General features: G+C 40.9%; 3 protein-coding genes across 6 annotated transcripts; 1 reads left to right on the top strand and 2 right to left on the bottom strand.

Moving 5' to 3' along the window:
• Positions 1-23060: 23060 nt before the first annotated feature.
• LOC120533467 (beta-crystallin B1-like) lies at positions 23061-29728 on the top strand. Its single transcript, XM_039760382.1, has 2 exons — positions 23061-23137; positions 28890-29728. Exon 2 carries the CDS (start codon positions 28943-28945, stop codon positions 29441-29443), a length of 501 nt encoding a protein of 166 aa, XP_039616316.1. The 5' UTR covers positions 23061-23137; positions 28890-28942; the 3' UTR covers positions 29444-29728.
• A 24007-nt stretch (positions 29729-53735) lies between these two features.
• LOC120533449 lies at positions 53736-55239 on the bottom strand. Its single transcript, XM_039760355.1, has 4 exons — positions 55136-55239; positions 54792-55048; positions 54439-54678; positions 53736-54355 (listed from the first exon to the last, which is right to left on the bottom strand). The coding sequence occupies exons 1-4, from the start codon at positions 55148-55150 to the stop codon at positions 53836-53838; spliced, it is 1032 nt and encodes a 343-aa protein (XP_039616289.1). The 5' UTR covers positions 55151-55239; the 3' UTR covers positions 53736-53835.
• LOC120533436 lies at positions 55216-59204 on the bottom strand. 4 transcript variants are annotated; one of them, XM_039760330.1, is made up of 7 exons: positions 57957-59204; positions 57751-57863; positions 57156-57601; positions 56750-57065; positions 55888-56082; positions 55560-55770; positions 55216-55458 (listed from the first exon to the last, which is right to left on the bottom strand). In XM_039760330.1, the coding sequence occupies exons 3-7, from the start codon at positions 57392-57394 to the stop codon at positions 55229-55231; spliced, it is 1191 nt and encodes a 396-aa protein (XP_039616264.1). In that variant the 5' UTR covers positions 57395-57601; positions 57751-57863; positions 57957-59204; the 3' UTR covers positions 55216-55228. The 4 variants fall into 4 exon arrangements, with proteins under 4 accessions (XP_039616264.1, XP_039616265.1, XP_039616262.1 ...); XM_039760331.1 differs by having other exon boundaries at positions 57751-58174; positions 58286-59204; XM_039760328.1 differs by having other exon boundaries at positions 57751-59204.
• Positions 59205-72089: the final 12885 nt, after the last annotated feature.

The raw sequence follows: 72089 nt of genomic DNA, 5'->3' as shown, positions 1-72089 counted from the left end.
AGATGTCTGACTTCCATAGAATGATTTCCATGTCAAGAAAACAGCTGTGAGCAGACTGAGGACTTTTCATGTTTCCTTCTCACAGTATCCTTAAGCCATGACCTGCTCACCTGCTGATGGACATGTCGCCTTTCCTGAGAAGAACATCAAGAATGTGACTTCTTTAGAAATTCATCAGACATCCAATTTCTTTTGAATGTTTTGCCAAGGGCACACAGACTCTTCTCTTCAAATGTAAGGTAAAGACGCCCAGGGAGTTTACAATTTAATTACCGGAGCATTCATTTTGTTAAACAAGAGCTGGAGGGACATTGGTGTTCCTTCACATCAAAGTTTGCTCACTCACTCAGTTCATTTATCCAGAACACATCTGTCCAGTTTTCTTCAGAATTCTTCTTTTCACTTTTATCTTATCATCAGATAATTTTTCAATTTAATTTTAATTTAACTTCAGTATTTTTAACGTGAACTCTAATGCTGTAACAATACATTTCCAAAGTCCAAATAAACCATTTTTGGTGGGATATTTAACCGAAGAAGAAAAACTCCAAAGTGATTGTTTGCATTAAGTATTCAAGCCCTACACATTCATACTTTGTTGAGAACCTTTTCGCTTCAATAACAGCCTTCATTCTTTTGGGAACGTATGTCCCATTTTTACACAATGTTCAGGAGGGATGCTTCCTCATTGCTCTTGGCATGATTTCTAGAGATCCTCTAGGTTGGTGGGATGGCGCCTCCAATCAGTAGTTTTCAAACACTGCCATAGATTCTCGATGGGGTTATGAACAGAACTTTGACTTGGCCACTTTAAAACATTCACCTTTCTGTTTCTGAGCCATTCCAGTGTCACTTTGGCCTCATGTTTCCTTATCAAAGTTACCGTAAGCCAGTGGTTCTTAAACTGTGGGGGCCCCCCTAGGGGGGTGAAAATTAACAAAAAGGGGTTGTGAGGATGTGAAAACAAAAACCAAGAACTGAACATATGAAAAATACATCTATTGAAACCAAAACAAATTAACTTAAACTACATTGTAATAAAAGAAATATAAATATAGAGTTAGATAAATGTCGATAAAAATTAAGTAGGTATAATAAAATATGCATCTATGATATATCATTAATTAAAAAAGAACAAATTGGTATTAGTGGGCTCCTTTCAAAAAAACGTTGGGGGTGGGGGCGCAATTAAAGCTATTATTAAAACTCGGGTCGCAAATACATAAAGTTGAGAAACGCTGTCGTAAGCCATTCGCCTGTCCTGAGAAGAACAACAAGAATGTGACTTCTTTAGAAATTTATGAGACATACATTTATTTTTTTATTGTTTTGGCAAATTTCCAAGGGTACACCCACTCTTCTTTTCAAATGCGGGGTAAACACCCTGAGGGAGTTCACAGTTTCATTAGAGGAGCATCCATCCATCCATCCTCTTCCGCTTATCCGAGGTCGGGTCGCGGGGGCAGCAGCTTAAGCAGAGAGACCCAGACTTCCCTCTCCCCGGCCACTTCTTCCAGCTCTTCCGGAGAATCCCAAAGCGTTCCCAGGCCAGCCGGGAGACATAGTCCCTCCAGCGTGTCCTGGGTCTTCCCCGGGGCCTCCTCCCGTTTGGACGTGCCCGGAACACCTCACCAGGGAGGCGTCCAGGAGGCATCCTGATCAGATGCCCGAGCCACCTCATCTGACTCCTCTCGATGCGGAGGAGCAGCGGCTCTACTCTGAGCCCCTCCCGGATGACTGAGCTTCTCACCCTATCTTTAAGGGAAAGCCCAGACACCCTGCGGAGGAAACTCATTTCAGCCGCTTGTATTCGCGATCTCGTTCTTTCGGTCACTACCCATAGCTCATGACCATAGGTGAGGGTAGGAGCGTAGATCGACTGGTAAATTGAGAGCTTTGCCTTACGGCTCAGCTCCTTTTTCACCACGACAGACCGATGCAGAGCCCGCATCACTGCGGACGCCGCACCGATCCGCCTGTCGATCTCACGCTCCATTCTTCCCTCACTCGTGAACAAGACCCCGAGATACTTGAACTCCTCCACTTGGGGCAGGATCTCTCCCCAACCCTGAGAGGGCACTCCACCCTTTTCCGGCTGAGGACCATGCTCTCGGATTTGGAGGTGCTGATTCTCATCCCAGCCGCTTCACACTCAGCTGCGAACCGATCCAGAGAGCTGAAGATCACGGCCTGATGAAGCAAACAGGACAACATCATCTGCAAAAAGCAGTGACCCAATCCTGAGTCCACCAAACCGGACCCCTTCAACACCCTGGCTGCGCCTAGAAATTCTGTCCATAAAAGTTATGAACAGAATCGGTGACAAAGGGCAGCCCTGGCGGAGTCCAACTCTCACTGGAAACGGGCTCGACTTACTGCCGCAATGCGGACCAAGCTCTGACACCGGTTGTACAGAGACCGAACAGCTCTTATCAGGGGTCCGTACCCCATACTCCCGAGCACCCCACAGGATTCCCGAGGGACACGGTCGAATGCCTTTTCCAAGTCCACAAAACACATGTAGACCGGTCGGGCAAACTCCCATGCACCCTCCAGGACTCTGCTAAGGGTGAAGAGCTGGTCCACTGTTCCGCGACCAGGACGGAAACCACACTGTTCCTCCTGAATCCGAGGTTCGACTATCTGACGGACCCTCCTCTCCAGAACCCCCGAATAGACTTTTCCAGGGAGGCTGAGGAGTGTGATCCCTCTATAGTTGGAACACACCCTCCGTCCCCTTTTAAAGAGGGGACCACCACCCCGGTCTGCCAATCCAGAGGCACTGTCCCGATGTCCATGCGATGTTGCAGAGACGTGTCAACCAAGACAGTCCTACAACATCCAGAGCCTTAAGGAACTCGGGCGATCTCATCCACCCCGGGGCCCTGCCACCAAGGAGTTTTTGACCACCTCGGTGACTTCAGTCCCAGAGATGGGAGAGCCCACCTCAGAGTCCCCAGGCTCTGCTTCCTCATTGGAAGGCATGTTAGTGGGATTGAGGAGGTCTTCGAAGTACTCCTCCCACCGACCCACAACGTCCCGAGTCGAGGTCAGCAGCGCCCCATCCCCACCATATACGGTGTTGACACTGCACTGCTTCCCTCCTGAGACGCCGGACGGTGGACCAGAATCTCCTCGGCCGTCCGAAAGTCGTTCTCCATGGCCTCTCAAACTCCTCCCATGCCCGAGTTTTGCCTCAGCAACAACCGAAGCCGCGTCCCGCTTGGCCTGCCGGTACCTATCAGCTGCCTCCAGAGACCCACAGGACAAAAAAGTCCTATAGGACTCCTTCTTCAGCTTGACGGCATCCTTCACCGCGGTGTCCACCAACGGGTTCGGGATTGCCGCCACGACAGGCACCGACCACCTTGCGCCACAGCTCCGTCAGCCGCCTCAACAATAGAGGCACGGAACATGGCCCATTCGACTCAATGTCCCCACCTCCCTCGGGACGTGGTTGAAGTTCTGCCGGAGGTGGGAGTTGAAGCTACTTCTGACAGGGGACTCTGCCAGCCGTTCCCAGCAGACCCTCACAACACGTTTGGGCCTACCAGGTCTGACCGCATCTTCCCCACCATCGGCCAACTCACCACCAGGTGGTGATCAGTTGACAGCTCCGCCCCTCTCTTCACCCGAGTGTCCAAGACATATGGCGCAAGTCCGGCGACACGACCACAAAGTCGATCATCGACCTGAGGCCTAGGGTGTCCTGGTGCCAAGTGCACATATGAACACCCTTATGCTTGAACATGGTGTTCGTTATGGACAATCCATGACGAGCACAGAAGTCCAATAACAAAACACCGCCGGGTTCAGATCGGGGCCATTCCTCCCAATCACGCCCTTCCAGGTCTCACTGTCATTGCCCACGTGAGCATTGAAGTCTCCCAGCAAAACGAGGGAATCCCAGAAGGTATGCCCTCTAGCAACCCTCCAGAGACTCCAAAAGGGTGGATACTCCAAACTGCTGTTCGCGATACGCACAAACAACAGTCAGGACCCTTCCCCACCCGGCGGAGGGAGGCCACCCTCGCCCACCGGGTAAACCCCAATGCACAGGCTCCAAGTCGGGGGGCAATAAGTATGCCCACACCTGCTCGGCGCCTCTCACCGGGGGCAACTCCAGAGTGGTAGAGAGTCCAGCCCCTCTCAAGAAGATTGGTTCCAGAGTCCAAGCTGTGCGTCGAGGTGAGTCCGACTATATCTAGCCGGAACCTCTCGACCTCGCGCAGCTCAGGCTCCTTCCCTTCAGAGAGGTGACATTCCACGCCCCAAGAGCCAGTTTCTGTAGCCGAGGGTCAGACCGCCAAGGTCCCCGCCTTCGGCCACCACCCAACTCACACTGCACCCAACCTCCTTGGCCCCTCCCATAGGTGGTGAGCCCATGGGGAGGAGGACCCACGTTACCTCTTCGGCTGTGCCCGCCGAGCCCCATGGGTGCAGGCCCGCCACCAGGCGCTCGCCATCGAGCCCCACCTCCAGGCCTGGCTCCAGAGGGGGGCCCCGGTGACCCGCGTCCGGGCAAGGGAAAACGTTGTCCAAAGTTTTTACTCTTTAGAGGAGCATTTGTTTAGCTAAACGAGAGCTGAAGGAACAGAGGTGTTACATCTCTTCAAAGTTCACTCACTCGCTCAATTATTTTCTGCAAAACAAAACACTTCTCTAGTTTTCTTCAAAATTCTTCTTTTCACCCTTATTTTATCAACATATATTTTTTAATTTGTATATAATACATACTTCTGAATCAATGAACTTGGGAAAACAAAATAAAGTCCTGTGATGGCTCCATTGTGGTAACAGCACAAGTCGGTGTGCACAGAAATATCTGTGACTACTTCAGACGGTCAGTGCGGCTCTAAACAGTTTATTCTTATACAGTCATCTCCACTGGGAGCAGGCTGATAACATTTATATCGATTCACAAATATCACACGGCGATCACAAAGTCCAGAGCATTCAGTAGTGACATATATGAGCACACGTGTCAGGGTACATGCACAGTAATACAGACACTCTTCACACTTGTCTAAAACACAATCAAAGTAAAACTAACAGAAGTTTTAGCTGACAAAATTAATCACAGTGGAGGATAGGACACAAAAACTCCTGGCAGTAGTGACCCTTACAATGGTGAACCTCATGAGCACCTTGGAGTGATCCTCTTAGAGACAGAGGTCATCTGACCTGACCATCTCCTCACTCGGTGATATCTAACAGAACTGAGCCACAAACTGAATGAAGTCCATCAGCAAAGTCAAATTTGTTGTTCTGGTGCTGAGTCACTAAATCTGGAATATAAATGAGTCACCGGAGTTAGTAAAGATTATTGCTTTTTTAAATATTATCAGGATTAGAGAAATTATTGCAATAAGAAGAGCCATAAAGGCCACATAAATACTGCACTGCTGAATGAAACGACTGACATAAAATTCCAAAGCTCTCCTTGAAGTCCATTTGAACCTCCAAATCAGTGGGATTGTTGTGTGTCTGACAAAAGAATGAGATTACCAGCTTTAACAATGTGATTTTGCAAGAATAGTGAGTGGTGAAAATTTTAATAGAAATTAATATTCTTCAGTAGTGTACAGAAGCAATCAAAGAAAGCTAATCACTCCATGGGGTACATGAGCCCACTAGACGTTCAGTGTTTTAGTGGTCACTACTGCCTGGGGTTTTTTGTTTCCTCTCCTCAACTGTGATTTGTTTTGTTACCTGGAGCTCCTATTGTCATGACTTAAATTAATTTTTAGCCTACGTTGATGTGTTCAGTATTGTTGTGTATTGACCCTGACACGTGTGTACAAACGGTATATGTCAGGGCTATTCAATTACAAATTCAGCTGGGCCAGATTTTCAAACCAAGAAATTTAGTTGAGCCTGACACTTTCAGCGGCCAGTAAGCAGCAGGTAATAACAAATTTTAAATCAACTCAAATGAATGTGTGTAAAAATAAGTAATGTTTATTCATTATTTCCCTGTTAAATTTGTTCAGATCAAGAAGTGCTTAAAAACAATGAGAAAGCTATCACTGAACAGAATCTGAGGACGTAGCAAAACTTTTTTTTCCAGTTTTAAAATAAAATAAACATTTTGGTCATATCTGACCCAGGCACATCTCAAAGTGCATTAAATGAAAATAGTGCACAGTATTAGCAACAACATGTGTCTACCTTTTGAAGTAAAATAAATATTTTGGTCATATATGACCCAGGCACACCACTAAGTGCATTTAACAGAATAAGAAAGAATTATCAATGTTATCACACAAACCCATAACAAGCGATACCAGTGACTAACACACATTAATACAATGCCTGCTGCACACTGAGGACCCACAGGTTTGTTTTAAATCACCACACGTGTGACTAGCACTGTAAACAAAAAGGTGGCGTTACATCTGGATATGTTACATGTGGATCAGGTTTGAACTACTGTGAAGGTACTGTAGATTGAGGCTGAGAGTCCTAGTGTTATGTTTATTTGGTGAAAAATAAAAACATTGTGAAATTGATAAATTGGCAATTATAATAATAATAATAACAATTCTTTACATTTATATAATGCTTTACTCAAAGTGCTTTGAGTAGCAAACTCCACCCAGGGAAGAACTGGGACACGAACCTAAAATCTCCTTATTGTGAGGCAGCAGAGCTATCATTACACCACCAGCATAAGTGTAATGCATTGCATAAAATTGTGCTTGATTGTTTAAAATTACAAACACAGAATGTCCTGTTGCACACTGCTGGATCCATCGCCTGAAAGTGGAAGGTTCATCACAGTAGACTCTTACTAGAACAGGCTGTCCCTCCAAACTAAACATCAGAGCAAGATGTCAACTGAAAATCCCACCGTCGCTCTCAGACGTCTGCAGTGCTGTTTGGCTGAAACTGGAGTAAAGGTGCAGTGGTCCACAATTTCAAAAGCTCTCCATAAAACAGGCGTTTACAAGAAGATGTTCCATAAAAAGGTCCGCACAAAAGCATATATGGTATTTATGAAAAAGCATGAGAATCAATCAATCAATCAACATTTATTTATATAGCACATATTCATACAAAAAAATGTAGCTCAAAGTGCTTAACAAAATGAATAGAAAAATAGAAGACACAATAAAAAAATAAACATAAGTCAACATTAATTAACATAGAATAAGAGTAAGGTCCGATGGCCAGGGTGGACAGAAAAAAAAAAAAAAACTCCAAAGGCTGGAGAAAAAAATTAAATCTGTAGGAGTTCCAGACCAGAGAGCCCAGTCCCTCGGGGCAATCTACCTAACATAAGTCAAACAGTCCTCTTTGTATTTAGGGTTTTCATGGAAGGACCTGATGATGATGGTCACGTAGACTTCTGGCTTTCAGTCCATCAATGTTGGTGCATCATGAAGCTTTGAGTAGGTGGTGGTGGCGCAGGCCGCCACCACAAAGAAACCGGAAAAAGAAACAGAAGAGAGAGTAGGGGTCAGTACGGATTTTAGAGCCCCTATGAATAATTATTATGAAGAATTGAACATACAGAGTATCAGTATTAAGTTAAAGTGAAGTTATAAAAAGGCCATGTTAAAGTAATGTGTTTTCAGCAGTGTTTTAAAGTGCTCCACTGTTTTAGCCTGGCGAATTCCTATTGACAGGCTATTCCTTATTTTAGGTGCATAACAGCAGAAGGCCGCCTCACCACTTCTTTTAAGTTTAGCTTTTGGAATTCTAAGGAGACACTCATTTGAAGATCTCAGGTTACGATTTGGAATATAAGATGTCAGACACTCCGATATATAAGATGGAGCGCGATTATTTAAGGCTTTATAAACCATAAGCAGAATTTTAAAGTCAATCCTGAATGACACAGGTAACCAGTGTAGTGACATCAAAACTGGAGAAATGTGCTCGGATTTTCTTTTCCCAGTTAGGATTCTAGCAGCTGCATTCTGCACTCGTTGTAAATGATTTATGTCTTTTTAGGGTAGTCCTGAGAGGAGTGCATTACAGTAATCTAGTCTACTGAAAACAAAAGCGTGAATTAATTTCTCCGCATCTTTCAATGATATAAGAGGTCTAACTTTTTTGCTTTTTTTGTTTCTTAAGTGAAAAAATGCTGCCCTAGTGGTCTGATGAATATGCGATTTAAAATGCAGATTACAGTCAACGGTTACTCCTAAATTTTTTACTTCCGTCTTAACTCATAATCCTAGTACATTAAGTTTATTTCTGATAACCTCGCTGAATCCATTATTGCCAATTACTAAGATTTCAGTTTTCTCTTTATTTAGTTTGAGAAAATTACTATTCATCCATTCAGAAATACCAGTCAGACATTGTGTTAGTGAATCGAGAGAGTCAGAGTCATCAGGTGCTATTGATAAGTACAGCTGTGTGTCATCAGCATAGCTGTGGTAGCTCACATTGTGCCCTGAGATAATCTGACCTAACAGAAGCATGTAGATTGAGAAGAGCAGCGGACCCAGGATAGAGCCTTGTGGAACACCATATTGGATATCATGTGTCTTTGAGATGTGATTACCACAACTCACAAAGAATTTTCTACCTGCCAAGTAGGATTCAAACCAATTTAGGATACTGCCAGAGAGGCCCACTCATGCACTAAGGTGATTTCTAAGAATATTGTGATCAATGGTGTCAAATGCAGCACTCAGATCTAAGAGGATGAGAACAGATAAATGGCCTCTGTCTGCATTTACCCGCAAGTCATTTACTACTTTAACGAGTGCAGTTTCTGTGCTGTGATTTGTTCTGAAACCCGACTGAAATTTATCAAGAATAGCAGGTTTATTGAGGTGGTCATTTAACTGCATAATGACTGCCTTCTCTAGAATTTTACTTAAGAACGGCAGGTTAGAGATGGGTCTAAAATTTTCAAAGGAAGGACCCAGTTGAGATATGGGAGAAGGTTTCATGGTCAGATGAGACCAAAATAAAACTTTTTCGCCAGACTTTGTTGAGAATTTCAATTAAGGATCAATATGCTTTATTATTAGTTTTAATTCTATTAGCTATGAAAAGTGTAGGCCTGAGGCAGCTTAAGAAGGACATCATTTATTTTAGGAGAAGGGCCCTGGCCTGCCTGCCTCTCTACTTGCTCTCTACGTTGCTCTTCTACGTTATGCTCTCTGAAGAAGCAAGTAGGCAGATTTTGTTTTGAGAGCACAAGTGCTGAGCTTCTCACTGTCAGAAGATGAAACAAACTGTTACAAGCATTCATGGTCTTGAATTGTGAGTACCATGCAAGCTCTCAAGTTAGCACATGAACATTTAAGAACTTAAATGACATTTAAACTTATATTAAGACTCCTCAATACCTTAGGTGAACAAGTTAAAGTAAAATGCATTATGTGAACTAGTTTGCGTTACAGTATATAGGAGCTTAAGAGTTGACTTTTCCTTTGCAAATGAATTCCTGTGAAGTGATCAGCAGCTCAGCGTCTGTGCTGGTAAGTCAGACAATGTACAGCTGCGCACCACGACTTAACAGCACAGCAGTCTGTGTTTGCAGTCTTTTACATTAGCACACATATAGATTGCATTTAAGTTCATTTGCAAATGCTTCTTTGTATATCCTAATGATAACAACTAAAGTTACAGCAGAACATATTAGTTAGCTTTAAGAATCAAGGCTTGCATTTTTTACTTCTTTCAAGCATAAAAAGCACCGTGTCAAGGCTCTCTGCAGCTTGGCCCTTATCAGTGAAGCTGTGTGCTGCAGCTTACTGGCACAGTTGCCTATTATTCTAGCCATAAGGGATGCTGGTGCAACAAGTTATTAGTAATTGAATTATTAATTGAGCAGTCCACTTTTCACATGTGGATCCTCCTGATTCCAATTTAATTGAGAGAATTGATTAACCAAAATGCTATCCATCTTTAACAGCTCAGGATTAGGACGTGAGAATGAAGGGAGGGGTGATCAGGTGATGCTCACCTTCAGGTGGCAAATATGTCCTTTGAGCCAAAGGGATTGTATGCAGAAATGAACTGAGTGAGTGAGCAAACTTTGATGTGAAGTAATTGTGGTATTCTCTGGCAAATGCCAATCGAGCTGCACGATGATGGGCTGTGAGCACAGGTCCCACTAGAAGATGTTGGTCCCTCATGCCTCCTTCATGGAGTCTGTTTCTGACAGTTTGTCAGGCACATACACACCAGTAGCTAGCAGGAGATCATTTTGTAGTGCTCTGGTGGTGCTCCTCCTGTCCAACCTCGCACAAAAGAGCAGATACCAGTCCTGCTTCTGGGCTGATGTCCTTCTATGGCCTTGACCAGCTCTCCTTGTGTAATGGCCCATCTCCTGGTATCTCCTTCATGCTCTTGAGGCAGTGCTGGTTGACAGCATTCTTGTGATGGAACATTTAGATGTGTAATCCTGGAGGAGCTGGACTACCTCTGCAACCTGCAGGTACCGCATCATGCTACCAGTAATGACAAAGACACCAGCAAAACTCAAGACTTGAAAAGAATCAGTCAGGAAGGATAAGGAGAAAGCAATTGTTTGTGGCCGCCACCTGCAGAATCATTCCCTTTTTGGAGGGTGTCTTGCTGTTGACTCTCCAGGATACCTGCTGTCACTTTCGTTTGCACCAAAGCAGGTGAAGTTGATTCACAATTACTTACTGGACAGACTAATATCCCTGAAGGCTCATTGACTTGGGGGTACACTGGGATGATTAAGTGCCCCTTTCATTTTTTGAGCAGTATATTAGAACATAAGAGCAATCTTGAAGAGAACAGTTCATTCAGCTCAACATAGCTTACCGTTCCTATTCACTTACTTCCAATTAAAAACATCACCTCAAAGTTTGAAGGTCCTTAAAATCCTACTGTCTTCATCACTGCTTAATCTCTATTTCAAGTGTATGTGGTTCTCTGTGTAAAGAAAAACTTCCTAATGTTTGTGCAAAATTTACTCTTAATATGTTCTCAACTGTGTCCCTGTGATCTAGTAAAATACAACCTCCCTCTTCTGAACCCATGCCGACTGTTCAGTAAAACTCCTGTCCTTTCGAGGTGTTCCTCAATCTTGTCTTTAATAATTTCTTTCATTAATTTTCCTGTGGTGCTGTCCTGGGTATGATTTTAAACTTAATCTGACCCTGCATGCGGACCTCCAACTTGCAGGGAAATCACAGACGTTGTGGCATAATTGGCACTCCAGGAACCGTAAAAAAAAACTTCACATAGCTGTGAAATGACAGACACGACTGCTTTTTGCACTCTGCTGGAGTAGCTCTGCTGCATTTACACATAGGAAGGCTACTTGCATCATGAAGGGGCGACCCATCCGGGTAGGTTCATGGAACGTCTTGTCTCTCTGGCATGATGATTAACTTCCTCTTCTTTCGGAGGAGCTGTGTAAACTCCACATTTCAGTGGCGGCACTCTCTGAGGTGCGCAGACTTGGAACTGGCCAGATCTCTGTTGTTGGGTGCATCTTTTATTGGTCTGGCCACTCTGATGGCTGTCATACTCGAGAAGTAGCTGTTGTTGTAGTGGATTGGCTTCTTCCGATGGTGTCTGATGTCACTCCTTTCAACGAGTGCATTATGAGACTCAGATTACGGCACTCCCTGGGTGTCTTCTCTGTTGTCTCAGTGTATGCTCCGATTGCGGTGAGTGATGTCTCAGTGAGGGAGACATTTTATTCACAGCTTCGCCTGGTGGTTGATGGGTGCCCACAAGGTGACACTCCTCTGGTCATGTGTGACTTCAATGTAGCCACTGGCACTGACCTGGGTTTGAGGATTGTCTCGGTCCCCATGGGTCTGGTGACTGTGGTGAAAGTGGCTCCATGCTCCTTGACTTTGCAAAAGGTCAGGGGCTGCGAATCGCTGGATCCCGGTTCCAGCTCCCTGAGCCACATCGTTGGACTTAGTACTCTAATACTAGTGGTGTGGTGAAGGAGATCGATCACATCCTCATGGGAAGATGCTGGAGGCTCCTACAGAACTGCAGGGTCTGCAGAAGTGGCCAGTTTGTGAATTCTGACCACAGACTTGTGACTGCTATTCTTAAGATCCAGCTTAGGTCCAGTAGGTTACCACCTACTAAGAAAATGAGCCTGGACTTGGCCAGACTCCAAGACCAGGCTGTTTTTAACAAATTTGCAAGTAGTTTGTGTGAGGAACTTTCAGATTTAGGTACGACTGCCGATCCTAATGTGATGTGGGAGACCTTCTGTGACAAGAACCTGAAGGTTGTTGAGTGTTGGGTTGGTGTTGCTGATCTTCCCAGAAGGAGGTGTTTCATCTTGCTGAATGGCAACTCTGGTCTGTACCGGGAACTGAGAAGGATGGCGGTGAGGGCTCTGAGGGCAGATAAAGACGCGTTTGTTACATTACATTACAGTTTATTTTTGTATAGCCCAAAATCACACAGGAAGTGCTGCAATGGGCTTTAACAGGCCCTGCCTTTTGACAGCCCCCCAGCCTTGACTCTCTGAGAAGACAAGGAAAAACTCCCAATAAAAACCTTGTAGGGAAAAACGGAAGAAACCTCGGGAAAGGCAGTTCAAACAGAGACCCCTTTCCAGGTAGGTTGGGCATGCAGTGGGTGTCAAAAGTAGGGGGTCAATACAATACAATACACAGAACAGAACAATTCCTTAAGACAGCATAATAATAAAAATTTTAGAATTACGGTTTAACAGTAGATGATATGACATAATTAGGTTTGGATATTTTTAGAGTCCTGGAGACCTCATCCATCTAGCTGCCTCCCCATTTGGCCATGCCACGGCTGTAACATTGCTCCGATGAAAGGACCCTCTTTCCCATGATTCCTGTGATTCTCCATCAGGGATGACTTTACCATAGGCAGGCAAACAACTTGGCAGGTGGGCAGTGGCACCAATGCCACATTTGGGTACCGAGAAAAGAAACAGAATAGGTGAGGGTTAGTATTCAAATATAATTATCATGTTACTTATGTTATAGTGCTAATGACTAACAACAGAGATGCAGTATGTACAGTTAATCAGCAGCTCTAGTCAGGATATGCTAAACTGAAGTAGTGAGTCTTCAGCCGGGATTTAAAGGCTGAGACTGAAGGGGCATCTCTTATGGAAGCAGGAAGACCATTCCACAGTTTAGGGGCCCTGTAACTAAAAGCTCGACCTCCCACTGTTATTTTATTAATCCTTGGAATCCTAAGCAGACCGGCATCTTGAGATCTTAATGTGCTCAGGTTTGTAAGTCATGATAAGTTCAGACAAGTAAGCGGACCTTGGCCATTTAATGCTTTATATGTTAAAAGGAGGATTTTGAAATCTGCCCTAAACTTAACTGGGAGCCAGTGTAAAGATTTAAGAACTGGGGTTATGTGTTCATATTTTCTTGTTCTTGTAATAATTCTTGCAGCGCATTTTGGATTAACTGGAGGCTGTATAGAGAACAGTTTGAACAGCCAGTGAACACCGCATTGCAGTAGTCAATCCTACTAGAGATAAATGCATGAATTAATTTCTCACAATCCTGTTTATTTAGAAAGCCTTAATTTCCTAACATTTTTAAGATGGAAAAACATGTTTTGGACGACTTTGTAATATGCTTTAAATGACATGCTAGAGTCAAAGATAACTCCTAGATTGCGGGCTGATTCAGTAAAATTAATTGGGATTCCAACTGAGTTAAATGACGACAAAATATTGCTGTGATCAGCGTCATTCCCTCCAACAATTAACATCTCTGTTTTATCTGTATTTAAAGACAAGTAGTTCTCATTCATCCATTCCTTTAATTCACTAACACAACTAATTAAAGACAACATCGGAGAAACTTCATTTGATTTAAATGAAAGGTATAACTGGGTGTCATCTGCATACGAGTGAAAATTAACATTATGTTTCCTAATGAGAGATCCCAGTGGAAGCATGTAAAGTGAAAACAGTAAAGGTCCCAGTACTGAGCCCTGCGGACACCATATTGAACTTCTGTGTATAATGATGGAGTACTGTCAGCACATTTCTGTACATACTGGAATCGATTTGATAAATAAGAACTGAACCAAGCGAGCACGGGCCTGTAAGCCCAACATCGTTTTCTAGCCTGTGCAGTAAAATAGAATGGTCAATGGTGTCAAATGCTGCACTTAAGTCCAACAACATAATTACAGTGGAATTTCCTTCATCAGAGGATATCAGAATGTCATTTACAACCCGTGTTAGTGCCGTTTCTGTACTATGACCAGTGCGAAAGCCAGACTGGAATTTCTCAAATAAATTGTAATGCGTAAGGTGTGACTGAAGCTGACTGGCGACTACTTTCTAGTATTTTAGAGAGAAATGGTAAATTTGAAATAGGCCTATAGTTATTTAGTATGTGTGGGTCTAGGTCTGACTTTTTAAGTAAAGGTTTAATGACTGACACTTTTAGTGCATCAGGTACTGTGCCATGCAGTAATGAACTATTGATAATGTTAGAATAGGGCTGCAAGAACATCCATTGCACTTTTTACTAGTTTTGTTGGCACTGGATCTAGGGAACAAGTAGTGGGCTTCATTTTAGTAATTAAAGTTAAGACTTCCTGCTCAGTTACAGGATTAAAATTATTAAAGTGCTGAATGCAATGTGACAGGGTCTGCTAAGCTAGTATTTGGTTTGTACTGTGATGCTGAGATCTGGGATCTTATATTTTTAATTTTCTCATTGAAGAAGTTCATAAAGTCTGTACTGCTAATATCTGTTGGTATTTTGCACTGTTGATCTGAATTCCCATTTGTTAATTTAGCCACTGCTCTAAAAAGTACCCTAGGATTTTTATTATTGCTATCTATTAATGTAGAATAGTATTCTGAGCGAGCTTTAAAGAGGGCTTTTTATATTTATTACACTCTCTGTCCATGCAATTTGAAAGACATGTAGCTTTGTTGTTCTCCATCTGCGCTCCAGTTTTCGACACTCTAATTTAAGAGCTCGAGTATTTTCATTAAACCAGGGAGAGTTTCTATGTGCTTTGATCATTTTTGTTTTAGGGAGCCACTGTGTCCAGAGCATCTCTCAAGGTCACATTATAATGTGATATTAGCTGATCTAAATTGTTTTCCACGTTTACATTTGATGTTAACTGATCTAAATGGTTTTCCACAATTACACTCGACTTACTCAAGGTATCTATAAATTTTGAAGCAGAATTACAATCTAGATGTCGCACTGTCTTTGTTTTAATCTGCGAGTGCGCTGGCATGGGCAGAACTAAATCAAACGTAATTAAGAAGTGATCGGAAATAACTACATTTAATGGAGTAATATTTAAATTTTGAATTTCAACTTTGTAAGTTATAATTAAATCTAATGTATGGTTATGATTATGAGTTGGACCTTTGACAATCTGACAAAATCCTACTGAATTTAACAAATAAGTAAAACATTTGCTAAAAGTGTCAGTTTCCACATCAATGTGTACATTAAAATCCCCATCAGAACTACGTGATCATAATTTATAGCCAAATCAGACAGAAGGTTGCTAAATTCAGTCATGAACAATGAATATGGCCCTGGTGGTCTGTAGACTAGCACTATAATTGTGTTGGAATCTGTTTTAATATTTAAAATGAATGCCTCAAAGGATGTAAAGTTGCCTAAATTTTTAGGAGTGATTTGCATTTTGTTACAATGAATTATTCCAAGGCCTCCTCCTCGACCAGAATCTCTAGACTTATGAAGGAACGAGTATCCATCTGGTGACGCCTCAGCTAGGAGAACAGTGTCACATTTACTAAGCCAGGTTTCAGTAAGAAGACACAGATCAGATTTTGTACTTAATATATATCATTTACCAAAACAGCTTTAGTGCCAAGAGAGCGAATGTTCAATAAACAGCATTTAAAACTGCATGGTTCTTTCTGAACTGCTGATATATTTTTGTTTTAATTTGAATTAAATTTCTATTACAGATGCCCCTGGTGGAGTGTCTGGTTTTATCCCTTGGTCTAATTATACACCTTATTTTTGGTTATCAATTAATTTATGGTTTGTATCAAGACTAAATTTACTGGATGCCCCACAACAGGGATTATGGGTAACAGCTTCAGGAAAATAACAGGTGGGATAAAGAACAGCCTGTGATTTAAGATCACATGACTGCGGCCTGGATGGTGCTCTAATCAGTCAACCAGGCAGTTTTGCTGCCATATTTTGGGATAATACATAAGATCCCTCCAGTTAGGATGAAGACCATCTCTTCTGAAAAATCCAGGCCTTTCCCAAAAATCATCCCAATTGTTCACAAATGCTATGCTTTTATTTGCACACCAGGTTTCTAGCCAGCAGTGAAAGGAATGCAATCTGCTATAAATCACATCCCTCTATATAATCTTGGTAAGGGACCAGATACAATTAAATTCCGACATTTTGTTTTAGCTTTGGTGCATAGAGAGATGAAGTTCCGCTTTAATACCTCAGATTGCTGTAAATAAATATCATTAGTGCCGACATGCAGCAATAAGGTAGATACTTCATCGTCGGCAACACGGTCCAATGCGGCCTTTATGCCAGAAATCTTGGCCCCTGCAAGGCACTTAACATTAACTGCTGGTTTAACATAGTTTGGAATTCTAACATTCCGCACTATGGAATCGCCAATTATGAGCACTTTATTATTCTCAGTTTCCACAGGCGCGCTGCGGAGAGCTGAGAACCTGTTCTGGGTCCGAATTGGTGACCTGGGTGCTGGGGAACTAAATTTTGGATTCTTAGACCCCCGTCTTACTGTTACCCACTCGCCCTGTGGCTGAATTGGTGCTGCTGATTTCGGCCTCGCACTGACTACAGTGGGACCTGGAGAGACTGAAGCAGAATCAGATGTAGCCGAATTGTCTAAACAAACCGAGCCGATCCAATTTTCGGTTTGCCTAATCGCTATCAGATTCCTAACGTGGTCCTCCAATTCGCGTATTTTCCCGACCAACTCTAAATTAACTAAACATTTTTGGCAGGTGAAGCTATCTGCACTGTCGGCCGGAAAACCTGAGCTGTACATACTGCAGGACACACAACATATAAACGTGCCCTCGATGGGCAGAGAGCAGATAGAACTTACATTAAGTGTTGAAGTCATCTTTGCCGTTTTTATAGGTGCTTCGGCGCTTTCCGTGTTCGACTGAACCACCATCGCTTTAGGTTTCCACCACCCGCTGAGCGATCGACTTTAATTTCTCACTGCCGGTTATTTCTACTGGTCAGCTGCCGGCTTTACCTCCGGTGAACTTGCTCGGGTGCTTTCGAAGGGCTACGTGCCTGTGGGAGACGCCGCCGCTCGTTGATCCGCTCTCTGCTTCCTTCCTGAGATGTCTGGTGGCCGTGTGCCTGGGCCAAATAGAGGAGAAAGTGCCTGTATAGATCAAAGCTGACAGGCACCCAGCTGTGTGAGCCCCCACGAATGCATACATCTGTGTGGAAGCTCCTGAGCCCCCACCCCTGCTGTGTGTAGGCTTGTGAGCGCGCCGCCCCTCTTTCCATGACGGGTGGTGCTTTTAAGTTTTGAAGGTAAAAGATTTTAGGAATAGTGTGTAAAGCACGAGATAAATAGTTTGATATAAGCCTTTAAAAATCACACAGAGGTATACAGCAGTTCCCTTTAAAATCAAGTATAAAAAATGTATCCTTTGCTTTATAATTTGTATTTATAATTTATAATTTGTATAAAAGGTATATCTAAAACAAACCCTTTTCAATCAAATACTTCCCATTTTAAATAATCAAGTACAATTATGTATTTTCAGCTGAGCTAAGGACTCTTTCAGGACTCTGTGTTAAGCACTCTTCGCCCCTCCATGAAAAATGGGTCATTCTTTCAGCTCCTTCAAAAACGTTTGGAGATTCCTATTCTGAAAAGGGAGGCCAGAAGGGCAATCCCCATTTCAGCTGTGGGTCCTGACCAAACATTTTGCTGACACAAGAAACAGGTTCACACATAAAGGCCTTTAACATAAGTTCATATCTTCCTGTTGTCAATGTAAAGCGGTCTTAAAATGGGACAAAGGGCACACATTTGCTAAAAGAAATCAATCTCCTTATTATAAAGTCTGCTTTCAAAAAATATATAAATAAGTGTTCAGACTGCTCCATTACACAGCTTGACGTTAATACTGAAAGAGGACTCTGAATCTCGTCGAAAGGCAAAACGGTGTGTCGTCGAAATCTTATTAGAACAATGTTTTCTATTTATTTATTATTTATGGATAGAACTAAATGAAATATAATTATTGTTAATACAGTCTATTCTCCTGAGAGTCACGGCAGTCAAGATCACAGTATGGCATATTATTGATTATTATATGCGTCAAATGAGTATGTTTTAAAAAACGTATTGCTGAATCCTTATATTTTATCCTTAATATGAACATTTCCAAGTTGATTCTCCAGTAACTCCCTTTTTAAAAAATTATATCTGTTTAAAACGAGGGGGGCTGGGGATTGTTGTTGTTGATCCGGTCTGTGACTTAGTGTTTGTAAATTGAGTTTTTTACTGTCTTATATTTGTGATACTTGCTTGATATGAATGTGGGCGAGTCAATGTTTCATTTTGGAATAATAATGTCTAGCTTAACTCTGCCCCTGACTATGATCACTGCACAGACCCTGGTCCCTTGACTCGTATTCAAGAAGTTTGCAGACACTTGGAATCACAGTTCAAACTTACATCCCTTTCACTCTGAATGCTACTAAAACAAAGGGTGCTTTTTCACAAACAGAAGGGAAAAGCAGTTTTCAATGACAGCTGTCCTATGTTACCTGGACTACCTAAAAGAAAGAATAAACCTCACAGTTTTAGTAAAATTTTAATCCTTGTGCTAACACCTATAATAGATATGATGTAACTATTCACTAAAACATTTTCCTTCCTGAATTGCCTAACGTGTCCAAAATAAGCCTCATCATCGGCCCTGTAGTGTATAGGCTCCTATAACCGTTCTTATTTCCAGGGGCTCATAACTGATGTAAAATGGAAGGCTATTACCAAGCGTTAACAGAATTTCTAAAACTTTGTATTATACAAAGCACCCTGAGTATCAAAGTGGTTGTAGCATGTTGATGAAAATGCGGTTTTAAATTAAAGCCTGAACAAGATAACTGTTTTCTAATCATCATATAAAATGTTTAGTAAATAAAGAGAGACTAAATACAATTTATAACAAAAATGGAACACCGATGGACAGGTGAATAACCAAGAAAATTGAATTTACCTTGAAGTGACACAGAGTGTTTTACAAATAAACCCCTACAACCTAAATCTACAAAGAGGAAGGCCCTGTTGCAGGGGTGAGATGGATCCAAAGCTGACATATTAGCTGAATTGGTAAATTCTGAGCAGAGCTTTTAAAAGTGAGTAGTCTGAATTTTTGCACAATATGATTAAGTTAGTACTTACTACTGTCACAGAAACATTTTCAAAGGACTGCTGAAACTTACAAATGTAGGGATAACAGTTAAAAACCGAAAGAGAATAATGAGTGGAGTGTAAGCAAAATGTTCTGATCCACCAAAAAATAATATTTATTGAACAATGCATAAGATGGAAAAAGGAGGTACCAGATTTAAAAAAAAGAAAATGAAATCCTGATCCTCAATAGACCCTGACTAGTACTGTGTTAATATATCGGATACTCTATACCTGGTAAAGTAGCTTAAAACAGACCCCAGTAACTCACACACTCATAACTCTGCTGAAGAAGCAGTGTTGCGCCGTTAAAAAACTCAGCGATACCAAATTACCGTTAAAAAGAAAAACCCTTTTAAATCAGAAAGGAGGGTTTCTCAAAGCCCTATTAAGTGCGGCCATTCCTTTCATTACTAGTTTATTGGGGTCGAGAGTATAAATATGAATACAATTGCAAGATGTACCTGATACCTCGAAAATAAATGGCTCAATTGCGACAGAAAGTCCCAGCTTCCAACGACCTTTTAAACGCTACGGAAAGTGAACTAGATAAACAAACGAACTTCATACTCGAACGTAGCAACTTGAGCGCCGATGCAAAAGTAGAACTTTATACGACCATCTTCAAAGATACCTTACCTTTGTGAGTAAAGCGGATTAAGAAACCGGTACCACAAACTTTTTTAAATCTAAAGACGTAAATAAAAACAGACAGTCTGGTCTCAGGTTCCCTGTGTATTAAGATATAATCTCATAAATACGGGAACATATTATAATAATCATTTACCCAATTATTCAACAATACACTTGATACGTCTAAAAATCATCCGGACATTAGTCTGTATTAAAATAATTACATTTCTTTTAGTGAAATGAATGAAAACACAGTTGCAGTATGTCTATTAAGCATCTGCATCGATATAAGCTCCTGGACCCTGTTTAGCCCTGGAGTCTGGCTCCACCCGGCAGTAACAAATGAGAGTTTATAAAGCAAAAATGTTTCGTTATCTCAGACTCATAAATACATGCGGTCCCATGCAGAGAAGCCCCGGCTAATACAAGAGTCCGTTTCGAAAGAGTACACATCTCACAAGTGGGCCCTTATGTACGTAGTTCAGAATACGGGCTTCTTGTTATGTCAGAGCTAATACACAACCTGCCTGCGCCTTTTAAACCACTCCTGAATATTCTCAGAGGAGAGGCCCTGGTTGAATTTTTAGACCCCGAGACAAAACATAATTGATTGGAATGCCCGTTTCTGTAACAGAAAAAAACTAATATTGCTTGCTTCAGTCATATTAACATTGTATTGGTACATTAATCGTCGTACACGTAGATAGATAGAAATAAAATGCTACAACTTATATTATACACACAAGTGTGCTCACGCGCCTACACAGAGAGATGCTCAGGTCTGGGCTCTGGATGGGCCACTCAAGGACATTCCCAGAGTTGTCCCTAAGGATGTTTCCTTTGATTTCTCCTGTTGGAGGAGTGAACCTTCAGCCAATCTTTAGGTAAGAGGACTCTGATGCATTTTTTATTAAGGATATCACCATGCTTTGCTATGCTACCTTTCTTTCAAACTTGTCTTCCCTAATCTTCCAGTCCCCAGTCCCATAGCGAGCTGCTGACACCGCCATGTTTCATCCTTGGAATGGCATTGCACTGTTAATGAATGGTACCTGGTGTTCTCCAGTCATGACACTTAGAACTCATCCCAGATAGTCCAGTCTTGGTTTCATTACACTACAGGGTCTTGTTTCTCATAGTCTGAGAGTTCTTTAGGGGCCTTTTTTGCAAACTCCAAGTGAGCTTTCATCTGTCTTTTATGGAGGAGAGGTTTCTGTCTGGCCATTCTGCCAAAAAGCCCAGATCGATGGAGTGTCATAGCGATGGTTACCCTTCAGGAAGTTTCTCCCATTTCCTAAACACTTGTTTTCTGGATCTTAACCAGAGTGACCATGTGGATCTTGGTGACTTCTCTTACCAGGGCCCTTCTCTCCCATATACTCAATTTAGACAGGCAGACAGCTCTAGGAAGACTTGTGATTGTCACAAAAGTCTTCTAAATAAAAATGATGGAGACCACTGTGACCTATTTTGGTTGACTTCCACAAATCTGTGCCTTAAAACAATTGAGTCTCTGAGTTCTGCAGGCAGTTACTTCACCCTCATGGCTGGGTTTGTGCTAAATTACAGGATCTCAAATAAAGAAGTGTGTGCCTTATCCTAGTCATGTCCATTGAATTGAATTTACCACAGGTGGGCTGCAAATATCTCAATGTTGGTCAGCAGGAATGTGATGCTTCTGAGTCAAATTTCAGCTGTCACAGGAAAGGGTCTGAACATTGGGGTCAGTCTGTAAAAAATCCTGTTTGTGATTAGTCATTCTGGGAAATTGAGAATTGCATGTGAACTCAAACAATTATAGCATAAGGCTACCACAGAATGATGGAGTCTGAATACTTTCAGAATGCACTATCTATCTATCTATCTATCTATCTATCTATCTATCTATCTATCTATCTATCTATCTATCTATCTATCTATCTATCTATCTATCTATCTATCAGACCAGGCTTGAACCCAATTGCACATAACAGGAGAGACGTAAAAAAAGAAGACTACCAACGCTCTCCATCCAACCAGACAGAGCTTGCGAGGATCTGCAAAGACAATTGGAAGGAGACCCAAAATCCAGATGTGTGAAGCTTCTCCTGTCAAACCCACAAGTAAAGGAGCTTCAACTACAGAAAAAACTGCATAAAAGGTCTGAATTCTTGTGCCATTTATTTTTGAAAAATAAATTTGAAAACATTTCCTGAATCCTCATTTTGTTGTATCATTCTGTTGTGTTGAGTTTTGCTTGATGAGGTAAAAAGTGAATTAAATAATTTTAAGAAACTGTGACAGAAGTGAAAGTCCCCCCATTACAGACCACTGCTGAGGTGATGTGGCCCTCTAGTGGTTTAGAAGTTGATTTGTTACCCACCAGGCTGATTCTCTGTGACTGCCAATGACTGTTAATTAATCACATGAAGATCCACTTAGGGTGACGGCTACTCTGAATGTGAATGTTCCCTTATTAACTCTGTTGGCTGAATCTGTTCAGACATACATTTTCTGTTCTAAATTGTGTTCAGTTACCACACACTCTGGCCATCCAGTTTTTTCCAAAGTGTAACATTTAGTGTTCAGACTGTAGATTTAGGTTCCTATGGTCATAAATAACAGGTTTCCGGACTCTTTGATTCTCTAACCTTCATACAGTTTGAAGTTTAGTAGCTGTTGATTTCCAGCTGTCTTCTGTATTAATATAGCTTACTGTTAAACATAAATATTCCTATTTGTATAAATCATTCTGGTGTGAGCCCTGATTATAACAATGACTGCCATGTGTTCTCTTTCAGCTCACTTTCTTGTCTTATGTTTTGTTCTTTTCTGCTGCACTCAAGTTTGTTTCTCTCTGACATAATAAAGTCTACCTCACCTAATCCAATCTAAATTAAAATTACTAATAAATACGGAGGAGGGTGAAGATGATGAAGATGTCACATTTTTCCATGGAAGTCACCTGACTTGTTTATGTTTCCAGAGAAAAACCCTCCCTGTGAAATAACCAATGAGCACACAGCAGGAAAAAAAAACAGAGGAGCTGCTGGCCAATAAAAGCAGGAGAAGTGAGACAGCAAGTCATTCGTCTGTTCCTCCTTCCATCAGCGTGTGAGCAGCACCGGTGGTCTGGTCTCAGGTAAGGGGTCTTGTCTTGGTCTTGTGTGTTCATTGTTAGTACTCAGTGTTTGAATTAAATGTTAGTGTTTTAATTTTCCACAATTATCCATGAATGGCACAATCAATGATCTGTTGACTAAGTTGTATAAAGAAATGTGTCAACTAAAATGAATACATGTTTCTTTTATTTGGTACAAATTAGTGCAAAATAAACAGAATTTGATTTGCTTCCCAAATGCATTATCAGATATTAACTTATAATGGCTTAAATGTCTCTAATAACTTGGGACGCCTACTGTTTTAGTGGATGTAGTTTAAATATATTATAGCTGCCATAATTTTCAGAAAGTTCATTTTATATTTTCATGCCAGACAACTTGATGTGTCAAACATTGTTGAGACTTTTGCGCAACAGAAGGCCCACAAACAAGTATTTTAAGGTACAAGTGATATTATAAGTAATATGATTTGTGACTTGTCTGTCAGTTCCATTTTTGTAAGCTTTAACTTTTTCACATATTTGTAATCTTTTTAATTGTGTACCTTAGTATGGCTTAAGTGCATTAGTGTTCCTCTTGTGAGGATTTGTGAGCGGGATCACTTAATGATGTCCCTTTTCCCAAAACTTGTTTAAAAAAGGTTGATTGTGTAGTAGTATCCTGTCAGCCGGTGTTTCAAATTGAAAAGGCCTCATTTTATAGCACAGAACAGTTTCTACTTTCTAGCTTATGTTTCATTTTAATCATCTTCTTTCACAAAGTTTCTTGGTAAAGTAAGCGGGTCCACATTTTACATATATATTTATGTGCTACTACTACTACTACCCACACCTCCCTCATTTCATTCCCACAGTTTATTTTATTTTTGCGAACCTACAGCGGCTATGATAAAGCAATTAAAAAAGTATTACAAATTCCATTTAGAGAGCTGCTCTGTTTGTCACCAGCGTGTGATCTGATCGTGTCACAGATGCCACTGCCCAGCTGTACCCTAGGATCCACTTATGAATAAATTACTAACAGTTATGCTAGACAGGAGGAGCCCACCACAGGGCGCTGCACGGGGGTCTTCAGCAAGCCAACTATGCCACTGGCTGAGTGGATACGTGAAGTGGTGAAGGGGAAGGCCAGAGATGAAGTATTTTACAGATGAGACACAGAGGAGAAGAGCTAATTAAAAGAAGACAGCTGTAAACATTTTAGGCTGAGGATGATCTTAGATTGTGTGAATCACAGACTTATTTTTAATAGTTATAAACTGACCATTTCTTCATCAGACACTTGCCGTTAACATGCTGCGTTTTTTCTTTACATGTTGTGTTTTAACCCTAGAAGTAAAGACAGTAAATGTTGTGTTTTAACCCAGACACATCTGCCAGTTTATCAAACCCTTTTCTGCATGCATATGCTTGGCTTCTTTCATTAATTATCGTGTTGGAAAACCCAAGGTGCCGATTTTTGAGCAGAAAAAAATAAAAGCAAAAAAAATATTAAAAGAATAAATAAAAAAGTGGGCTCTGTTTATTAGTACATTAATTCATTTAAACAGTCAAAGATCACACAACGCTAGGATTAAATGATGATAAACATTTCATTTTGATTTTTGAATAACCCGTGATTATTGAGCAACAAAGTGAAATCTTTGCTTCTGCTCATTTACTTGAATTCCACCACACATGAAAAGAGAATCTGACTGTTTGAAGAAGGAGATGATAGATGGTAAACTCTTTTCTTGAAATGTCTTGAAATGTCACCAAATAGAGTAACAATAAAACAACAGGTAAGCATTTCTCACAGCATTTTCAAAAGAGCTCACTGGGTTCACCTCTACTGACAGTGTGATGGGTGACTTCATGAAGATAGAATTTCAGTAAAACCACTGGGTGGAGATGTGAAAGAAGGGGGCTCAGCTGTGGAAATGCACTTGACGTCCAGAAATGAAGTGGACTGGTCAACCAGAATGGAGTGAGAGAGAAGGGAATTCTGGGAGGAAAGAGGCAACCCAGCTTTTGAGAGACAGGAGGTCAGAGAAATGAGTTCTTTAGGGCACTTTGAAATAAACAAGTAGGTGCAACATCCAACTGTTGAATTTGGACTGAGTCCGGCTGAGGTGGGCTCAGAGAAACATCAAATGTGTTGTTCTCTTTCTGTTAATTTCTTGCTTTTGTGTTCATCCTCTGTCATTAATTACATGTAGTAAGAGGCCAGGTCTTCCCTTGTTTTGGCCTCCTTGGCATCATTCTGTGTAGGAGGGTCACTATGTGATGTTAAGTGCAGTGAACTGGACATTTGTAATAAACTCGTGCCATTGTTAATAATTTTAAAACCGTTTTCAACTTCCATGAATCAAGGAAGCTTTTTAATTCTTATTTTCTGTTGTAAGAGTTTGCCACATTCTTAGTTAAGTTTCATCAGTAAGAGGTTGCATAAATTATGCTGATTTCTGGAGATGGAGCAGCTTTCATCTCCACCGAGGTGATGTCCACACATTATTTTGTGTTAATAATTTTCTTTAAATATTTTGGAAATTATTTTCAGTTTAGTTTGTTAATTATATTATAATAACATTTTGATTTCCATTTTCAGTTGCTGACATTTTGTTTTCTAGCAGCCATGACTCCTTCTGTCAGCAGCAGTGTGACGTCCTTGTCATGTGTTCACAATATTTGAGAAGGTGTGAAGTCATCTACAGTCATTTTTGGTTCAGTTCTCTGAATTTTATCCATTACAATTACAAAAAGATATTTCAAGTAAGAAAGGAAACTGATTTTATGGGGCTCTGATTTTTGCTTTATTTAATGGATTCTTAGTTTTCTTTTGAGTGAGATGGGCTTTGTTACAACGCCATCACCTTCTCAGTTTCTCCTTCAGTCTTTGTGCTTTCATTTCTGGCTCCTTTCATTTGCCTTTTACTAGAGAGATTCAGCTAACAACAGATGTTCTCTTTATTATTTGATAGTATGAAAAATAGCAAATGTGTATTTTCACAGTGAAATAATAAAAAGCGGTGGCAAGGAGACCTAGGTTCACTTCCCAGGTTGTCCCTGCATGGAGTTTGCATGTTCTCCCCGTGTCTGTGTGGGTTTCCTCTGGGCACTCCGGTTTCCTCCCAAAGAAATGCCAATTAGGTGGACTGGCAATTCTAAATTGTGCTTGGTCTGTGTGCCATGCAGCGGGCTGGTGCCCTGCCCGGAGTTTGTTTCTTGCATTGTGTCCTGTGTTGTCTGGGATTGGCTCCAGCGGACCCCCGTGACCCTGTAGTTAGGATATAGCGGGTTGGATAATTGATGGATGGATGAGTAATTCAAAAGCTTAGAGACACGTCATCTTAGCTGCTGAGCTTTAATCCGGTGTTTCTGAGCCGCTTCAACAGCCACAATGTGCCATCTTTACATTTTCTTGAAATGTAGAATAATATTCAAGAGAATAATGTTTGCCTACACGGCCTTGTCTTTGTTCTTCCCGGTTAATATAAAAGTTCTGTTTCCACCTCTTGGCAGCCTGAGATGCTCTTTATCAATTGTGCTTTGAACTTGAGTTGCAGTTTCAAAATTCCAACAGTTTTGAGTCATAAAAATAATTTTGAAAGCTCAGAAATGTGTCAGTAATTACTGAGAGTGGTGGCGTTTATGAGGACACACATTAAGTTTAATTTCATCGTTATAATATTCTTTTATCTGAGCATTATAATTTATGACCGTCCAGTAAATGGCAGACAGATGCTGAGTTTGTAGATTTAAAGGTTCTCATTGTCACGAGGACTGAGGCATCTGAACGTCTTACCTGAGAGCTCACCTGTGTGTGCAAATGAAAGTCATTGCTACGTCAGCTCAAATTCAAGGGAGTAAATCTAAATATGATAATGTCTTAAAATTCTTATACATTGAGCAGGATGACGATGTCAATAGGAATTAAACACAAGTAGCAGGTACATCAGCCAAACACTTGAACAACAGCGATGTAGGGCTCCTCTACAATCAAAGTCCATTGTGTTTTCTCAACATGTGGCTAAGGGTTTCCACGGGGTCAGTTCTGACTTTTTTTATCTACTTCTGTTTAAACTGCAAAACTGCTCACTCTGATCATTACCTAAAATACATAAATAAATCAATAAAGTTACAGAAACACATTAAATAAATTCAGAAAAAGGCTGATGCTCAACAGATGAGAACACCAAGTCCAGTAGGCCTCACACTCCATATTCAGTAACACGCTTCCTATCTTTTGTGTAGCTTGAGCTGTCACATTATTATGAAGGTGTCATTCACTTGATAGTCCTGGCGGCACAATGCGTGGCACTGCCACCTGATATCTTCAGTCACCTGGGTACCGACTTTATGTGTCTGTCGTTTCCATCTTCTTCTTCTTCCCCTCCGGCACTCTGTTCACATTTGATTCCAGTGCTGCCAGGACAGGTTCAGCCATCTCCACCAATAGAATCAGATTAAGAAAGGTTAGACAATGGAGGACTGGATGGACCTAAAGAATGATGAGTATATCAGAGTTGTGCTGGTGTTACCTTCCTCTGGATATTCTAGTTTCTACATCACACCCTACACACACCCATTTTAGGTTTATTAAATATTCACAAATTGAATGGTGAATTGAGCGCAACCTGAGTGACTATGTTACGCGGTGGGTAAGCTTGCCCTCTGATGGCCTGGCGTCATGTCCAGAACTGGTTATTGCTTAGCACACAATGCCACTTACATTAATGCCCCAGCTACAGACTACTACACCATACAATTTCAGAAGATAAATGAATGGGTTATTTTATCAAGACATATCTACTTACTCAAAGGTGAAAATTAAATTATTAAATCTGTGCTTCTCTGTGTATAGAAAATCCTCCCAATGCTGGTGTGAAATTTACCCTTTACAAACTTCCAACTTTGTCCTCCTGTTCTTGATGAACTCATTTTAAAGTCACCGTCTCGATCCACTGGATTAATTCCCTTTATAAATTTTAAACACTTCACTCAGGTCTCCACTTAATCTCCTTTTGCTTGAACTGTAAAGGCTCAGCTCTTGTCATCTTTCCTTATAATTCATCCCTTTAGTTCTGCAATCAGCCTTGTTGATCTTCTCTGTCCTTTTTGTAGCCTGCAGACCAAAACTGCACACAGCAATCCAGGTGAGAGTTGTTGTTAGAAAGATGGTGATGGTGGCAAAGTGGAGTTTCACTCAAGTGCAGCAACACAAAAATTAAAAAAGAAAGAACCATCAGAAGAATCAGAAAGAAATCAGCGACACTTCAGGACAAATGTCCACAGAGCACAGTTTTGGGTTTCCTCCAAAGATGTTCTTTTTACGTTGAAGCTCCTCCTCAATCTCATGGACTGAAGGGAGAATAAATGGAGAGGGTGTGTGAACAGAATTAGCAGGGACCTTCATTCTTTCCTTTTGTTCTGGAACATTCAGGTTATGTGCACTTCCAGGTGCTCTCTAGTATAGAAAGAAAAGTAAAGTCTTGTGGCGGGGGTCTGCAGGACCCTCCGGTAGTCTTAGCTGTTCACCTCTGTTTATTTTAACGACTGTGAGCTGAGGGAAGGCACAGAAATAAATGGCTTCTCAATGCCCATCAGCATCTCCACTGTCATTATTTAGAAGATAATGTGAGAGAGGAAAGTTTTTTATGAAGGTCTCCCAAGAAAAAAAGAAAAAAAAATCTTTCTTTTTATGAATTATTTCCAAAATGAGTGTGATCTTCATTCAGGCCTACTACACAATGCTGATTTTTTTTTTTTTGTTTTCTTGTGTGTTTCCTCCTAGGAGTTCACCAAATCTCTTCTTATCAAGTGCAGACAAACATCAGCAGCCTCACCATGAGCGCCATTACTCTGTACAAAAACAATGACTTAACTGGAGAGAATAGTAAATTTATCGATGACAACTTTGACCTCAGTCCTTACGGCTATGACAGGAAGATGGGCTCCATGAGTGTGCAGGGGAATCCCTGGGTTACTTATAGTGAGGCTCAATTTAAAGGAGATGAGAATCTGTACACTAAGGGTAGTTATAAGGATATCACAGATGATGCTAAATTTATGTCTATGAAGCTCATCAAAGATTTGAAAAGCCCGCGTATTACCTTGTTTAAAAAAACCGGCTTTGTTGATGAGCATATCGAACTCGATGAGCACACCACATTGCCTTTGGGGTACCAAGTGGCCTCTTATAAAGTGCACAGTGGAGCCTGGTGTCTCTTTGAGTTTCAGGGCAACACTGGAAAAAAACATGTGGCCTTCAAAGGGGAAAATGTGGCCGACTGTCACAGTATTGACTTTGATAACTACCCTGCGTCTCTGGAGCCAGTGAAGCCATAGTGTGAGAAAGGCAACACATGAGAAGGGGTCTCACCAGCAAAGACCCCTTGAAGTAACGGCAAGTTGGCACCTCCAGGCTGACAGGCAGCATGGAAGATACAAGAGCTTTCCGCAGTTTTTCTGGGTTTTTGAGGCCATTGCATGTCTTTTAATTAATTTTACTTTTATTAATCTTGATCTCTTGCTTTCTTTAACTGAATGACAATCAGACCAAATTAAACTGTAATGGCTAAACTAACAATTGTAATGTATTCATGATGAAACCTTCATGTTTCTGTGATTGTTCTTTATTTCCAACACTAAATAAATAAACAGTCAAGCACAGAGACAATTCTGTGCCGTGTTGTAAACCTTGTCATTTGAAAGTTTCATTTCATTGTGACTTTGGTCCATGGTGGCTGTAGTGCAGCTGGGATGAATGACAAGATGACACTGAAGTGCTTAGTGAGGGGACAACTGGAGAAAAAGAAAAAAAGGGGGAACAATAAAGAAGTGTGGAGAAGAATCAACTGTGTTGGTCCTGAGACAGTGACAGACACAGAGGTTTTGGTGGGCCGAGGGTCACACAGGGGACAAGCGGCATAAGAGAAGACAGAGTCTGTCACATTATAATGCTGGGCTCAAATCAGTGCCCACTATTGTGTTGCCTTTTTAATTTCAGATGAAATGTGGAGAAAACGTAAGGATCTTTATCACATTCATCACCTTCACAATATGTCTGAGTCCAAGCCTTGAGTGTGACTGTCATTAATGGAAAAAAAATCCATAAGAAGTGCCAGCATAGCTCATCTCCTTCTATGCTGCACTCTTTAATATGAACAAGGACCTTTAGAATTCAGCCAGCTCAGCGGCTTTTACATCTCACCCTCCTGACACATCAAAGAAACCTCAAAATGACGCCAGTGTGGCCGAGCAAAGTGGCCTAAGTAGCAGAGTGCTGTGTGAGTGTGAGATGATAAGAGAAGGAGTGATTACTAAATGAACCTTCTCAGAGCTCAGATCTTCACAGGACAAACAAAGAATCAGTTTAATTAGGAACATAAACTGGGCATTCAGAACAAAATGACAAAAAGTCCCTTAAAACATTCTTTGACAAAGTAGAATATCTCTAACTTGTTTGTTCTTTTCATTTACATGATCTAAACAGATCAATTATCCCTTTCTACAACTCTTTTCAAGCAGCTCCTACTTTCACCAGTCATTTTAATGACACACTACATCAGTTTGGGGTCTTAGCAGAACACAACCGAGACAGAATCAGATAACCAATGACATAACCACAACTAATGTTTTTTTAGATTCATGGCAAACCCCAAATTATTTAAGCACCTTTCACTTCTTGTCTTCTCGACTCTTACAGTCCTGACTGGATGACCCCCAGTCCCACTTTAAACACACAATCCATTTGTAAATGTTTCCCTTTTTTGACAACTTCTTTAATAATCCAAAGACTGAACCTCATCTCAAATCTGAACAGTGATGTTGTCAGCTGACTTCCTCCCTCCTCTCTGCCCGGTAGGACTCACCTTGGCTGTCTGCTGTCACCCCCTCTACCATCACACACTTCCTGCTTTAAAGCAGACAACATGAGGAGGACAGGACAACGCCCCCGGTGGGCTCCTCTGAGTTATGCAGCTGTACGCTCACTACCACCTCTCCTCTTGAAGAGCAAAGGGCACAAAACCTGTTCACACTATCTGCTGAGCACCACCGTAAGGACGCTGAACACTCCTGCATCATTGCACCACTGTCTTGTGTTCGGCAGTCCAAACCCATCTTCTACAGGATGCCCTCTGATTCCTGGGACAAAACATCCCACCATTACATCAGCAATATCCACAGAGCTCATCTTAATGGACATCTGTTCATTTTCTTATCTATGAATTCTGTAAAAAGATGTTCTGAGCTCGTCCTTAATCTCCTACAGGACTTCAGCTACATTAACAACATTCAAATCATTTTTCTTGGACACTGACATCCCTGAACTCTGGAAAGCACATTCAGTGCCCAGAGACTGCAGTAAATTGACAACGGATCTCCTGCAGTAAACAACTACTTCCCTTGAACATGGCAGAAAGTGTAAACTGCTCTCATAGCAATCACATCTGATAACTTTTTCCTTCATTAAATCACATTTTCATTCTCTTCTCTCTTCTCCTTCCCTCATTTTGCTGTCAATTGTCCCACTGTGTCCTTCACCTTCACCTCCGCTCCCTCTCTCCCTCCACTTCTCTTCACTGGTCTCCTGACCACTTCTCCTCTCTTGATACCAATGCTGTCACTGATGCCCTGTGCTCAACTCTTTCTTTTTTCCTTCATATTGTCCATCCTAAACTCACACAGGTCTGCATGTGAAAGACCCTCCTGCCCAGAGCTTTCTGAAGCCTCTAACAGTATATGAACAGAGCTTAGGGCAGCTGACAGGAAATGGAGGAAGTCAATGGTTCAGGCCAAGCATAATAAGTATCGTCTCCTCTGTCGTCCTTCTCCTCTGCTACTACCAATGATAAGGTGAGTTTCTTTCACAGTGAAACTGACATGGGTGCCTGATTCTCTGTTGTCAACTCTCTCCACTTCACCCTCAACTTCATTGCCTGTTCAAGATATCACAAGCCTTTCTCATGAAAATATGGCTGTCATCAATGCTCTGTGTAAGCTGAGCATGTGAGTGATTGGTTGTATATTTAAGAAGCGTCTCTCACTAAAAGAAATAACTTTCAAACCAAATACAACTATCAAAAAATTTCCAAAACTCAATTAAACCAAAATCATTACGGACACGATTTAAACAAATTTAAAGCAAATTGTGCTTTATGATCCCCTCAACCTGCTTCAGTGTCGATGACTTTGCAGCATTTTCATAGGTTAAGGTGGCAGTCATCACCAGTCAGTTCCCTTCACCCGTTATGAACAGTCTACTCCGTCCTGAACTCACCATCCTCCTTACTACCCTCTCTGACTTTGGCTTTACTGTTACTGTCCTCGCTCCCACCTCTCCTACCTTTTGCGGAGGTTGTACCATGTGTTGTGATGTCAAGAGATGTCATGGGTTCACCCCGCAAACACTGAGCTTCCCTAACGATCAGTACTGTAGCCTCTCCTCTACTCTCACTCTTTTTGATATTTTTGATGTCATATATTAATCCTTGAGGGATAATAGTCTACTGCATGACCTTTGGGGGTCAGACTATTGTACAGCATCCCTGTGGCAACATTTAGGGTAAGGGCCATGCTCAAGGGCCCAAAGGAGTAGGGTCCCTTCTGGCAGTAGTGGGATTTGAACCAGCAACCCTCCAGACACCAGTGTAGATCCTTAGCCACAGAGCTACCACTCTGAAAAATCTACACTCCAATCAATCAATCAACATTTATTTATATAGCACATTTTCATACAAAAAATGTAAAAAAACAAAATCCACACCTCCTCTCTTGGTCCTATCATTCAGTCCCATAGATTTTCCTATTAGAACTATGCTGATGGTACAGCATTGTTCTTGTCATTCACTCCAGAGGACCACATGGTACCATCTACAATCTCTAGCTGATGTCTTACTGATATTGCGACTTGGATGAAGGAATACTATCTCTAGCCCAACCTGACAAACATGGTCCTGCTTGTTATCCAGGCTTCTTCTCCTATTCAGCATGCCATCTCTGTTCAGCTTGGCTCACTCTCACTATCACCCTCCAAGTCTGTACTTAACCTTCGGGAGGTGATTGATGTCAGAATTTTTAGGTCATATTTGGTCCATATTTTGAGTAAGAAGTTACACCCTTATGATAAAAAGTAAGCTAATATGTCTGGTAAAACTGATCAGAAGAGCTTGACGTTCTGCATGCTACATCATCTGATCACAGGGGTTCACCCCCTAGTGGGATGCGAAGGGTCAAAGTTACACTTTTTAACAAAACTTTGAAAAAATGATGATTAGTAAAATAGGAACATGGAGTGCTGTTTCATGTCATTTAGAGGTTGCTGATCACATAAATGCTCATATGTCTGATTTCTGATTATTCATGGGTGGTCCTGGAATTCTTCAAGCAACTTCAAGAATGATAAAAATGACAAATTTAAAGCATTAGCATGTGGAGTATTGTTTAATACTATTTCATGGTCAATGGTTATTAAAATATTATTTTTGATATCTTATGTTTTACTAGGGGTCTAATCATCTATGGACCTCATTCAGAGGGTGACAATGAACTTCTCTAAGGCAATTGAGAACATTTAGATTTTAAATGTAATTAATTCACCCATTTGAATATTTCAAATAACTGACACTGTTTATAATATACATGAGCCTTGTGAAGTAAATCATTCCATGTCTCATGAATTCCCCCCATTATGGTGGCTTACACTAATTCAGACTGTTTACTTTGAAATTTCTCCTGTCAATGACTGTTTCCTTCAATGTCTGCATACAACTGAATACCGCAGTGGACTTTAGGATGGAAGGACCACCCAACACGTTACAGCAGTGGCTCTCAAACTCATCCTGGGAACTCCAAGGGGCTTCAGGGGTTTGGTCTAACTTTGTGTTTTAATTTGTCCACAACTCTAACCAAGTGAGCTGTTATGTCCAAATATCTGTTTGTTCGGGTCAATGTAGAGATTGCTATGGGAAGTTTGTTCAATTTGTATTAAGTAAAATAGGACTACATTTATGAGGACCTGGATGTCATCAGCATTTTCTGGCCTACAATCTGACTGGTCTGCACTTGTACCATTGGAGTTAAGTCATCAAATGAGTAACGGCCCAGTGCTGGCCCAGGCTCACCACTATCACATGGCCCACATACTGCTGTGTAGTGACGGCGATACACTCAGCCATATCTGCCTTCCAGAACGGAGCCACAGGACTTGCGCCAGAGTACAGGCCTGAACCTTTACTCCTCATTTGAAGCAGGACTTGGACCAGAACACAGCCAAAAAATAAAAAATAAAACTTCCTGAAAAGACACTACACTATATTTTCTTTCTTTTTTATGTAATTCTGCAGATTTTAATAAGTATGGTGATATTATCAGTAGACTGAATATTTTTAATCAAATTCATGTTGCTTAAGGTCCTTTTTATATTATGAGTGAACAACAATTAATAATAATTCTTTGCATTTATACAGCACTTTTCTCACTACTCAAAGCGCTCCGCAATTGCAGGTTAAGGGCCTTGCTCAAGGGCCCAAAAGAGCAGAGTCCCTTTTGACATTCAATTGTATCAAACACACCTCAACTGAATTAATTTTCCTTACTAATGCATTAAATTATATGGGGGATCAAATCTGATCAAGTTTGAGCCCCCCCCCCCCCATATTTTATGTTCAAAAGAGAAAGTAATTGCATATTCCTTTTATATGAGACACAAGAGTTTTTAAAACATAAGATTTCAGTTCATATATTCCTTAATGATACATTAAAATACACTGATGACATGTAGCGAACAGACACGTATAGTTGAGATTGATCAGATTTGAATTCGGAATATCACGTGTTAATCGACCAGATCCTCTCCACTAGCGATTGCCTGGACTTGGCAGGCCAAGTGTTGTACGCCTGAGAACAAAGCAGATGAAAAAAAATAAATAATAAATATATATTTTCTGTCTTATTCTGATCTCTACACCACTAAAGAATCAAGCGTTGTGTGCGCAAATGTCATCTGTGAATGAGTTGCATGTACAGAGACAGGTGACTGTCAAAAGTCCGTGTCTGAGCACAACGCATTTAGAAAGCACGAGTGACACTTTGAGCGTTGAGTGATGCACTTGGCTTTATGGTCACGTGACACTGTGCGCGTTCTTGCGCGCTTCACGGCCAAAATGATTTGAGGGCGACAGCAATGAGGCCAGTGCGGAACTTTGTCTTCTTAACCAATAGGAGCAATGCTCAATATTATCTGACTGCAGGCTGAAGTCTCGGCCTTCCACACCACGCACCCAGCCTTCAGCGTCCCTCCTCTGTCACACTGCTCAAGCACAGTGCCTGTAAAGCCCAACATTATTTTCTAGCCTGTGCAGTTAAATAGAAGTCTGTACTGCTAATATCTGTTGGTATTTTGCACTGCAGATCTGAATTTCCATTTGTTAATTTAGCCACTGTTCTAAACAGTGCCCAAGGATTTTTATTTTTGCTATCTATTATTGTAGAATAGTATTCTGAGCGAGCTTTAAAGAGAGCTTTTTTATATTTTTAACACTCTCTGTCCATGCAATTTGAAAGACATGTAGTTTTGTTGTTCTCCATCTGAGCACCAGTTTTTGACACTCTAATTTAAGAGCTCAAGTATTTTCATTAAACCAGGGAGAGTTTCTATGTGCTTTGATCACTTTTGTTTTACGGGGAGCCACTGTGTCCAGAGCATCTCTCAAGGTCACATTATAATGCGATACTAGCTGATCTAAATCGTATTCCATGTTTACATTTGATGTTAACTGATCTAAACGGTTTTCCACAATTACACTTGACTTACTCAAGGTATCTATAAATTTTGAAGCAGAATTACAATCTAGATGTCTCATTGTCTTCGTTTTAATCTGTGAGTGCATTGGCAAGGGCAGGACTAAATCAAATGTAATTAACTAGTGATCGGAAATAACTTCATTTAATGGAGTAATATTTAAATTTTGAATTTCAACTTTGTAAGTTCTAATTAAATCTAATCTGTGGTTGTGATTATGAGTTTGACCTTTGACAATCTGACAAAATCCTACTGAATTTAACAAATAAGTAAAACATTTGCTAAAAGTGTCAGTTTTCACATAAATGTGTACATTAAAATCCCCCATCAGTACTAAGTTATCATAATTTATAGCCAAATCATTTCACCTGCAGCCAAGAAATCAACAGTTGATCAGTTACTTGAATTATACAATTTCCTAATTAACTTCTTACTAGATGTGTTTGAGGGTTGACAGTGCTGATTCTTGATAGCTGTTTATCCTCTGATGCTCCATTCTTGCTTGTCTCCCTCCATCCCTATCTGCAGCCAGATGAAGCCATCTCTTAATCCTAGGGGTGTGACAAGACATTTTTCTCACGAGACGAGACGAGACACGATACTGGGTTCACGAGAACGAGACGAGACTTTTAGACATTTTTTTAAGAAATCCTCAATGTTTAAATATATAGCAAAAATAGCCTTTTATTTAACTGAAAAACACAAAATGCAAAAAATGCATGTCCATTTTGAAATCAACTTTATGAAATAAAACTTCTATTTTGATGAATGATATGCAGTAATAACATGTAAACACTGCAAAATATTTTGCCACAAACTGATAGGCAATTAATTGCACAATAAAATTAAATAGTATAAATAAAAATAAATAATAAACGACACAAATATCCCTTTACGTGCAATTAACCATAATTAGTGTAACTATCAAAGTAGTGCTGTCTTAAAACTCAGAGTGCAAAACAATTAACAAAATTTTCTTAAGCATGGAAAAAGAGCTAAGACCTAGGTAATGAGGTAATGACCTATACAGAACAGCCTAAGATATGGTCATGTTCTTTTTTAAGAATATAAGCATGTCTACATTTTCTGGCAGCAATTGTGACCTCTGGGCAGTGACTATGTTTCCTGCAGTTGAAAAGACACGCTCACTTGGAACAGAGGTTGCAGGAATAGAAAGATATTCTTTGACAAGTAGAGACAGCAAAGGATATTCGGAGCTGTTTTTTCTCCACCATGTCAAAGGGCAGCAACTAAGTGGGATAGATGCCTCTCTTCTGTAAAGTTCAGTTCCCTTTCAATTCCTTTGCTGGGCGGTTCTGTCTTCGAGAAAGAGTCCCCTAGCAGATCCTCAAGTGCTGTCTTCTTGGAAGTAGGTTCCTCTTCTGACTCAGCTCTGCCTTCAGCTTCAAGAACCCCCTCGCCCCCATGTGTGGAACAATAAACTGATGCCTCTTCCTTGCGCTCCATACTCTTCTCATCTGTGGGCTTTAAGCAGCAGAAACACTGACTTTAACATTAGCAAGCAGCAAAACAGTCCCCCTCTCTCTTTTAACACAAATACACTCACTCTGATGCTCTCATGTTTACAACACACACACACACACAAATACAGCATGAATCTATTAAATCAATTAAAATTTGGTACTGGAAACATAAATCTTCTAGGGGAAAAAAAATCAAGTCAATGATACCTGGTTTTGCTGCAACTGTTCCACCCTTTTCTGTATCCTCTGAAAGACTGCCTCATGCTGATTGCAGTCTAGCTGCGGTAGAGACTGGAATCTTGGGTCCAGCGCAGTGCTCTCCAGCAGGTTGTATACATCCCCACTGTAATTTCTGAAATATTGTAATGCCTGAAATATTGCTGAGAATTGCTCTCTTTGTGTCGGCCACAGTGGGGGAATCACTGTCATTTGGTGCCATGTTTTGTTCTATCATGTTCTTCAGTGGCACGATGAGAGGCACTGTGGGCCTCTTCTCTTCACACAAGACAGTGGTAGCTGTCTTTAAAGGTTTCAGCAGCTTCACAAGAAATTCGGCATTGACAATGTCGCAGGTATCCAGTGTGTCAATGTTTCGGGCATTTTGTCTTATTTCTGGGCTGGTGAGCGCTGCTGCTATAGCAGCCTGCTGCTCCAGGTAACGAACCAGCATATCCAATGATGAATTCCATCACGTGGTGACGTCCTTTATTAATTTGTGCGGTGGCAGTTGTAGCAGCTTCTGCTTAGACGTCAGTACCGCGGCAGCTGTCGAACTCCGGTGAAAAGCAATTACACGTCTCACCCGCCCCAGCAAACGAGCGACACGCACAACACCGAGGCCAGCCTGTGTAGCGAGATTTATTGTGTGCGCGAAGCATTTGATGTGCGGCTCAAATCCTGCCTCGTACACAGCCACATCCATATTACGCGCATTGTCTGTTACAATAGCAATGCAATGGTTTGGCTTTTTAAGACCCCACTGTGTGATAGCTTCTTGTAAAGCTTCAGCGACGTTTGCCCCTGTGTGTGATTCAAAAAGTGGGCGCGTCTGCAGTACACAATTTACCATTTCCCAATTACTGTTGATAATGTGGGCTGTAATTGTGATATAGCTCTGTGTACACCTAGAAGTCCAACCGTCAGTAGTTATGACAATGGTTTCTGCCTCTTTCAGAGCCTGTACAACGTTTACCTTGCACTCCTTGTACAGGGTCGGGAGCACCGTGCGAGTAAAATGTGCGCGTGACGGGATGGCATACTTTGGTTCCAGTGTGTGGATGAGTCGCCGAAATCCCAGATTTTCCACCACAGAAAATGGTCTAATGTCGGCTGTAATGAAAACGCCGATGTCTGTTGTTATTGCCGTGGCTCTTGCATTGGATGGTGGAAGTTTAGCTGCAAAGGCATTTGTTATGGTTGTTTTCCCTTTTATGCGAACTGAATTGCTTTCCATTTTCTTCACAGGCGCAGCTTTTAGTAACGAGCTGTGATTGTTTTCTAAATGCTTTTGCATAGTGCTTGTGTTAGCAGAGGTGTACGGTATTCATTTCTTACAGTGTTTGCAAATTGTCTTTGTCTTGTCTGTCATTTTTTCGCCATTTCTTATTTCCACAAGGAATCCAAAATGTTGCCACACCTACGATTTAAATCTCGCTGGCGCATCTTCTATCCTTACTTCTTCCTCACACTCCATCATGCCAATAACGCAAGGATATCGTCACCTTCTTGCGAGACCAGAAGCATCTCGCCAGACAAATCTGATCTCGCGAGATCTCGTACCACGAGATCTCGTCACACTCCTACTTAATCCACATTTCTATTTCCTGAGTTGTGGCTCTTGATGTTACAGAGTTTCTTCGTACTGCATCTAAAGAACAGTCATTATACAGTCTGAGTCAATCAGCAGTTGATACTTGGTTATTTGTCAGACATGAGCATTGACTGCATCCAACCATAATGGGAAAGAAACAGGCTGCAAGTGTAGGCTATGTCTTTGTTGTTTATTTTCAGTAAATGAAGCGACTATATAAAATGTAATTGTATTCTGACAAGAAACAATATTTACAACTACAGATATTTGTACAATACAGTATTTGCATTCGTTAACAAGAAACAATATTTACAACTACAGATATTTGTACAATACAGTATTTGCATTTGTTACTGCCTAAACAACAGGCTTTAAATAAATACTTCCCTGTAGTTAGTTCACAAGCATGACCAATTGTTTATCACTGATGTTTAACCCGATTACGGGTTAGCATCACTGCTGGCTGAAGACTTTAAGGCCCAAAGTAGAATTTTATTCTGTACAAATAGATTGCACTCTGATGCCAAAGCTTCTTTCCCTCTCTGCGTGTCTCTGGAGAACAAGCTGGGGTATGCAAAAAAATACCAAAAAAAAAAAATTCCTAATGTAAGAACTTGTATATGGAAAATAAAGTAAAGTAGTTATCATACATGGCTATAATTTCCCTTTATTTTTTAACATCATTTAGTGTTTTGTCTGATACATTTCATTTAATGTTGAATGTTAAACATTAGATCTTCCCCATTCAACTGGGTTTTTCTTGGTGGCCAGAGGGCTCTGAGCAGCCACTTAGTTTGTTTACATCTTGACCTGGCTATTAAAAAAGTGTTAGTGTGTTAAGGTTTTTTCAAACAGTAGTTTCTGACAAGGAAAGTGACATTAAATACGGAACTATTGTCCATACCAATGTGAAACCTAACCTGGTTAATGCAGAAAAAATGTACACTTCTTATCTGGTCATAATGCATATACTGTAGTTTACCTTTAATAGCTTGATTTATTGTAAACAAACAACAAAAAGATACTTATCTCAAGGAAATTTTCAGTCACAGGTTACTTCATTTTAAAAGGCAGTGTATGCATATTGAAATCATTATAAATACTCACCAATCACAATATCCTTAATGTGAAGGCTATGGAAACATGTTTTTCCATTTATTCCCCTCCAGTTAAGTTGTTTGGCCAATAAATTGGTCAAAGTTTGCCCCATGATTCTCCACACCATGTCTCTCACATCAATGCCTCCTTGAGTCCCAAGCAAGGCAATCTGCCAAAGGTTTACAGAAAGAAAAAAATTATTCACTGGAGTTCATAACTTCTTAAGATGCACGATGCAATAGAAACATTAGGCGGAATCGGAACAAGCAACAAAGTAAAATATACTAGAAGTTCAAGCACCTATGTTTTTAGGTTGCTCTCCAATGAAGCTAATATAGGTGGAGCTCTATAATAAAATGTACGTGCTGAATCTTTGGGGTAAGCTTGGACATGGAACTCCAAGCACCATTTGATATGATATGCTAACAATGTCAAATAAAAAAAGCATTTGACAGTTATAGATGTTATCTGTGGTCAGACATGTCAAGTTATGAGCACTTCATTTAATTTTCAACAAAGATTTGACTACAGTAGCAGTCTTCAATACTCCCAAAAACTGACAAACATGCTCGGGTAGGAATTTTTTCAGTCCTTTTAAAAATGTAATATTGTAGACTGTTAAAAGCTTTTCTGACTTAAATAACTGAAAATATATTTTTTTTAACTATGCCTACAATTTTAACTACGCATCACAGCTTTTGTATATCTGATTTAAAACAATACAACTTGAAGCCTGTCGTTGTTTGAAGGTATATTTTTCAGTTGTTATTAAAAAAGTTTTTCCTTACCAGTTTTTTTTTTAATCTACACCAACCGCTAGGTCACTTTCAAGCTGTTGCAGGGATGTGAGATCTTGTAGTGGAAGAATGTCTTTTTCCAGCACTGGATCTGAACCACTGTCACTACAGCATTTCTCATGAAGGTCTTTTACGGTTTTTAAAATCACTTTGACTTGCTCCATCATCATCTCCTGCTTAACCAGAATGTTTCGAAGAATGGCTAAAACAATGTACAAACACCACAAAATGAATATCAAACATAATCAGATCATAATTGTCAGAGACATTTACCAAAGGGGATGAAATGTAAACTATAAATTGGTAAGCTTGATGAAAAGTGGAAAAATAAAGGAAACAGATGAAAAGAGAAGGTAAAATCAATTTTGCTGTATTAATGAATAAAGGTAATGAAAAGTGGGTCCTGTGAGAAACATTAAATACACACACACACAAAGTTGCACAGATTCATAATTCTTTTACTCAAAATTTAAAACATTTAGGGTAATTATTTTTGTGTTTCATAGTTGCGTCTGTTTATCAGGGCTTTATTTAAAGTGACAAACACGGAGGCAGCTATATTAAAGAGAAACTGAGATAAAACACTTACGGCCATAAATGTCTTGATTTGGTCCATTATTTTGTTGTGAGGTAGACCGGTGTCTAAACGCCGTATCTGCAATTTCCACACACTCTGGGGTTAGGTGCTCTTCCACTGTAGATGCACTTTGATATCTGTAATCATTTCTCAGGCCTTTCCTTTCTTGAGTGAATCTTCCACATTTAGTGGAACTACATTCTGAATGTAGCTGAACACTGTCAGGTTGATGCATGTTCTCCATGGTCAGCAGACATCTTGGTGGTCGATTTTGAACATTTTTGAGGAGGGGTTATCTTGGGTGGTGGAGGTAGATGGCTTTTGGGTTTGCTACAGACATCACCGTCACTATCACTATCAAATCTTGTGTTTGCTCTTTGGGAAAAGATTAAAAAATTATTGACAAAATACACAATTATACAAGTATGAGGAAGTGCCTCATACAACTGTACAATTATGAGAAAAAAGCTTTACCAATTTAGACAAATTTTCATGAATTAGCCTTGTGGTAGTTATACTAAATTAAATTAGAGTATATAAATTAAATTAAAAACTTAGTGTTTTCCCTTTAAAAGATCAAGTATTACAACTTGAAAATTCACAGTATTAACAGGTGATGTTACAGTTCAAACATATTAACTATTTCAGGCTTACATTTTCCTTCTTTTTGTCCTTTTTGGAATTTCATTGTCTTCTTCATCTTCTGCTGTCTGCAAATCTGAGTGTCTTTCGGCAACTGGAAGCTTCAGTCTTGCAGTTCTGTAATTATCTGTTAAATTCCAGATGCAAGAGCATTTACTGTATAATATGGATACACAGAACAGTACTCGGGAATACAAGTATACAGTACCAGGGTGGAGCAGTGGTAGCACTGCTGCTTCGCAGTAAGGAGACCAGGGTTCCTGTCCTGGGTCCTCCCTGTGTGGAGTTTACATGTTCTCTCCGTGTCTGTGTCGGTTTCCTCCAGGTGCTTCAGTTTCCTCCCAGGTTAGGTGATTTGGAGATCCTAAATTGGCCTTAGTGTGTGCATGCGTGTGTGCCCTGCGATGGACTGGAGTTCTGTCTAGAGTTTGTTCCTGCCTTGCACCCTATGGTAGCTGGGATGGGCTCCAGCAGACCCCATGACCCTTTTCTAGATATAGTGGGTTAAAAGATGACATGATATGACACGACAATTATACCAAATATTATAAATACAAACCTGTTGTGTACATAACTTCAACCTTAAATGATTTCCAGTTTTCTTTGGGTTGCTCTTTATTTATTATAGCCTTATGGATATCTCCAGTTTTATATGGTGGCCAAGCACAAACTCCATTGGATACCCAATTGGATGGTACCAACTCAACTTCATTGCATTCCGAAAAATTCACAATGAGATACATAGCCTACAAAAATGACTAAAAACAAAGATTTTTTTTTAAACATTACATTTACAAAAGTCCTTGATAAATGTACTTACAACATGCAAGCATGCTTACAATTACTAATCAAATATAAGTAACAATAATAATACATATGATTAACATATACAGTAAATTATATTACTTAAACATGATTTCATTTGTAGAGTTGAAATAATCAAATTTGCTTACATAGCAACTTCACACACCACCATAAATCAATGCAGAATATAAAGAATGCAAGTGGTGGGGTGATGACAGTTTAAAAAACTAATTAGAAAAAGTACTTATGAACTCTGTAACACAACAGGAAAAAACAAACAAAAAAAAAACATACTGTACCAATTAATCTGTATTTATATGAAGTAGGGGGATTACAAGATATTTGTCATCTAGTGGCAGACGGACATATTTCTGCATGCCAGAACCAACAGGTAAACACTGAAGATGTGAGGAAAGCTTGGACACAACAAAAATCCCCAAGCATGAAGAATCAATTGGATATTCAAAAAATATGGCCTTGTGTTGGTATTTCACAATTATATTTTGAACTATGACAATTTTATTGTCAATTTTAATACAGGAATCCCCTGCAGAAACTTTGATGCCTCTTTAAACTGGAGTACTACTTCAAAGTGTAGTGGAACTGGACCATCTGAATGTTGCATTTTAAACCTCTTTTGAGGGTGTATGCTAAAATCAGTATTTAAATGCAAGGAGTCAAGCTCTGAAATCCTACGTATAACCTGTTTTAAAGGACAGTAACAACAACAACAACAACAACATTTATTTCTATAGCACATTTTCATACAAGCAGTAGCTCAAAGTGCTTTACATATTAAAGAATAGAAAAATGAAAGACATAATTATAAAAAATAAATCAACATTAACATCGAATAAGAGTAAGGTTCAATGGCCAGGGGACAGAAAAACAAAAACTCCAGACGGCTGGAGAAAAATAAAATCTGTAGGGATTCCAGACCATGATACCGCCCAGTCCCCTCTGGGCATTCTACCTAACATAAATGAAACAGTCCTCTTTGGATTTAGGATTCTCACGGAAGGGCTTGATGAAGATGGTCACATAGACTTCTGCCTTTTAATCCGTCCATCATTGTTGGAGCATCATGAAGCTTTGAGTAGGTGGAGGTGGCGCAGGCCACCACCACAAAGAAACCGGAAAAAGAAACAAAAAAGAGAGTAGGGGTCAGTACGGATTTTAGAGCCACCATGAATAGTTATTTTGAGGAGATTAAACATACAGAGTATCAAGATTAAGTTAAATTAAGATTAAAATGAAGTTATAAAAAGGCCATGTTAAAATAATGTGTTTTCAGCAGTGTTTTAAAGTGCTCTACTGTATCAGCCTGGCGAATTCCTATTGGCAGGCTATTCCAGATTTTAGGTGCATAACAGCAGAAGGCCGCCTCACCACTTCTTTTAAGTTTTGTTCTTGGAATTCTAAGGAGACACTCATTTGAGGATCTGAGGTTACGATTTGGAATATAAGGTGTCAGACATTCTGATATATAAGATGGGGCGAGATTATTTAAGGCTTTATAAACCATAAGCAGAATTTTAAAGTCAATTCTGAAAGACACAGGTAACCAGTGTAGTGACATCAAAACTGGAGAAATGTGTTCGGATTTTCTTTTCCTAGTTAGGATTCTAGCAGCTGCATTCTGCACTAGTTTCAAACGATTTATATCTTTTTTGGGTAGTCCTGAGAGGAGTGCGTTACAGTAATCTAGTCGACTGAAAACAAACGCGTGAACTAATTTCTCAGCATCCAATAATCTAATTAAACTCCAATAATCTAATTAAAATCACTATTTTAGAGGAACAATGTATTAAAACTATAAAAGCAGATCGCAGATTAAACAAAAAATATACACAGAGCGCCGCTAATAATAATAATTTAGTTCCTATTCCAAATAACAATAACGCATAGTACTCATCTCTGCACCTCCAAACATTAAATATGGCACTATTAAATGTCAGAGCTTTAACTAACAAAACGTTTTTATCAACGATCTTATTAGTGATAAAAATAGATCTTATTGCACTAAATGAAACATGGCTGAATTCAGATGCGTCAGTTTTAATCGAATCTGCGCCTCCGGATTACAGTTTTACTCATTCAAACCGCCAGGGAAAAAGGGGGGGCGGATTGGCTAACATTTACTCGAGCCGATTAAAATGTAAAGATGTCAGTTTTGGTAAGTTCAAGTCCTTTGAGTATCTCGCCGTTGTTATTCATGGAGATTCTCAAGTTCTAATACTATCCGTGTATAGACCTCCTAAATATAACGCGTCGTTTTTTGAGGAATTCTCTGACTTAATGTCAATTTTAATTACTAATTATGACACACTCCTAATAGTTGGCGACTTTAATTTTCATATAGATAATCAGTGTGATCTAAAAGTAAAAGAATTTATGAACCTCCTGGATTCTTTTGATTTGAGACAACTCATAAATCAGCCTACACATAAAGCAGGTCATACATTAGACTTAGTGATTACTAAAGGACTGAAAGTTGATATAAAACAGATCATTGATATTGGTCTATCAGACCATTTTCTTCTACTTTTAATATAGAAATAATGATAAAAACACTCATGAGAAGCATATTGTTAAAAACGCTTCTTTGATTCGCAGCAGCTTTAAAACTTACAAACATTTTAAGCAATCAGTCCGTTTATAGTGCCAGCTATAATAGCGAGGACAATGTAAATAGTAAGGTGGAAAGATTTAATTCTAAAGTGAGAGCTGCTGTTGACATAGTTGCACCTGAAAAGACAGTGAAAAAATCTTCTAGCATTGTATACCATGGAAGACCCAAAGAGTGTCTGATTTAAAGAGAACATGCCGTAGAGCTGAGCGCCAATGGAGGAAGAGTAAACTTACTATCCACCACGAAATATTAAAAGTCAAAATAACAGAATACAATAACACTGTCCGTCTTGAGAGGCTGCTATTTCTCTAATATTATAAATAACAATGCTAGTAATCCTAGAGTCTTATTTTCAACAATTGATCGCCTACTAAACCCAGGTAGCTCAAAGGAATGCCTCCTAAGTGCTTCCAGTGAAACCTGTGAGGCTGTCGCTGTATTCTTCAATCAAAAATTAATGATATTAGAAATAACATAGTATATCTCCCCAACACTAAGGATCCCCTAAACCCCAACATCCTGTTATAAACAAATTAAACTCTTTCACTAGGATAGATTTACCTGATTTACAAAAATAATATCTCAATTAAAACCCTCCACCTGCGCCCTTGACCCGATACCAACAAGGTTTTTCAAAGAAGTATCAGGCGTGCTAATTGATAATGTTCTTGACATAGTAAATTGTCACTAGATACTGGGGTCTTCCCAGACTGTCTTAAGACTGCTGTAGTTAAACCCCTACTTAAGAAACATAATCTTGACCCTCGCTCTTGAAAATTTTAGACCCATCTCTAACTTGCCCTTCTTAAGTAAAGTTCTAGAGAAGGCAGTCATTATGCAGTTAAATGACCACCTAAATAAACATGCTATTCTTGATAAATTTCAGTCAGGTTTTAGAACAAATCACAGCACAGAAACTGCACTCGTTAAAGTAGTAAATGACTTGGGTAAATGCAGACAGAGGCCATTTATCTGTTCTCATCCTCTTAGATCTGAGTGCTGCATTTGACACCATTGATCACAACATTCTTAGAAATCGCCTTAGTCAATGGGTGGGCCTCTCTGGCAGTGTCTTAAATTGGTTTGAATCCTACCTGACAGGGAGAAAATATTTTGTTAGTTGTGGGAATTACAACTCAAGACACATGATATCCAATATGGTTTTCCACAAGGCTCTATCCTGGGTCCGCTGTTATTCTCAATCTACATGCTTCCGTTAGGTCAGATTATCTCAGGGCACAACGTGAGCTACCACAGCTATGCTGATGACACACAGCTGTACTTATCAATAGCACCTGATGACCCTGATTCTATTGATTCACTAACACAATGTCTGACTAGTATCTCAGAATGGATGAATAGTAATTTTCTCAAGTTAAATAAAGAGAAAACTGAAATTTTAGTGATCAGCAATAATGGATACAATGAGGCTATTAGAAATAAACTGGATACATTAGGATTAAAAGTCAAGACGGAGGTAAAAAGCTTAGGGGTGATTGTTGACTGTAATCTGAATTTTAAATCACATATTAATCAGATCATTAGGACAGCATTTTTTCACTTAAGAAACATAAGTAAAGTTAGACCTCTTATATCACTGAAAGATGCTGAGAAATTAGTTCACGCTTTGTTTTCAGTCGACTAGATTACTGTAACGCACTCCTCTCAGGACTACCCAAAAGATATAAATCGCTTGCAACTAGTGCAGAATGCAGCTGCTAGAATCCTAACTAGGAAAAGAAAATCAGAACACATTACTCCAGTTTTGATGTCACTACACTGGTTACCTGTGTCATTCAGAATTGACTTTAAAATTCTGCTTATGGTTTATAAAGCCTTAAATAATCTCGCCCCATCTTATATATCGGAATGTCTGACACCTTATATTCCAAATCGTAACCTCAGATCCTCAAATGAGTGTCTCCTTAGAATTCCAAGAACAAAACTTAAAAGAAGTGGTGAGGCGGCCTTCTGCTGTTATGCACCTAAAATCTGGAATAGCCTGCCAATAGGAATTCGCCAGGCTGATACAGTAGAGCACTTTAAAACACTGCTGAAAACACATTACTTTAACATGGCCTTTTTATAACTTCATTTTAATCGTAATTTAACTTAATCCTGATACTCTGTATGTTCAATTCATCATAACAACTATTCATGGTGGCTCTAAAATCGGTACTGACCCCTACTCTCTTTCTGTTTCTTTTTCCGGTTTCTTTGTGGTGGTGGCCTGCGCCACCTCCACCTACTCAAAGCTTCATGATGCTCCAACAATGATGGACGGATTAAAAGGAAGAAGTCTACGTGACCATCATCATCATCAAGCCCTTCCGTGAGAACCCTAAATCCAAAGAGGACTGTTTCATTTATGTTAGGTAGAATGCCCAGAGGGGACTGGGCGGTATCATGGTCTGGAATCCCTACAGATTTTATTTTTCTCCAGCCGTCTGGATTTTTTTTTTTCTGTCCCCTGGCCATTGAACCTTACTCTTTTTCGATGTTAATGTTGATTTATTTTTTATAATTATGTCTTTCATTTTTCTATTCTTTAATATGTAAAGCACTTTGCGCTACTGTTTGTATGAAAATGTGCTATATAAATAAATGTTGTTGTTGTTGTTGTTGTTGTAGCTATCACTCCATGACACACTGGTTCAGCACACAAGCAGTGACTTCATTAGTCATTCTACCTCAGCTCCCTCCTTCATTTCAGGCACTGATAATCCTCATCGTCAAATTGGTCCTGCAACTGGGATCAGATCATCCTGGTGGAAAGGGGACCAAGAGAAAGCGGGCTAGTTCATTGGTCAATGGCCGACAGGCGCATTGGGTGGGGGCTGCAAACTTGTCATTGAGGCTGTGAGCCTGCCACTGTCTGGCGGGCATGTCACAACACCATAACTATAACACATCATGAGCACCCCCGTTATTGACACTTGTGTCGGTTTTTATATTATTATTATTATATGTTTAAAGGAAACGTGGAGCAAGGTGCTATCGGAGAGTAAGTACCTTGAAACTGACCCCATCAATGTGACAACTTGATAAGAGTCAAATGTTATAATTCTACATATGATACAAATATGTTCAGTTCAGTGACAATAATAAAGGAAAGGAGAAGACAGAGTGGTGTGGATGTTATTAGTTAAAGAGCCATGTTCTGTGGAGGTTCCTGTAGAAATTACGAAACTTCCAATTGATTATTTTAAAACAGAAATCTGTTCTCTGTCACTTAATTAAAGGGTAACTAAACACCACTGTCCCCCAGAGAACATCTCTCAGTCAGCATAGCAGGCAGATCAGGAAATAATTCCACATTTTGGACTGGTCAACTCCTAATTTAGAGATGAGTTCAAAATAAGCTAAGACAGTTAAGCTCCACCCTCCCTTTCCATTTTTCTAATTATAGAATTTTGTTCAAATTCATGCAGTTTTGGGATTTCAATCATTTACAAAAGACATCTTACGCTTTGTCTAAGACTAACAGGATTATTCATATAAAATATATCTTTTCCTTTCCCACATTACATCCCTCAAATTGTAACGGCCGACCCACTACACCACCAAGACCCATGGCCTGGCAAACCGAGGGAACATTAGGCCAGATAAGCCGTACCTTCCAAATCACTTTCCCAGTCAATGATCAAAACAGGCTAAAAGGTAAACAATATGTGAAATAATAAAGTGAATATATTGTAAGGTTTCTAAACTCTTTTGGGGTCCCCCCCCCCAACGACACGACATGTTGAAGAGAGTCCCAAAGTGCGATCGCCGCATCTATGGAAGATAGCCCGTTGGTTGCTGAATAAAGCTGGTTTTGCTGAGGTACTGAGACTCAGCCTTGTGTTTTGGGGTGCAAGATAGGGATTCACACATCACAATATATTGATAAAAAGAAATGAAACAAACTCCAAACAATGTATATATCTTACACTCCAACCAGCCCTAACATAACCTACAACCCCAAAAGTGACCGGCAGATTGTAATAATAAAAGGTGCAGCAAGAAATATACAAACACAAAACCATCCCTTGTCCTTACCCTGAACATGAAATAAATACGACACACGGAGAACACGAAACACACATAAAAGTCCAAAAGAGTAAACAAAAGATGAGTAATGAGAGTGAAACTTGTCCAGCTGATAAGTGTCCCCAGTAAATAACAAGCGGATGAAAATAATTGTTCACTCCTTCCCCAAACGACAAAAACCAGTCTCATGTGCTGTCCTCGGTGTGTCGGTATGATCCTGTACCCCGGGGTTTGCGTAATGATGGTGAAGCAGTCAAATGGTTGGCATCGAAAGCAGCAAGTGTGAAAATGGTGTAAATTCCATATCGGCATCTTTCTTTGGCTTTCTGTGAAGTGTCCGGGTTGTAACTGATCCCTCCATTTCTTTTCGTCCTCTTGTTTATATAGCAATGGCCTGGATGGAACTGATGTATTTGACAGGGACAATTACCTCAAGGGTTCAAGGCTCTACAGGGAGATAACATTTAAACAGACACACAATAGACTCTATAAACGGGACAACGCTATAAAAGATGCGACTCAGCACTGAACACATTACAGACATCCCTATTCATGTAGCACCGCTACAAAATTATTTCGATAGTTACGCAGATCAGTTGAAATTATCGATTATTACCTCTCGCTGCTTAATCTTTATACGTATCCCAGCTATTGGCCTTTAAGCTAATATTTTGTGTCCAGAAATGTTTCATAAGAACATCAAATTATAGGAATTAAAGCTAAAGCTTCCATCAGCTATGTAGTAATTCAAACATGACATTCTATTCTATTTCACATTTAAAGTATACCAGTTATTTATATCACAAGAAGTGAATGGGAAAAAGAAATCAACATCTCACATTGTATCAAATGCCTATACATGTATTTAAAATGCTCTCAGGAAAGTTAGTGTGCCACACCATTGCATACACTACTTTAAAGAAAATACTCTGAAATATAAAATGTAGCTAGGCTTAGTATTGATTTCTTTTACCCGTAAACCTCTTGCTATGGCTAATTGTTTATCCACACTTTTTTGTTGATATCCTCCAGAGATGTGTTTTCTGTCTTTTCCAGAGTGTTGATTCTGTAGAGAAAATCTTTTTGTTAGTTAACCCCCATTTTATACAGCTTATCTCATTATGGAACACAACCTAGACTGGAAGCCACTGCTTTTCTCCAGCTTCCTTACTTTTTAATAAAATATGTCTCATTTTACCTTAAATTTAAAATTACACAGACAGAACATATAATTCTCAACAGTCATTTCCTGTGGCTGGGCAGCAGTGCTAACCACTGTGCCTTCATACCACCCTCACTTAAACCACATGACGACTCCTGTGAAGTATTTAAAACAATGCCTATAACATATACTGTACGAGCGCACTTTCACATTTAGAATCTATTTAACAAGTCAGCTCACACACACACACACACACAAACACTAGTGTCATCTCTGCTCACCACACATTCCGCAATTTCCACAAGTATCACACACTCAGAATCACTCATACGTATCAAGAGCATTTTATTATTGAAAGCAATTATCCATTACCGCCGCCAGGATTTAATTCAGGGGGGTGCACATGGGCGCCGGCAGGGGGGTGCAAGTAGGTGCACGTGCAATTCCTGCAGCAACCTGCAGTATTGAAAGATCTTTTAGCACATTACGGCGCGTCAAAACTTGGAACCGATCTACAATGAGTGACGATAGATTAAGTGGATTATGTATGCTTAGTGTACACAAAAAAAGAATAAATAATTGTCCAAAATTTATCGACAAAGTTGTAGACAAGTTTGGACAACAAAAAAGAAGGCTTGAAATGCTCTTTTAGAAACAAAGTGAATGATTGTTTATGTATAGTTGTAAAATGTAAACGTCTAATTGTAATTCATCCATCCATCCATTTTCTAACCCGCTAAATCCGAACACAGGGTCACGGGGGTCTGCTGGAGCCAATCCTCTAATTGTAATTTAAAAATTTAAAATAAAAACTATTTTTTCGCGTTTTTTCTTATTATTGAAAGATTTATTTTTTTTCTCCATTTCCTTTTTTTTCAAAAGCTAGGGGGGTGCACGTGCACCTACTTGCACCCCCCTGCCGGCGCCCATGCAATTATCTCCTCTTTATTTTAGAATTATCAATAGAACATTTCTCCTACTTGATCAGGGTCTGAATGTAGGAAAGATGTTTTGCACATTTATACAGTAAGTATTTTTATAAGCAAAAGTGGAGACGTTTTCATTTTACCAAATGTTGCGTATCTTCAAAACTCATTTTAGCCCAAATTTACACAGAGCCCTGGAAATTTCCATCTGAGTGTTCAAAGTTTGTGTGCCTAATATATTTTCGGCAAACGCTTGAATGATCCGTTTATTTTAAACAAGAAATCCCATTCACACGTCCTCTTGATCTCACTTTCTCCTACATTGTATTCTCATCTCTCAAGCTTCACTGCACATTTATATCTTGACATTGTAAGTGACTCTTTTAAACAATCCACCTTTGTTCCAAATCAAGTTTCGCAGCAAGTACTGATCTCGCAGGCGCTGTTACAATTAAGTTCTTCCTCATTTTTCCGATCAATGCAAATTGATAGAGCATAACAAACAACACTCAGCGCTACACATTAAAACATATAAAAAAAAAGAAAGAAAAACAAAGAACAACGAATTAGCTGTCATTACCTTTATTCATTCCGCCCTCACTCACAATGTTGATTAGAACAAAGAAACTCCCTACAGCATCACTCGGGCTTGACACCCCCGAATTCGCTGCATAAATGGGTAGTGCCAATACCGGAGCGGGGCCGCGCAGACTGGTGACTCCCGCTCTTTCCGCAGCCTAAGCCCCGACCCATGACAGGCGCGCCCCACTCACTGACACAAGCACATTACTGAGTCTTTATCCATCTATCCATTATCCATCCATCCATTATCCAGCCCGCTATATCCTAACTACAGGGTCACGGGGGTCTGCTGGAGCCATTCCCAGCCAACACAAGGCGCAAGGCAGGCAACAAACCCCGGGCAGGGCGCCAGCCCATCACAGAAAACGCGGGGAGGACCCGGGAAGCGAATCCAGGTTTATTGTTTGTTAATTTATTTTTATTTTTAAAGTTGTGTTTTTTTTTTAATTATGTTTTTCTCAAACTATTAAAAAAAAACTTTATTTTCCTCCCGGGCAACGCTTGGTATTTCTGCCAGTATTATTATAAATAGGGCACAGTTTCTGGCAATTGTCTCCAAAACTAAAGTTTCCTCAGCAATCACTAAGTGACCAAAAGAATTTTTACTTGGCCTGTCCCACATAAATACACACATAATATCATCAGCATTCTTTATTGAGGATGTGTATTACTCTGAATTAATTCATATGCACACCAGTAACCAGATATACAGCAGTAGTTGTGGGTGTCAGTACAACAGTGTAAGGGAACAGAAGCAGACATCAGTGAATCTCACTCACGTCAAAAAATGTAAGCCAATCTTCGTGGCGGAAGAAGGCCGCTTGCTCTGCGGAGCCGGGTCCGTAAAAGGTGAAAGGGAGGGACGCATAGCAGATTAGCCACGCGGTCGCAGAAAGGTAAACAGAGAGCCCTTAAAGCTGCGGCGGCGGGACAGAGGCAAGGCAGACAGAACGATTCAATCAACAAGGTTTATAAAATAAAATATCAAACAATACAAGAAAAAACATGAAATAACTAATAGAAATCAAACAATCACTTATGAAAAAAGAACATGAAATAACTATATACATGAAAAAAAGAATACGAAATAACTATATACATACACTAAAAAAATGTAATGAAAAAACTATATACATAGAATAAAAATTATTGCCATAACCTATAGATGAAGCCCAAAATTAAAAAAGAAAATTGAGAGGGAGGTCTGCCAATATATAAAGTGCCAGTTTTTGCAAAGATTGCAAAAAAAAAGTAAAAACAGCTTCAAAAATGAAATGAAGCAGGCCTCCTTTTCTGTCAACATATAAAGTGTCAGGCAGTTATAAAAAAAAAAAAAGAAAAAAAAGCAATGTATGGGCCCCATCTACAGATTAATAAAACAAAAATTGCTTAGTGGCCATCCCTCCCGGCACGTTTTTCCTTTTCCCTTCTCTTTTCCTCCAGCCACTCCTGGATAGTTTTGCCGGCTGACGTGGAGGAAAAGAATTCCCCCCTGACAGCACTTACAAATGTATGACTCAATCTTTTTCCTTTGTTTGGGGTGAATTCCTTGCTGTCGTGCCAGCTCGTCCGCCTCCTGCTTTTTCTTCTGCTGCCAGGCAGTGGTGCGGGGTACTGAGGATCCTGCCTGCGGTGGTAGAAGCGGAGGACTGGCAGTGTCAGCCGACGGGGAGAGTGGCTGGGTGGCGGGTGCTTCATGTGGCACGGGGGTGTGCCCAATGATGGCTGGTGCCACATCCACGGGGCCCCGACGTCGGGGAAGTGGGGTGGTTGTGCAGCGGACTGCTCGGAGCCTGTGGGTTGTAGGCATGCGGCAGGGGTGGGCTCTGAAGCAAGGGCCGAGCTGGTTGGCTGTGGCACGGCCATCTCCAGAGCCCGCCGTACCAGCTCCCTGATGCGAGCGTAGTGCCTACAGGGACAGAAAGCAAAGTAAGTCAGGGTGGGAGGGAGGAGAGGAGCATGGTGGATGGTACTTGTCCAGTGTGTACTTACCATTGTGCCAGGGTGTGCTGATTGAGGGGGAATAACTGGATTCGAGTCTGAGCCATGAGTACCGGGTTTGTGAGGATGTTTTCCCGGATGTAGGTGTAATCCCGCATCACAGCTGCCCAGCGGTTCACCCTCATGCCGCTGATGGTGGTTCCTTCGGGGTGAATCCTGGACAGCTCTACACAAACGGCCTCCACAAGGCGGCTGATGTTTGGCATCTGTGCGGCTTGGCCAACCATACACCTACAAAATTCGGGTGTTGAGAGAGAGAGAGAGAGTGTCAGTCAGTCAGTGAGTCATGCCATCGATATCCAATCAAAAGGATAGAGGCCACACCAAAGAGGCTGATCACCTACCGCCACAAGCTCTCCACTCCTGGTGTGACATTGGTCTGCGAGTGTTTGCGCCGGAACCTCCCCTGCACCAGCCATTCCTGGTGGCGTGGCGGAAAGTGAACTGGGGCCTTGTCGCCCTCCGGCAATTGTTCCCAGAGGGTGACGATCTCCGCCACTTGCTGCTGCGTCAAGTAGGTGTGGTGACGCAGCTTGACGAGACTGAAGGCCAGGTTGACCACGTGCTGGTAACCTGGGCCAGTGTCAGTTCCAAGGCTATGCTGTTGGGAGAAGAGAGCGAAAGTGAGAATGGGGAGCACTCATCAGATATTCCACAGGTATAGCACGACTCGTCGGGAGAGACTTACCACCTTGTGGGACATGCTTTGAGTGGTCTCGTCTCCAAGGGAGGTCTCCTGGTCGGCTGGCCCAGACTGTGAGGCGCCGATGGCAGGGCGCGACTAGGACTTGTCAGACGACAATGGTTGTCGGGTGAAGTCCTCCTCAAGGGCGAAGATGGTGTTGTCCAGAGGTTCCTCTACTGGACCCTCGACCTCTTGGAAGCCCTCGTCGACACTGTCATCGTTGTCGTCCGTGTCAGTCCCATTCGGAGCATCGGGATCCCTGCCCATCACTTCCTCCAGCACTCGACCGGTCTGCGAAAACAGGTACTGGATACCAATGAGCTCACCTGTGAAAAGGAGGCATCTGTTTTAAAATGAAAAGGTGGGAGGGAGGGAGGGACAGACAGACAGACAGACAGACAGACAGAAGGCTCGACGCCTGCCTCACCAGTGTACTTCGCAGGCTGGGTGTAATCGTCAACGAGCTTCCTGTGATAAACAATGTCGCTCAGCTCGTTAGCGGAGTGCTGGAGTTGGCCACTGTAGCAGACCACATCACGGTCTGCTCCCTTCACTGCTTGTGCCGCACGGTCCTCGTTCCACCTCGCCAGGCCTTCCAGCAGGTAGGCCTGAAAGTGGGCCGCAATTGGCTGAAGTGCCTGAAAGACACGGTGAAGGTGAGAGAGAGAGAGAGAGAGAGAGAAAGATAAAAATTTAATGCCACCCACTCCCTCGCACAACACAGGTCAAAAGTACAGATTTCTGGGCACCCTTACCAGGTATGAAGCGGTCCAGATACAGGTGGAACGACTCCAACGAAGTTGAACCTCGCGCACACCTGAACACCGGCAGCGTGATCCCCCCTTTGACCTGCTGCCCGGTTTGCATGTATAGGTGCACGCCAGGTGGGTCCTGGATGCAGTGGAGGTGGCGTCTCTGAGTCTTTCAGATTTCCTGGATCTTGTCGCGGTCTAAAAGTGGGATACCCATGGTGTCAGTGGCATCCCCGAAGGCCTCCAGCATCTCGTCGATGAGCTGGCCGGTCTCCTGCGCCCCACGCGTGCGGGGGCAGCAGTGGCGGGCCAGTTCCTTCAACGGGATTTTTTCGTAGCCAGAGCCTCAGGGATCGTTCCCCGCCTCGCCAGCCCTGGCCTGTCGCAGCTGGGCGACGTCTCTCTAGTCCCACTCGAAAATGCAGAAAGAGAGACACGCCATGAAGAGGCTGAATAGTGGCGTGGCTCTCCGTGGTGACACCCGCCGCAAAGCGTCACATCAGGTGCCACACGTCGAGCCTCACCACCAGCTGTTCCCACTGGTGGAATAAGAGGGACACCTTGCAGGGTCCCCCTTGGGAACAGCAGTCTCGGTCCACGTAGAGGACCAGAGGCGGGGACACACTGGCATTACGGTATCGCCGCATCAGCCCGGTGGCCAAGGGGTGCAGGCCAGCACCCTCGGCTGCAGTGAGGACGCTGATCAGGACCTGGCCGTGCTCATTCCCCACATTGGTCACCCAGGCTGCCGTTCCTGCCGCGGCACCGGCGAGTTTCTTGGTTGCCTGAACGATGAAAGGAAGAGTGACAGTAAGCTGGAAGGAAAGAAGGAAGGAGAGAGGGAGGGGATGGCGATATCGCTCACCTTCTTGGTTGAGTCCATCTTCAAGATTGAGGTGATCCGGGCCTTGGTCTCTTCTATCCTTGAAGCCACCTCCCTGGCATAGATGGACAGCAACCACTTTGTACCGGGCACCGGGGTCATCCGCGGTAGTAGAGGTGAAGTCGCAGGTGGCTCGGCACCCGGTGTGATGAACTTGGTGACCGCGTACATGAACGTTATGGACCGCGTCAGCCAGGACCTGGTGTGCTCCTCGAGCAGATATCTGCGCAGCCGGGTGGCCCTGTTGCCCAGCGTGCGCTCACGCATCTGCCCGATGAGCTTTATGTTGCAGGATAACCTGTGTTAGACAGAACAGAGATGTTAGGACTGCCCGTGTGTGTCCGTTTACCTGTGGAGAGTTGACCCAGCCATCGACTCCTTGTCTGACCTGTAAGTCAGGATAGCTGGAAAGTCATCCTGGCGCGTGTGGTGCAGTTGATCCAGGATATCCTGCGACCAGCCCGCCACCTTCTTCCTGCAGTGTCGGCACTCTAGGTACTCCGTGGTCATAAAGTACCATCCGTCTGTGTCCAGGACCCTCCGGATGGTCCTGTAGAGTCCGGATCCCGACAACCTGTGGCTGCACGCTGTGCAGGACAGCTTGTAGCCCCACATGCAGTACGGCATCCACAGAAAGAACGGGCGCTGAAAAAAGGTGTCGGGCGATTTCGGGGGCTGAAGGTGCACATTGCGAGGGCCGGGAGGATGCCACCAAAGGTGAAGGTTGGAGGTCAGCACAGGCTTTCCTTCCTTGCCCCTGGTGAAAACGGCCCGGCTTACCCACACATGCTGTTCCTTGGGTAATGAAGTCCTTCAGCCCTCGGGCAAAAGTATCTGTGTGTGTGAGAGAGAGAGAGAGAGAGAGAGAGAAACACAGACAGAGACAGAGAGCATGAGCAACAGAAAAACAAACAAAAAGAATCAGACAAGGCCTCTTCTTTTCCCGGCAATGCAATTCAAAGAAACACATCCTTTTAACTCACCTCTCTCCTGGCTATGGATAGTGTTTGTAAAGGCTGCATTCCCGTATCAGCCATCGGTTGGGAGTGCTGGGATGGCACTGGCCCTCTACTGGTTGCAGACTGGGAGGTAGATGCTGGGGAAGATTGTTTACAAATTCAAACAAATAACAGGTTAAACAGAAAAAGTGAAGGAGCCACCACCAGCTCCATGGGTGGTTGTCACTTACCAGCCTCCAGCTCCATGCTGGCTGACAGCAGCACGTCATCGGGAATCTCGACGACGGAGGCTGCTGCAGAGAGAGAGGCGCTCGGGGCAACGGTGGTGGTTTTGGGAAGGGAGGAGGTTGCTGCTGCCTACGCCTCGTCTCTCCGCCACACATACAGCTGGAGTGCATGCATCTTCGTCCCGACTTTGGTGGTCTGGCGCCGGAGCCACTTAATGTAACTGCATTGGGGTACAACAGCGGAAACGGTAACACTTGAACAAATGGAAGCAGGGTCCCACTGCCTTACTGGGCCCTTCCCCTCAGACCCCACCCAAAAGTCTTTTTCTCACCTCTTGGCCTCCCAATCTTCTGTATCGTAAAGGGCCTCAAATGTCAGGTGTCCGTGTTGGCCAAAGCTGACGAGCCTCTTGCCCTTGTCCGGAACCCTGACTGACCCATCTCTCCCCCGTCGACGGCGGATGGCCGTCTTCACGGGAGAAAGAGCCAGGCGTAGGACTTCAGGGTGTTTTTATTGCTTGCCAGCGGGCTATCCGACACCTGGCCATCTTCACGCTCCCTCAGGTGGGTTGCCAACACGATGACGGCATAGACGAGGTCATGGGTCAGCAACCATTTAAAGGTCTGGCCCCGGTACTGTCCAAACTGGAGCTCGCTGGCGCTGTGTACCAGCTTGGAGTCCCCGGGGTCACCACCTGAGGCCCGCACGCATCTCCTGGCCTGCTCCCTGACCGTCTCGGCCGACTTCACCTTGAACGGCACAGAGCCGCTCAGGCGGTTTGCCTTGGCGACCTGGACCGCCTCGGCGGAGGCCTTGAGAGTCAGTTCGCCGGAGGTCTCGCGGCGGAACTGTGGCACAGGGTTCAAGCTGGAAAAATCAGATAAACCAAGAGAAAGTTACAGTTCCATTCCAAAGTTTTACAACACCCGTTTTTCTTCAAATTTAACTAGCTGGAATGCAACAAGCGACGTGAAACGGATCCGCAGGAAACTGGCAGACATTTGACATTTAAAGTTTAGGTTACCAAAAACTGAAATAAAAGAAATTTCAGAATATTACAAATTGGCCTTCAGGGAACAACTAATAGGTTAAAACCTCCATTTAGTCTGCACCAAGCGACGTTGCCTCCAACAGAGACAAAATAAAGAGTAACTGAGCATGCAAAAAATGAACAAGGGAACAACAGGATGATAAACCACCACCTTTGAACAAATTCTATAGGCACCAAGCCCAATATCCCAAAAACTGTTTTTTTTTTTTCGAATTAACCTTTGTCTTATTTAACCTATGAATATTTACATGTCAACACCGCAGGTGATGTTGGGTCTATTAAAACAACGCAATCAACCAGTACGTCAGTTAAAGAAAGAAACCTTTGCTTTGAGAGGAACATTACTGCTACAAACAAAGACTCACGTAGGAACACTAGTGGCAGCCATGGTAACAGATACCAGAAACAGTTAATTCTCAATTCTGAAAGAGTAAAAGGGACAAACAAAAAATTAAATATAATGGTTAGTAATACTAATACACACTTTTTTAAGGCCTTTAATAATATTACAACTACCTTGGTTACACTGCATTTTCCTATTCTTAGCATTATTATTATTATTATTATTATTATTATTATTATTATTATTATTATTATTATTATTATTATATTACAAACATCATTATAACGCAATTCTGTCCAGACTATTTACAGATATTTATATTACTGAAACCTGTTTACTAAAATGCAAAAAAAAGAATACTTTTATTAATATGTACAAAACAAATAAATTCTCATTACATTCAACTACATCTGTTTTATTTCACTTCACTATAATCCTTGTGCACTAAAAGTAACATCAATAGCACCGTTTCAATAGTATCAGCGGGCCCCACTTTAAGATGAGACTTGAAACTTGAAACATGACATTGCCGCTTTTACACGGGGAGGCGGGTCTTTTCCAACAAAACTCGGAATGCTTCTCTCCTTCAGCCAATAAAAGTTTACGAAATACTCGGCACAAGAGCATCTCAACCAATCGCTGCACGCTGTTGCACGCTTCTGCTTGTCAATCATCCCACAACTCGGCACAGAGTAGCCGAGAAGATCGGAATTCTTTAGAGCTGAAAGCTCCTGATCAATCTGTCAGTCATGTCAAAAGTATGTCAGGGCACATGTGCGTAACCTTTTAATAGACTGACATGTTTATCCAAGTTGACTTACTGCATTTATGATACATTTGGACATTTAGTTTTCCAACTGGTCACACTTTGTCAATAGTGGTATTTGAACTCAAAAGACTATTGAAGTCCAAAGCATCAACCACTATGCCACACTGCCTGCATCTAATTACAGAGTACAAAATGTTCCTTTTTTTTACAGAAATAAATACATTTTTATTTATTTTGTAGGATTTTTGTCATGTGTATGTTCAAGTGCTGTTCACAGGGAACCTGGGTCCTCTTTGGATTGAGAGAGCCGAGAGAGACATTAACACCTTTGGCAGTGGATCAGTTCAATCTTTGAAAATAGCTCTTGACTCCACCTGGTGGAAATCTGAGGTTACTCAGGTGACTCAAACTGTAAAAGGTAAAGATATAGTATTGTATATGCTTTAAGATGAACTATTATTTGTATTTATTTATTTTTTTAAGGTTATTCATTTTTATGTATTTTTTTAAGGTTATTTCACCCAAGTCTTCAGACAGTTTAAAGACATGAACATTTTTAGCAACATCTCATAATTTTGGTATGTAAAAATGGAGTCAATTGATATGCAAGGGCACTTGTGCTTGTGCTGTACTGAGCATGATCACTTACACCTTGTGGTCTTTGGACGGCTTGTCATCCCGGCCAATACCCCCAGGCTGCCAGATGGAGCCCTCCCTGCAGTATGGAGGTGCCTCGGAGACCAGCAGGGCATCATGGACAATGTAGTTTTCATCCACAGCCCGTCTGGATACCACAAGAACCACAAGAGGGAGCTGCAGGGGGAAGCAAAGAGTCATTTGTGCCCTATAACCCGGAAGTGCATCATAGGAAGAGCGACAACAAAAGTGACATACTTCCGGGGTGAAGAAAAGGACTGGTACCTGACCCGGAAGTGATAAAGAATCGCATGGACTGGTTATTGGGAACACTTCTTGGTCAGGGAATATAAAAGGACTGTGAGAGCTCCCAGACGGCGAGCTGAGCTGGGTGGTAGGAAGGCAACGCGTCTGGGAGTGATGGAGAGTTTATTGTATTATTGTGATTATTATTTGTATGAGTATAGTGGAGGAGAGGGTGCTTTGTGCACTGTTACTAAATAAAGTCGACTTTTGGACTTTTTCCTGGTGTCTGGAGACTTGGACAGGGGTTCAAGGGAGCGATACTGCCCCTATCTGTCACAACCTAAAAACACACAAAATATCATCAGCTTTCTTTTTTGATGATGTGTAATTCAATAAACTAATTCATATGCAATGCATAAAGATAACTCAATATGAGTATTTGTGGGTGTCAGTACAACAGTGTAACTGAACAGAAACAGACATCAGTGAATCTCACTCAAGTCAATGAAGCGAAATCGCAACACAGAAATAGCCAAGAGAGAAACGCACCCACAAATGACACAGTTGAAAAGTTTCTGCCCTAGCGACTCTGCATGAGGCTACAAATGTGTCACTGACACACTGAAAAGCTTTTTATTTTTGAAAATTAGAGGGTCCAAAAGGGAACAGAAAAGGCATAATTATATCAGACTTGAAATTGTGCAAATTTTCAGCATCTTTCAGCATTTTGCTATATCCATGCATTAATACACATTTCCAGACTTGGCTCAGTGATCAATGCATGCAGGAGATCCTGCTGCAAATTTCAATATGCAATTTGTTAATGTTTAGGTTTTATTTCATCATTTTGCTGAGAAAACAGAAAAAACCCATCCGAGAAACTGCTACAATATTACGAGGGGCAAAATCTACAGTTTGGTACATCCTGAGAAAGAACGCAAGCACTGGTGAACTCAGTAACACAAAAAGACCTGAACCTCCACGGAAGACAACAGTGGTGGATGATCGCAGAATCATTTCCATGGTGAAGAGAAACCAACAGCCAACCAAGTGAACAACACTCTCCAGGGGGTCGGCGTATCGATATCCAAGTCTACCATGAAGAGAAGACTGCATGAAAGTAAATACAGAGGGTGCACTGCAAGGTGCAAGCCACTCATAAGCCTCAAAAATAGAAAGGCTAGATTGGACTTTGCTAAAGAACATCTAAAAAAGCCAGCACAGTTCTTGAAAAACATTCTTTGGACAGATGAAACCAAGATCAACCTCAACCAGAATGATGGCAAGAAAAAAGTATGGAGAAGGCGTGGAACAGCTCATTATCTAAAGCATACCACATCTGTAAAGCACGGTGGAGTCAGGCAGTGTGATGGCTTGGGTGTGCATGGCTGCCAGTGGCACTTGGACACTAGTGTTTATTGATGATGTGACACAGGACAGAAGCAGCCGAATGAATTCTGAGGTGTTCAGAGACGTACTGTCTGCTCAAATCCAGCTAAATGCTGTCAAATTGATTGGCCGGCGTTTCTTGATACAGATGGACAACGACCCAAAACATACAGCCAAAGTAACCCAGGAGTTTATTAAAGCAAAGAAGTGGAAAATTCTTCAATGGCCAAGTCAGTCACCTGATCTTAACCCAATTGAGCAGGCATTTCACTTGTTGAAGACTAAACTTCGGACAGAAAGGCCACAAACAAACAGCAACTGAAAGTCGCTGCAGTAAAGGCCTGGCGGAGCATTAAAAAGGAGGAAACCCAGCATCTGGTGATGTCCAGGAGTTCAAGACTTCAGGCTGTCATTGCCAGCAAAGGGTTTTCAACCAAGTATTAGAAATGAACATTTGATTTCCAGTTATTTAATTTGTCCAATTACTTTTGAGCCCCTGAAATAAAGGGATTGTGTTAAAAAATGCTTTAGTTGCCTCACATTTTTATGCAATCTTTTTGTTCAACCCACTGAATTAAAGCTGAAAGTCTGTACTTCAACTGCATCTGAGGTGTTTCATTTAAAATTCATTGTGGTAATGTACAGAACCAAAATGAGAAAAAAGTTGTCTCTGTCCAAATATTTATGGACCTAACTGTATGCAGTCAGGAGATCCTACTGTAAATTTTGATATGTAATATCTGTAGCATTAGGATTTTTTTCAGTATTTGGCAATATACCTGCATTAATGCATATTTCTTGTGTTTGAACTCACACCTACACCAAGTCCAAAACAGCAACTCCACCACTATGCCACACTGCCTCCATCTAGAGTGCAAAATGTTTGCAGCCGTATCTGTTGGTGTTAATACAACATAATTGAATAGACTCAAACTCAACTCAAGCTCAGTGGCACCTTATAAACACATCCATCCATTCATTATCCAACCCGCTATATCCTAACTACAGGGTCACGGGGAAACACATAAATCATAAATATCTATTAAACTAGGGTTCTAAGGTCCACAGAAGACTTTGAAATGAATTTCAGGTCAAGTTTTATACCTTAATAATTCAAAAATTATTTTTATATTGAGAACTTAGACTTTGCCAAAGGTGTTAATGCCTCTGTGCTCTGTCAGACCTTGGGGTTGGGGTTGTGTCACTTTGTTACTCATGCAGACACAGAGAGACACAAACACAAAGACTCATTGTCATAGTGTGTCATTGGTAAAGATAGAGAGTTACAGTATTTGTTTATGAACATTGTGAAATAAACCTCATCATGGCCTGGTGCATTACATCAGTTCATTAACTAATATGTGTAACTAAGAGTGAACACACTATAAGAAAAACACAAAAGTTATAAATCTGAATATTAAATGAATTTATTTTGTTTCAAAAAACATTAACAAAAGCATTTATAAAGCACATTATTTTTATATCACATTTTCGTATAAAAAGTGTTTCTACAAGGTGGAAAAAAAAATTACAAGAAAAAAACAATTAAGATTCAGCAATAATATTAAAGAACAGGATAACAACAAATCAAGATAAGATCCGATGGCCGGGATGATAAATAAATTAATATCCCGGGTCCTCCCTGTGTGGAGTTTGCATGTTCTCCCCGTGTCTGCGTGGGTTTCCTCCCACAGTCCAGAGACATGCAGGTTAGGTGGATTGGCGATCCTAAATTATCGCTGGTGTGTGTGTGTGTCCTGCGGTGGGCTAGCACCCTGCCCGGGGATTTGTTCCTGCCTTTATTGTTGAGAAATCTTAGAAAAAACAAGCAGAGTCTTTGGAAAGGCAGTAAGAATTTAAGACTTTATTGCACAGCAGAGAAAACAATTGCAGAGCACATAAAGCCATCTCAATTCATGAAGTGAGCCCCGAGTGTCCAGAGCACCCCGAATATATTACAGTTCTTATCTCTAAATGCCCCCCTTCCAGACTAGTTTCCCAACATCTACTGTATGGTGGTTCCCATGATGTTTTCTCCACTAAGCACCTTTACCCACAACAATCACCTAGTGTCCCAGACCTTCTCATAACAATATTCTTGCCCCTGGAGACATCCCCATAACAGTCTTCTTTCCATAACAATATTTTTGCTGGCAGGACATATTTGCCATCCAGCGATAAGTGTCTCCTGATTACCCCTTCCTCTATTTTTAAGGCCTAATCCTGGGCTGTTAAGGTCAATGGCCTTTTAGTTATTAATCAACTCCCAACTTAACAATTAATAGAAGAACAATTAAATTGAGATGAGGGGGACCCACAGATAAAAACTAACTGGACTGGACTGCCTAATTAATAATTCAATAAATGATTACTTCAATAAATAATTACTTGTTCCACTAGCATCTTGTAAGGCTACGGGTAACATAGTAAGCGGCTGTGCCAGTGAGTGGTAGGGCACAACTTCACTGATAAGGGCTAAGCTGCAAACAACCTTGACATGGCACAGTGCTTCACGCTTTAGAGAAAAGAAAAAAGACAAGCCTTTAGAAATTGCTTCTTTAAGTTCACTCATATGTGCTACTATATCTTATTATCATTTATCACTAAGCTATATAAAGAAATATTGCAAATGCTACTGTAAAAAATATACATGTGTACTAATATAGAAAGCCCATGAATGCAGACAGCAGTACTGTTTAGTCATGGCACACAGCTGCCCGGTGGTCTGACAGATGCCAACCTGCTGCTTACGTCACGGCACATGTTCAGGAAAAAGTCCCCTAGCTATCAATAATCAACTCTTAATAATCTTAACTCTTAAGATAATAATCTTAACTCTTATCTCTTAAGATAATAAGAACATAATTATAAATAACTCTTAACTCTTAAGATAATAATAATCTTAATAATCTTAAATCCTAATCTTAATAACTCTTAATAATCAACCTTGTCTATAGTGTTCAAAACTAACTAATATCATAATACATTGTGTTTAATTTTATTGCCTAAGCTATTAATGAACTCTAATGCTTCTCTTCTAAATGCCATTTAATTACTTATATATTTTATATGCTAGCTTAAGAGCTTACCCTTTACTCACACAGGCAAAGGCCTTAATTGCAGTTTGTTTAGTCTTAGAAAAAGCTTGTTTTCTGCATTTTTCGAAACAAAGTTTGCCTGCTTGCTTCCTCCCAGAGCACATGATGAACTCGTCTCACAGCTCGCCTCACAGAAACTCAAAAACAAAGCAAGTAAGAAGGACAGGCAGGCAAGAGGCCTCTCTAACAAAACTAATGGTGTCCTTTTAAAGTTGTTTCAGGCCTAAACTTTTCATAGCTAAGAGCACAAAACTAATAATAACGCTCATTGATCCCTAATCAAAATTCTCAACATACCCCCATTTAGGTCTAGCTAAAGACCCACCCACTTGTCAGCCAATTATCATGGTTCTCTTTTAGATCAATAAAAAAGTATCAAAAAGCAAATGTGAATCAATAGTACATGTAGGTTCAAATGGAGCTAATCTTAACTATGCTGAACTTGACTTTAGTTACTGATATTGGTGACCACTAAAGGCATAAATCATGTTTTAGAAGTGTCCCACACCTAAAGGTGGTGAAATAATGTTATAATCAATCAAGTACTTAATCAAAAAAAAAAAAAAATTTAAAGGAACTAATGAACCTAACTTTTTATGTTTATCTATAATAAGAAAATGTAATAATATTGTTGGTGGCGAAATTTCCAGTTTTATGTTGCCACTGATGTTCACAATAATGATCAGAGATGAAGTCCTTATATACTTCACTATGCTTGCATCCTGATGCTTTCATCCACATGATTGCCCAAATTACATCCAGTTGTGGTATTTTAACCTGAGTTTCTATCGTATTAAAGTAACCAGTTACTATGCTGACAGCAGGTGTCAATCCTCCCTTCAGAGGATGTCGGCACTACTATCTGACATGCAAGTCACTGGCTCTTCTCCAAGGGCACATGTAAATTACAAGGGCTTTACCCAAGCTTCTTATTTAGGTTAAAATCTTTTGTAACCAGATGGGAGTCTTTGGTTTGCATCTGGGCTTTTCAATTCACAACTGCACATTCACCCTTCCATGCATAAGACACTTTATCTTGTTTGAGCCAAATTAAGCCAAATTATTACTTGGTGTGTTTATATACTGTAATACTTAATCAGTTGTCTTGTATCACCATCAACATATCAGCCTAAACTGTATCATTGTATACTAATATATGTGGATGTTCTTTTAAGCTCCATGTTATTCTATATTATTAAACCGGACTTGCTATACCTACTAATGTTGGAATGCTACTGTGATAATAGTTACTTAATGTAATCCCAAATATACATTATATGCAGTGTTAGAGTAAGTTTTAAGTAACTCCTAATTATGTAAACCATTGGTCCTTAAAAGCAACTTATCTTCTCATACTAAGTATCAATGAGCTTAAAAATAAAATGTTGAATTATTTTATCCAAATTTTTTCCTAAACCCTAGATACTTTAACTTCATACAGTATTCCCATTGATGCACATGTTGCTTATGGAAAAATCAATCAAAAATTAAAGACCCATCCTTTAAGCAAGAATCAGAAAAATCAAAGTCATTGGCAGGGCTCACTCATAAGTCAATCACTAATAAATCAATAATGTTATCAATAATGTTATAAATGATTAGCAATTACATTGATTATACAGCAACAGATTGAAGCAAATAACAAAAATCAGAAAAGTCTTTTTTTTTCTCTCTCTTCTTACTGTGCCCATGAATGGCACAATGTAGGTAAAGGTACTTCATCCCAGGCACTTTGCGCACCATAGAGGGTTACCCTCCTGGGGATCGGTTATTAGAACATCACCCAGGAGGTTTTCTTCCATGTCATGTTCTAAAATTCCATCCAATAGACGAGCAAAGTCTTCAGTGGACCGAGTGTGTGGCTCGACAAATTGCACAGTCATTTGGTTGATAGCACTTCCAGAAATAAATGATCTCAATAAGGGCAGTAGACAGCAGAACACCAACCCAAGGCACAGCAAAGTGACCGCAATGATGAATTCCAGCTTTAGCAAGCATAGCTCCCCACACCCCCAAATTTACTTGGAACCAATCCCACACATGTGCATCCCCTCCAGTGTTTGTGTAGACCTCTTCTCTAAGTGCTTTTAATCTATTCATGGCTTGTGTGAAAGATCTTTTGGGCAAGGTGTTATTTGGAATAAATGTGCAACACTCATCTCTGAACAAATGACACACTTTGCCTTTCTCAGGTAGTGACCAGTTTAGTGCCTGTCTGTTTTGCCATGTCATACGACTGGTAGCATCCACCTGTTTCCCCAGTGCTGCCAGAGCTGAATCTGTGTAATTAATGAACCTCTGCTGGTTATAATATAAATAATTAATCCATTCTAAATTCTTATTAGGGGTTATCCAAATCAGTATAGACTCAAGACCTGACAAGATCTCATTTCTGCTCTTAAATCCATTTGGAATACCTCGGGATTGACCTATGGCATCTAAATATACTCTCGGATCAGGTTCATAAGCTCTCTTGACTCGATCTTCCTGTAAATATCCAATGGGGACTTCCTGGACAGCCATTACCATAGTAGAAATTTCCTGACCAATCATGGGGTAAGACATCTAACAAACCAAACTCGGGCCCACACAACCACCACCTATCGGCTAATGGTGTATCCTGGTTGGCTGTTGCTAGCATTATTAAGGCAGCTTCATTCAAATCCCAAGTTCTAGTGCAATTACCCTCAAATACCCCTACTAATATATGACATTTCCGTACATAACACTCATATCTTAGTGTATGTGGGGGGTTTCTGCCTCATGGTTGGCCAGACTCCTGACTCCTTGCAGTCCAACCACTTCAGTGTCTTACTGGTGATATTCAATGACCCCTGTAATATGATACACCAATAAAGACAGTACGTCTTGTTCTCTTGGAGCCAATGCCGGCATGTCTCTGTTGAATAAGGGAACGGTACCACTACCGTTGCTAGTCGGGCCTTTGCACATAATTAACATTCCCTGCCTGCGGTATTTACCACCTTCTTAGCTGTATACATGGCCCATCTGTACTACTCATTTCTCTGGGCCTCTTCCCATAATCCCCCAAGTTTAGTGTCATTCTTAGCATTATCCCACTCTAACTGGCTATTACGCTTAAATCTAAACTCAGAAACATTCCTGTAAGGTGATGTTACTGCCGCCCCTGTCTCCAAGTTCATATGCCAGTCATCACTTTTATATGCAACAGTACCAAGTTCATGTGTAACAGATGTGACTGAAGCAATCACATGTCTATGAAATGGTTGAGTAAGCATTATTGTCAATGTTACCAGTGCTGCCAAACACACCAATATTAGTCTCTCCATCTTATGTATCTGTCTTGTTAAATGATAGTTGTTCTTGCTCTGTGTGTCCAGATGTTGCAGATGCATCTTACTTTGTAACTGCTTGGCCCTCGGGGTTTGAACTTTGCTGGATGTCATTCAGGCCTTCCACAGCCACGTCTCCCCCAACTTCTGAAACAGTGCCATCTTGATGGTCTTGGTGGGCTGGTCCCAGAACACTGGTACAATGGTTGAGGTGGTACCAAGTTGTGCTTCCCTCCACCTGCACAGCTGTCTAGGTAGCTCGCACAACGGTATACGGTCCCTCTCGCCTTGGCTCATTCCACCTCCTTCAGAACACCCTCAGGTACATTTGGTCCCCAGGTTCATAGGTTCATTTCAAATGCTGTTATCTAGGAAAAACAGCTTTTACCTGCAGGTGTAAAGACTTAAACATTTTCACTTAATGTTACTCAGCACTGCAATTCTTCATCGATAGCTACTTATGGATTCCAAAAATGTCTCATAAGGTTTCAGAACTATTTAGTTGGGGTAGTCCATATCAAAATATTACAGATTTAAATTAAAAGAAGTGGGAGTTCAGGGTGATGTTTTTAGATGGGGGCAAAATTGGCTCAGACACAGGAAGCAGAGGGTGATGGTGCGTGGAACCTCATCAGAACTGGCCGATGTTAAGAGTGGTGACCAGCAGGGGTCAGTCCTGGGATCACTGCTATTTTTAATACATATAAATGATTTAGATAGGAATATAAGTAACAAGCTGGTTAAGTTTGCAGATAATACCAAGATAGGTGGATTAGCAGATAATTTAGAATCTGTTATATCATTACAGAAGGACTTCGATAGCATACAGAATTGGGCAGGTTTGTGGCAGATGAAATTTAATGTTAGTTAATTTAAAGTATTACACATAGGAAGTAAAAATGTTAGGTTTGAATACACAATGGGCGGTCGAAAAATCGAGAGAACACCTTATGAGAAGGATTTAGGAGTCATAGTGGACTCTAAGCTATCAACTTCCCGGCAGTGTTCAGAAGCCATTAAGAAGGCTAACAGAATGTCAGGTTATATAGCGCCTTGATGTGTGGAGTACAAGTCACAGGAAGTTTTGCTCAACCTTTATACCACACTGGTGAGGCCTCATCTTGAGTCCTGTGTGCAGTTTTGGTCTCCAGGCTACAAAAAAGGACATAGCAGTGCAAGATAATATCCAGAGAAGAGCAACTAAGCTGATTCGGGGCTACAAGGGGAAGAATTATGAGGAAAGATTAAAAGAGCTGAGCCTTTACAGTTTAAGCCAAAGAAGAGTAAGAGGTGACCTGAGTGAAGTTTTTAAAATTCTGAAGGGAATTAGTACAGTGGATCAGGACTGTTATTTTAAAATGAGTTTGTCCAGTACACAGGGACACAGTTGGAAACTTGTTAAGGGTAAATTTCGCACCAACATTAGGAAGTTTTTCTTTACACAAAGAACGATAGACACTTGGAATAAGAGACCAAGTAGTGTGGTACCCAGTAAGATGTTAGGGACTTTCAAAACTCAAATTGATGTTTTCTTGGAAGAAATAAGTGGATAGGACTGGCGAGCTTTGTTGGGCTGAATGGCCTGTTCTCGTCTAGATTGTTCTAATGTTCTAAGGCAGAGTGTTATGGAGGTTATTTAGTTAAAGAGCCGTGTTCAGTGGAGGTTCCCATAACAAGCAAGATATTTCAGCCAATTATTCTAAAACACAGATTTGTCTCAGTGTTCACTGTACCCTTCCCCTAAATTGATGGCAGTGTATACCAGTGTCTTCCAGAGAACATCTCTCAGTCAGCATAGCAATCAGAAGTCAAGAAAAAATCAACAGTCTAGACAGATAAATTCATAATTATCTTTTGGAAACAAGGTCAAAATAACTAAAATAATTAGGCTCCACATCCCCTTCTATATTTCTCTAACTTTAAGACACTGTTCAAATATGTGCAGTATCATAAAATGTATTATTATTATTATTAAAAACATTTATCTCTTTTTCACAAGAAATTCATGTTTGAATATATCTGGACCATATCTAAGATTATCAAAGTCAGTGATGTAAAATATTTTATCCCTTCCCACTCCTATGCATCCCAAGTATTATTAATTTTTTCTTTCATTACTAATTATTTTATTAATTAAAGTTCCACATACATAATGGATCTTTAGAATCTTAATTAAAATTTCTCATTCAATGTTTCATTAATGCATCAAATTATAAAAGTGAACCTTTCTTCAGCTTTATAGTGGTTGTGGACGCGGGTTCAAAGAGAGAAGACAGCAGAGGGTAGACACAGTTTGTTGAATCAATACACACCTTTATTCTTTATGATTCTTGGTGAGTAGCCAGACTCCACAAGCCTGTCAGCTCAGCACTCAGTGCCAGCAGAATCTCTCGTTCCTCTTTTTCTTACAGACTTTTATAAGTCAGCTATCACATACACATCATGCTAACATCCTGAGTAGCAGACATACAGCTTAGATTAAAAATCACTTCTAGCTTAAAATTTAAGCAAGCATTTTTGATTATTAATGAGTCATAAGACTCTTCCTTAAAGCGTGCATTTTAAAAGATTACTTCTTCACATATAAAGTTTGCCCAAAATACAGCTATTTGTCATCTTTGTGGTTAGGCCTACTTCCCTTTACCTTTTGAGATATGCTGTTCTTGTTTTCTGCGTACTGGCTTATTTGCACGTTCAAGGGTGCAACTGGCATTGAAGGAATGTTACACCCAAGAATTTAGGGAACAGAATAAGAGATAATACTGTCTTTTAAACTACATCTTTGTTCATAATAATTTCTTTTTTCCACCTGGTACAAACACCAGCATTCCATTATAATTTACAAAAATATGTAAGTTACTTATTACACAGAAAGGGAATGAGGAAAGAAACAATATATCAAAATGCCTTATATTGTAATTTTTTTTTATTATTATTGCCCTCTAGGAAATTAGCACATACCCACCCATATTCAGAATGAAGAATCCACTTCTGTGTTAGTTAATCTTCCCAGTATCTCAAACTAAGAAAATACTCTAAATCTAATACAGTTACATACATTGATTCCTTCTCCCCATAACCTTCTACCAAAGCCAGTTGATCTTGTATGCTCTTTTATTGTTATCTTCCAGATGTTTCTTGCATGTTTTCCAGAATGTTGACTCTGTAGAAAAAGTACTATCTGTCTTTCTGTTAGCTAACCCCCTTTATTCCCTCTTAGCATATCTTAGCATGGAGCATGAGAAAGAAAAAAACATTATTAACTGTAATGATTATAAGTATTTAACTC

This window comes from Polypterus senegalus, chromosome 8 (assembly GCF_016835505.1).
Source record: "Polypterus senegalus isolate Bchr_013 chromosome 8, ASM1683550v1, whole genome shotgun sequence".
Taxonomy (NCBI): domain Eukaryota; kingdom Metazoa; phylum Chordata; class Cladistia; order Polypteriformes; family Polypteridae; genus Polypterus; species Polypterus senegalus.
Note: the sequence above shows the minus strand (reverse complement) of the source record. Positions and strands in the feature narration are given on the sequence as shown.

Bases quoted from the DNA above. Each gene is read 5' to 3' on its own strand.
- LOC120533436 (XM_039760328.1), bottom strand. From the start codon at position 57,394: ATGCCGTACTGCATGTGGGGCTACAAGCTGTCCTGCACAGCGTGCAGC. The intron at 57,066-57,155 runs GTCAGACAAGGA...TGTCTAACACAG, and splicing joins CCAGCTATCCTGACTTACAG to GTTATCCTGCAACATAAAGC. The intron at 55,459-55,559 runs GTGAGGCAGGCG...TCCTTTTCACAG, and splicing joins CCAGCCTGCGAAGTACACTG to GTGAGCTCATTGGTATCCAG.
- LOC120533449 (XM_039760355.1), bottom strand. The intron at 54,679-54,791 runs GTAGGTGATCAG...CGAATTTTGTAG, and splicing joins GGAGTGGAGAGCTTGTGGCG to GTGTATGGTTGGCCAAGCCG. The intron at 54,356-54,438 runs GTAAGTACACAC...CTGTCCCTGTAG, and splicing joins CAGCACACCCTGGCACAATG to GCACTACGCTCGCATCAGGG.
- LOC120533467 (XM_039760382.1), top strand. From the start codon at position 28,943: ATGAGCGCCATTACTCTGTACAAAAACAATGACTTAACTGGAGAGAAT.